The sequence below is a fragment of the Petromyzon marinus genome, unplaced genomic scaffold (genome assembly GCF_048934315.1).
Source record: "Petromyzon marinus isolate PM22_M1 ecotype Great Lakes invasive population unplaced genomic scaffold, UKy_Petmar_22M1.pri1.0 PM_Scaffold_14, whole genome shotgun sequence".
Taxonomy (NCBI): domain Eukaryota; kingdom Metazoa; phylum Chordata; class Hyperoartia; order Petromyzontiformes; family Petromyzontidae; genus Petromyzon; species Petromyzon marinus.
The window spans coordinates 181,628-253,716 of NW_027423102.1; the positions used below are offsets into that span (position 1 = coordinate 181,628).

General features: G+C 45.1%; 1 long non-coding RNA gene across 1 annotated transcript; it reads right to left on the minus strand.

Annotated features, from left to right (window-relative positions):
* Positions 1-408: 408 nt before the first annotated feature.
* On the minus strand, positions 409-19,209 carry LOC142922698 (uncharacterized). The gene is made up of 4 exons (XR_012940243.1): positions 19,023-19,209; positions 6,526-6,616; positions 3,284-3,406; positions 409-1,555 (listed from the first exon to the last, which is right to left on the minus strand). It is a non-coding gene; the product is annotated as an uncharacterized LOC142922698 (long non-coding RNA).
* Between the last annotated feature and the right edge of the window lie 52,880 nt (positions 19,210-72,089).

Genomic DNA, 72,089 nt, shown 5'->3' on the forward strand with positions numbered 1-72,089 from the left:
GTGCGCGTTCCCTAAATGAAGGCAACCGCGTTATAGCGTGAACACGCGGGACAGACCCAGTTGTCGTGTGCGGGTCAACTCCCTGAGATAAACTTGCTGCCGACTTCATGCGTTGTATACGCCCAGTGCTCAGCCAATTGTTGTGAGCGTCGCTCCTCTGTCCTCTGTTGTTAATGGAGGGAGACTGCACCCAACTGCCAAGTATCATCCTTCGCGAGCCTCTTCAAAACGCTCACCTTGACACCGCTGGAAGCAGCCATCGGACTTGACCTCACCCCACAACAGTGCAAGTTTAACCGCTCAACATTAAAACACAACGATGGGTCGCTTGCACCAATCGCACAACATCACAGCGTTGACTCTCAACTGTTACTTGTGTAGAGGGGGTCAGATTGTCCAGACATTCGGTTGATACTAATAGGGTTTATTTTTCCAGTATTGTAGATTATTTGAATTACATTTGTTTGGGCGTCAGGGTGGTGCAGTGGTCACGCCCGTGCATGGCATCTTCTGAAGGAGTGCCTGGCATCGCTTTCCTAATTCTGGTCCCTTTCTCTGCATGGGTTTACTCCCATAGCAAAACAACAACAAAAACATACACTGTAACTGGTACTAGCCAAACATCTGGGATTGTTTTTGTTATGCTGCCTTGCCCAAAATGGCATTTGGTGATAAAAAAATTTGGCAGGAATTGATGCACTAATGCAATTTGAACTCTTATATATTTTCATTTCATGACTTGCTTAGCGTTCATATTCTTGGTAAAGTCACGTAAATAGAAAACAAGAAATAAAATTCAAATTAAATAAAAAAATAAATTAAAAAATAACAAATAAAAAATAAATTGAAAATAATAAAAGCAAAAAACCCAGGACGTTTCAATCGCAACACAAGTGGTCTTTATTTTATTGTTTTTTGTTTTCCATTTACGTGACTTTACCGAAAGAACCAAGAATATGATTTCCTGCAGTCACGAAAGTTTTAAGTCAAAATTTGCTTCGCGTTCCTTTACTTTGCCCTCCTATCTGTTTGTATTGCTGTTTGTTGTTGTAACTTTCTGACTCGCCCCGACTGGACATCTGTGAAAAAAAGAGCTTCATAGCTCATCAGATTCGTCCAGCCTAATTAAAGATTCTGATTCTAACATTAACTGACCCAGTTTTCGCGCGGATATCATGGCCAGGATGCGGAACAAAGGGACCCCCGGTCACACTCACGTGGAATGCCTAGGGCATTGCACAGCAATTAAATGGACTAGTTTTGTGAGATTTATTTGGTGGCTTAGGGAAGGCCTTTATTCAACAATGTATATCATGGCCGATAAGAATTTTTATAGTTATACACCATAGCCCACGATTTCCTGCACCGTTCATTCACTTGAGGAGACTGCGCATGGTGGAGATGGATTACCCTCGGTATCCTGTCCCAAAGTAATTCCAGTGGTTCAGGTAGTGGAAGAGTTGCTAGAGCTTCTGGTTCTTGCCGAAGCCTTGTGACTTTGGGATGAGAGCGTGGTAGGATGAGTGAAGCGTAGAGCTAAAGCTCCTGGAACATCCTGTACCCAAACAACACCAAACATTCAAAATCTTACAATGCTGCTGTTCCAGCACGAACAACATAACAATGAACAAATTTTAACAAATTCAACGTAATGCAGGTAATTGAGTGGCTCGAGGTTAATTTCAATGTCAGAGCACCGAGCCAATGCCATTGAGGTCCTCCATTCAAAATTCAGTGAGCCATCTATCAACAAACGTTCCTGCGAATTAAGTGCAGGAATGCTGTGGTCTCAACTTGGTCACCAATGGCTGCACAGTAAACATCATGTCAAATGTGTTTTTGTTCACTGAAGCATATCCCAGCTCTGAGGGTTTGAATTCCATTTGACGTGTAATGAATTATCTTCAGCTTGGATTTCTGGTAAAGCACATCAGTGGCAACTTGTCTCTGAAACAGGGGTTCCTTGTTCGACAAACTGTGTTTCTGGAACATTCAAGCATCCTCAAGTGCCGTGGATAAGTAAGAGTTTTATCGTTCCACTATTGTTTTGTTGACTGTATCAGCTTTAACAGGATTTGCCCAAAACGCCTTAGCAAGGAAGGATGAGTCTTTGTAAGTTAGCAAATAGAGAGGGTGGAGACCTCAGCATGTAGACATCTCAACCACAACTCTACCTGGTCTCTGTTATTTATTAAATGAGCCAGCCCTTGCCACACTGAGGTTATACGAATGAACCTTGCATGCCACAGACAGGGCAGTGAACGGCAGTTGCTGCTATTGTTTTGGTTGTTTGTAGCTTTTTTTTGTACCCAGCGATGGCAAGCTCGTACTCCGAGTGCCCATAGAAGGAGGCTGGGTCAAAGATGACGGGCCCTTCATTAATCTCTGCAGCATTCCCAGTCCATATATCACTGTGGAGCAGTGCCAGAACCACCTCTACGTCCCGGAAAAAATCCCCCAACCGAAGCTGCACACCACGCAAAAAACAACACCGCTTTATTCATGATAACGTTTTTTTCGAGTTAGATCGCATAAATTTACATGCGTCGTACACCCACCTCCAATTGCAATGAGGCAATTGCCAGAAGTCAGAACGCTTCTGGCAATTGCTTGATGATGCTGGTTGTAATCACCAGCGAAAGGTCGTACTCATTTTAAAATGTTCCGCGTTTCCTCTCTAACACACCAGAGTGCCGAAGCAATAACATAAATGGCACGTTCTGTTCATGTCAGAAACATTACTAATGGGCGATCTAAGCCAAAAAAAACTTTATCATGAATAATATTGGTCGCGAAAGCCTGCGTGTGAAACACCACTTTACCTTTAAAGTCACCTCGAAAACCCACTGCGATCAAATGGGTTTCCCATATGGCTGTGCACATGATGAGCTACACTGCTGCATGTATTAACTCTTTCCTGCTCAGAGATGACCGCAAGTTGCGGGGTGCATCCCGTTCACCGCTGAATCTCGTGTACGTCATCGGAACGTAATAGGAAGTAAATATTAATTAACTTTATTAGTACCGAGGATCCCACAAGGCCGTGCGGGAACGTGTGTAGCACAGTTTGGTACCAGCTATAATAGAGTGCTGTCCTGTTGCTACGGTGCTCTGCAGCGAGTACAATGTCTTTAAAAACAACGGCGCTATGCCTCTCTAAATAAAATTACCGCTGAACCGCTTGCGGGTTCCGAGATTCGGTGGTGAACGAGACCCATCCTGAAATGAGCAGTCGTCTCGGAACAGGAAAGGGTTAAGGGCAAGAGTGAAACAGCTTACGAACCTGAAGCCGAGACCAGAGCTCGCGGGTTTCCCGTTCACCGTAGTCCTTCTCTATCATGTCCAGCTGAAGCTGCAGTTTCTGCCGTGAGAAGAACGTCACCCAGTCCTCCTGCCACTCATTCAGCTGGTGGCATAAATATAGTTTTATTACGGACATTTAGAAACATAAGCAAATAATACCTACTTTATTTGGCCAATCCTTGACCTAAAACAGTGATATTCACTCATTTTCGGAGGGGGGCCACTTTCGCGAATAAGACATTATCAGTGAAAGAGCCATCTCACATTTGAAACCATTGGGGGGTTTGACAGCATGATGGGGTGTTTTCACTTGTGTGTATTGTCGGGGACTGCACGTCAGGGGTCGCAGTAAAAAGGACACCAGGGACTGCCACCGGCCCACGGGCCTTGCAATGAAGAACACGGACTTAAGATGTCACCCAGAAACGTTGAATTTTACGTACAAATGGCTGGGTAATTCTTAAGACATAATTCGACACTCATGTTATGTACCGATTATCATGCTGTAGTCTTTGAACATCTCATTTTAGCCACCAATTGATATCCTCATAAAAAAATTACAACAGCATTGATCCTAACGATAGGTTCTGCGCTTAATTCCCACACCTCCGTTTAGCACGGTTGGCTATGTACGGTGGAAAGGAAGTTCAACATACATTCATACAAGTCTCTCAAACCCGGCTGAGTGTAATTGGTAATTAGCGAAAACATAACTGATTACGTGAACACTGGTTATGCAAGATCGATCTCTGAGGGAACTTCAGTGATATCTGGTGATGTCAGTTGTAACTGTGTGCCCTGTTATCAATGGTACAACTGTGTGCAATGGAAGAAAATATATGCATTTTTTTTATCAAATATATTGTTTTATAAATTTGTGTACTTGCACAAGATAAAATGTACGCCAATCTAGTTCTTCTTAAAATGTAACCTTAAACCAATGTTACCATCATCAGTGGTTAATAGAATATTACACAAAGGACTCTCATATTTCTACGATGTAATACTAATTAGACTGACATCTGAACAACAGCTGATTTCACCGCTCCATGATAAAACTAATTTAATCAAGTAAACATTATTGCCGTTCCTATAAAACTTTGGTCACCCAGGCTGTCCTTCAACAAAAGGGTATATTAAATCTATAACATAGTTTTTTCTGGGTTAGATCGCATAAAAATGAATGAGCCGTTAAACCTACCACCACCTAACAGCCAATTAGTAAGGTTGTCACGTAAACGGAACATGCCAATCCGCTACTTGAACAGCAAACCGAAGTGTTGGAGAGAAAATCCACAACATTTACAATCTGAGTATGACGTTTCGCTGGTATTTACAACTATCATCATTAGGTGGACAGCCAAAATCATAGAGAAATCCTCCTGTTTCATTCCTTGGAGGGATAGATGTGATGACGTCACTTGTGAGCCCTTCACGAATTGGAATGTTCTGTTTATGTGACAAACCTTACGAATTGGCTGTCGGTGGCGGGTTTAACGACAAATTTATATTTCAACGATCTAACCCAAAAAAAAACGATATTATGGATGATATTGGCCGCGAAAGCCTACGTGTTAAACGGGTATATTCAAATTTAAATGGGCTACAACCAGTTTCATGACTTTAAAGCGGAGATCACATGTGGGATGTAACCACAGCATATAGCCGTATGAAACCCACATACTCTACATCCTCCTGCCCAGGGTCTATACCTGTTGGGAGAAATTCAAGACTGAAATTTTTATCAAAATCTGTAAAACACATGAGAACCTTAATTTAGCAGTCTCAAACTGATTGGGACCCCTGTCGTGACGGAGCAGCTGAACATTGCACAAAATCATCAACGCATATACAGATATATACCAAGGGTGACCAACTTTCCTGACCCTACCAGCAGCATACCATAATCTTCAGATGGCCGCGGGAGCCACAAGAGATAAAGATTAGCCATACAGAAGTTGACTCGTGTCGACTGGCTGTGGAATTTTGACTTTAGAAATCTCAGTGCCCTGGGAGTACTCATGGCCTGCCTCCGATACCAGATTGTTCTCACTTCATATAAAGTTAAATTGAAGAGTTACAAATTAGCAGCGCCTCTGCAGAGCCACACTTGAACTGCCCAGGAGCCACATGCAGATGCCGAGCAATGGTCTGGCCAACCATGGTATTTTCTGTACATTATAGACTTGTAAATCTAGCGTATATAAATAATTAGCTGAAAACATTTATTTTAGCATTTACTCTATTGCCCTTTAATGAATGAATAGCAAAACTACATGAACTCTCTCCTAAAGCCTTCTTTTGGCTAGCAGACCTTGACATTTATCTCCTGAACATATTGCGATTATATTCTTGGTTCTTTCGGCAAAGTCACGTAGAAGGGAAATAATACAAATAAAACATAATATAATAAAATTCTCACGACATTTCGGCCACAACGCAAACAGCCGTCCTCAGGTGAAGAAACAGAGCTGTCGGAAAGACAGCGTCTTAATGAACACTACCCAGCGTTCATTAAGACGCTGTCTTTCCGACAGCTCTGTTTCTTCATCTGAGGACGTCTGCTTGCGTTGTGGTCGAAACTTCGTGAAAATTTTATTATATAATGTTTTATTTGTATTATTTTATTATTTCCCTTCCACGTGACTTTACCGAAAGAAACAAAAATATGAATCCCTGCAGTCACGAAAGCTTTAAATCGAAAAATATTGCGATTAGCAAAAATATAAAGGGACGCAATGTTGAATGCTCTAAGTCTCCTTTGCAGAAGAGTTTGCCCTGATGGACTTAAATACAGATACTTTTAATAGCCATAATTCATATATTACCCAACATAATTCATATTCTGAAAAGTACATTGCACACACATGAACAATACAGTTCCCTTCATCACAAAGATGGCTAAAACAAAGAGATGAATGTGATTAGGTGTGGAAAAGCATGACCGCTGGCTGGCTAGTTGTGTTCATGTATGAAATAATGACAGCATGTGTCTATCTCATTCACTAGCTCAATCGCTTGATTTTTACGATTAATAAACAGCTGTATGAAATGTGTGTTTGTTTACACACAAATCGCCTGTTTACACATATTCATTAGATCCGATTAGCATGCCTACTCTCAGTGCGAAGGAATGTCAACATAATACATAGTTGACATGATGCTAGGGTTGGATCGGTGGGCCTAGTTTTCCACATGTTTTAGATTTTCATGATTCAATACCGATAGTTTCTCTTCCTTGTGAAGCCTCTCTCCAATCTTCCTGTTGTGAAGGTGCATTTCAGCCAGATGCTGCCCCAACAAGCCTGAGCCCCTGTCAGAGTGTACAACACAATAGACCTGTCAAAGAAAACATTAACTTTATCATGTCAACAAACCCCAAGTAATAATTCATATGCAAACTAAACTACATCATATTTGTCCAGGTGGTCTGTGGCCAAGAACCTCGCTTGAAAATACGAATATATCAGTTCACATTCTGGTTTAGGTGACTCAAAACAATATTCTTCTGGGGTTTATACAATGAGTGTTACTTCCTGGGAAGTCAATCCTATGTAGACTATAAATGAAACCATTTTTTATATTACCAGAGCTATTTTTCAGAACCGACCTGGCCACAAATGATAGCCTAACAAAGTGGCTTATCACATGGAAATGTATAGCAGCCAAATGCTCAAAATACTCATGTTTCTAAATGTGCAGGGAAAAACTGGAGAAACCGGAGAAAAATCTGCACGACCACGGGGAGAACATGCAAACTTAAAATATACAGCAGGCGTCAAGGTCGGGATCGAACCTACGAAGTCCAATATACCAGGCGAGGCAGTTAACATCTCCTAGCCACCATGGCGCCCCATTCTCTGACTTATCCACCCACCCACCCACTCGTAAAGCCACCCACTCACTCACCCTGCCACGTACTGAATCTCTAAACCAACAACTCAACCACCCACTCACTCACCCTGCCACGTACTTAATCTCTAAACCAACAACTCAACCACCCACCCACTCATCCAACCTCTCACTTACTAAACCAGCCACTCACCAACCCACCGACCCACTCATCCACCTATTCACTTAAAATAGTTCAACTACAATTGAATTATTTTAAATTCACCAGGCAAGGCCCACTGAGCTATATAGATCCTTGTCGGAAACGACGTGGCAAACAAATGATAGCTCAAAGAAGTGGCTTATCACGTGGACATTTATAGCAGCCAAAGCCTCTAAATGTATATTTCTAAATATGCATGAAAAACTCGGAGGTCCCAGAGAAAAATCCATGCAACCACAGGGAGAACATGCAAACTCCAAATATACAGGCGTCACGATCGAGATCGAACCCACGATGTCTTATACAAATGGCGAGGGAGTTAACATTCCGCTACCCTGGCGCTCCACTCTGACTCAGCCTCCCACCCACCCACTCAAACACCCAGCCAAGCACTCATGAACCCAATCACCGTGGCACCCACTCAATCGCGAAACCCACTCACTCATCAACACACCCAGCCACTCACTTAACCACTTACCTACGAACCCACCTGCATACCCCCCACTCACTAACTCAACGACCCACTCACTCAACACTCCACTAACCCACCCAATCACCTATTCATGCCCCAAATCACACACTGACCCATTCACCCACTTAATCTATAACTCATGCACTCATCCACCCACCTGCTCACCAGCCACTTATCTACTCACCCACCCACTCATCCTGCCACCTACTCAACCTCTAACCCACCCACGCACCGAACTACCCACCTACCCAATCACCCATCCAATAAACTACAACTAAACTATTTTGTATTTTACCAGGTAAGCCCCACAGAGCTATATAAAACATTTTAGAAGTGATCTGGTTACAACTGATACGTGAACGAAGTGGCTTATCAAGCTGACATTTCTTCTAAACAAATCTTGACTCTAAATGGGGAGGGATGAATCTGGAGGACCCGGAGAAAGATCTACGAAGACACAGGCAAAACATTAAAACTCATAATATACAGGCAGCAGGGTCAGAATCGAATACACGATTTCCTGTATACTTAGTGAGGTAGTTAATATCTCACCATAGTGGCACCCCGCTCTCTGACCCACTCACCCAATTACACACTAACTCACCCACTCAACCTCCCACATTAACTTACCCACCCACCAGTCACTCCCCCATTCACCCAACCACCCCCTCACTCACCCAACCACGCACCAACTCACCTACCCACTAACTCACCCACCCATCTTCTCCCGCACTCAGCCAGCCACCCGCTCAATCACGTGCCGACTAACTTACTCACACACTCACCGACCAATACACCCATTCACCCATTCACTTACCCACCCACAATCTCACTAGCCAAGCCAACCACCCAGCCCCTCACTCACCCACTTATTCAATCACTCACTACCCCACACACTCACCCAACCACTTGCTCACTTACCCATACGCTAACCCAACCACTCACTCACCGACTCACCCACCCACTAACTCATCAAAATTAATTCTCAACCACTCACCCAACCACCCACGCAATCTCATACCCACTAACTCACTCACCTACCCATTTATGCACTCACGCACCCACTTACTCACTCACGCACCCACCAACCAACCCACCTACCCATCTCTTCACTCACTCACCCACCCACACAGTCAATCACTCACCTACATACCTACCCACTAATACTCACCCACTCATCCAACAACGAACTCACCAACCCACCCGCCGACTCACTCAGGTACTAACCCACTCAACTTATAACCCACACACTAACCACCTAACCACCTACCCACACACTCACTCACTCACTCACCCACACACTCACTCACTCATCCACCCACCCAAACATCCACTCACCCACCCACTAATTCACCCACCCACTCACTCCCTCATCCATCCACTCACCTACTCGCCCATCCACTCACTTACTCAATGAGCCACTCACCTTCTCACCCAGTACTTACACATCAACTGACTCTGCCACCCACTCAATTCCTAACCCACCCACTCACCCAACCAGCTGCCCACTCCCTCAGCCACTCACCTACTTACCCACCCCACTTACACATCCACTTACCCTGCAATCCACTCAATTTCTAATCCCCCACTCACCCAACCACCCGCCCACTCATCTACTCACCCATTACCACGGAATTATTCACCCACCCATCAGTCAACCACCCAATAATTCAACCACTCACAAACTAAATCGCCTATTAATTAAACCACCCACTACCTCAACCACCCACTAACTTAACCACCGAGCCACTCACCCACTCAGCAAGCCACCCACCTATATCTCTAACCCAATATTTCACTCACCCACCGCCCACTCACCTACACACTAAATTATGTTTATTTTACCAGGTTAGGCCCAATGAGCTACGTAGCTCGTTTTCAAAACAACCTTCACCACAAATAAACCGACCATTAAAATTATAGACTGATCATTTCTTTGTCAGTGGGCAAACGTACAAAATCAGCAGAGGATCAAATACTTTTTTCCCTCACTGTACATTGCGGGGGTCACAAAAATATCTCCAAAATCCTGAATAAACACAAAATCCAGGTCCAATTCAACACAGTACAAAAAAATCCGTGATCTGGTTCCATCTGTAAAGGATGTGGTTCCAGACATACAGTACCTGGGCGTTTACAAACTAAAGTGCGTCTGTGGTAGCAGCTACATTGGAGAAACCACACGACATATATCAGACCCCATCCGCGAACATAAAGCAGACTTGAAACACGGTAGGACGAACTCCTCTGCCGTGGCAGATCACTGTTATAATTCAGTGGGCTCAGATGACATTGACTTCTCCAAGACAGAGGTTCTTTGCAAGCCAACCGGCTACCATGAGAGATTCGTTCATGAGGCCATCCACATATACAAGCACAGATACAATTTCAACCGAGAAGATGGATTCTGGCTTAGTAACCATTGGAAAGATGTTTTAAACCATTTCGGTTCTTAATTGATTGTATTTTATGGTGATTTTCAGACCGCAGCCCTTTCGCTGGCACTGCCTCTTAATACTTCTCACACCACGGTCAATGGTATGGTTTACAACATGTAGTATAATAATTAATAGTATAACATTGTAATGTTTAACATAACTCATAAGGCAATATATAGCATCGTAATTGCATAATGAATATACATCAGTGTGGTATATAGTTGGGTTCATAGAATAAGACATAGTGTAATATCACAAGTCTAATAGTTTATAATCTAAAGTATAGGGTAGTGTAAAGTAACGCATTGTATAATTCAAAAGTGGAATTTGTCTATGATATGATGTTATACAATGTAGTTTAGATTGGAAGGTATAATATTGTATTATATAGTAGTCCAGTTTACAGCATAGTCATAAGGCAACTCAGGACACAACAGCGCACCTTGGCTGTTGCACTTGCCCCTTTTCTTGTTTCCTCTCTGCCTGTGTTCCCAGCCCCCTCCCTCCTCCTCTCCGGAGGTGATGCAGGTAACATGCAAATTCATATTTTAACTCCGCCCACACAGCTTAATAGACGCGGTCCTTGCATGTCAGCGTTCATTCAAGCTCTGTCTTCCGGACAGACCTGTCTCTTCACTTGAAGAAGGCCACTTGTGTTGTGGCCAAAACGTCGTGAGAATTTTATTGTCTTATTTAATTTTATTATTTTATTCCCATTCTACGTGACTTTACCGAAAGAACCAAGAAGATGAATCCTTGCAGTCATGAAAGCTTTAAACTGAAATTTACTTTTTATTTCACCAGGCAAGGCCCATTAAGCTATATAGATCCTTTTCAGAATAGACCTGGCTACAAATGATAGATATACGAGTGCCTTATCACAGATACATTTATTGCAGCCAAATCCTCTAAACACATGTTGCTTCTAAATGCAGAGGGAAAACCCTGAGTATCTAGAACAAAATCCAGGCGACCACGGGTGAGAACTTGCAAACTCCAAATATACAGGCGACAGGGTCGGGATCGAATCTACCACCTCCTGTATACTAGGCAAAATAGTGAACATCTCACCACCTTGGCGCCTCACTCTCTGACTCAGCCATCCACTCACTTACACGCTAACTTACCCACTCAACTTCCCATGTTAAATTACCCACCCAGCCGTCACTCACCCATTCACTCACTCACCCAACCCGTCACTCACCCCTCCACTAACCTACCCACTCACTCATTAACTTGCCCACCTATCTTCTCAACCACTCACCCAGCATCCCACTCAATCTCATACCAAACTAATCTACACACACCCACACACCCACTCACTGACCCACTCACTTATGCACTCGCCCAACCACCCACTTACTCCCTCATGCACTCACCAACCCACCCACCCATCTCCTCACTCACACACCCACCCCATCAATCACCCACCCACTAACTAACACCCACACACTCACCTACTCACCCACTCACCGACCCAGCACTCACTCACCGAGCCACTCAATTGCTAACCCACCCACTCACCCACCCACCTGCCCACTCACTCACCCACCCACCTGCCCACTCACTCACCCAGTCACTAACGCACTCACTCAATGTATAACCCACCCACTACCCACCTAACCTCCTTCCCACACACTCATTCACCCAACCACATACCCACCCACACTCACCCATACACTCACCTACTCGCCCAGCTGCTCAATAATTTACCGAGCCACTCACCTAATTACCCAGCCACTCACCTACTCACTCACCCACTTACACATCCACTCACCCTGCCACCCACTCCATTTCTAACCCAGACACTCACCCAACCACCTCCCACTCCCTCAGCCACTCACCGACTCACCAAATCACCCACTACCCAAATAACTAATCATCCACCCATCACTCAACCAAACAATAATAAAGCCACCCAATAATTAAACCACCCATTAACTCAACCACCCACTAACTCAACCAGGTTTATTTTACCAGGTCAGGCCCACTGAGCTATAAATATCGTTTTCAGAAGCACCATCGCCAAAAATTATAGCTCAAAAAAGTGGCTTATCATGTATACATTTATAGCAACCAACTCCTCTAAATACATGTTTCTAAATGTGGAGGGAAATCTACAGGCATTAGGGTCAGGATCGAACCCACAACCTTCTGTATACGAGGCGAGGTAGTTAACATATCGCCACTGTGGCCCCCCACTATATGACTCTCCCACCCACTAACCCACACAGTCACCCACTCACTTAAATACCCACCGTCACATGCATCCAGGCACTGACTCACCCAGCCACTCAGTACCCATAAACCCACCCAGGCACTCACCCATGCACTTGCCCACTCACCCACCCACCCAATTATCCACAAACTAAACTAAATGTTAAATATTTTTTTTTATTTTACCAGGTCAGGCCCACAGCAAAATAGATATTTTTCAGAAGCCACGTGACCACAAATAGCAGTTCAATGAAGTGGCTTTTCACGTAGAAGCTAAATTCTATAAATGCATGTGTCTAAATGCAGCAGGACAACCCGGAGAACTCTGATTAAATGTCACGCGACCACAGGAACAACATGCACACTCCAAATTTCCAGGCGTCAGGGTCGGGATTGAACTCACAACCTCCTGCATAAAATACGAGGAAGTTAACATCTCGCCACAATGGCACTCCACTATCTGACGTAGCCACCCACTCACCCACCCACTCACAACAAACCCACTCAACCCTGACAACTACTCAATCTCTAACCCACCAACCCAAGCACACAACAACCCACCTACCCATTCACCAACCCAGCCAATAAACTAAACTAATTTTATTTTACCAGGTAAGGGTCACAGAGCTATATACTGTACATCACTTTCAGTAGTGACCTGGTTACAAATGATAGGCCAACGAAGTGGCTTATCACGTAGACATTTATTGCAGCCAAATCCTATAAATGCATGTTGATTTTATATGCAGAGGGAAAACCCGGAGGACATGGAGAAAAATCCATGCGACCAAGGGGAGAACGTGCAAACTCCAAATATACAGGCAGAAGGGTCGAGATCGAAACCACAACCTCCTGTTTTCCAGGTGAAGTGGCTCGCATCTCACCACAATGGCGCTCCATTCTCCGACTCTCCCATCCATGAACCCACACACCCACCCACTCAAATACCCACCCATTAACTCAACAACCCATGAACTCAACCACCCACTAACTCAACCAGCCACTTACTCAACCAGCTACTTACTCAACCACGCACAAACTCAACCACCGAGCCACTCACACACTCACCAAGCCACTCTCTCAATCTATAACTCACACTCATGCATCCAGCTACTCACCCATCCACTCATCCACCCACCCACACACCAACCCACTCACCCACGCACCCAGCCAATCATAAAAAAACACTGAACTAAAACGATTTTTTTTTTCCAGGTAAGGCCCACAGCTATATAAATCTTTATCAGAAGCAATCTGCCCACAAATAACAGCTCAATGAAGTGGCTTTTCACGTAGAACGTTATAGCAGCCACATTCTATAAATGCATGTTTCTAAATACGGAGGGACAACCCGGAGAACCCGGAGAAAATTCCACCCGACCATGGGGAGAAGATGCAAACTCCAAATGTATACAGGCTTTAGGGTTGGGGGGAACCTACGAACTCCAATATACCAGGCGAGGGAGTTAACATCTCGCCACTGTGGCGCCTCATTATCTGACTCACCCACCAACTCAACTACTAAAGCCACCCACACACTCACTCACCCACTCACAAACCCACTCATTCACTAACCCACTGACTCATCAACACACCAAGCCACTCACTCAAGAACTTACCTATGCACCCACCTACACACCCACTCACTCTAAATATACAGACGTCAGGGTCGGGATCGAACCCATGACCTCGTTTATAAAAGACGAGGCAGTTAACATCTCGCCACCATGGCACTCCACACTCCGACTCAGCCACCTACTCACCCACCCACTCACAAACCCACCCACTGGATCTCAAACACACTCACTCACTCACCAATTTACCCACCCACTCACCCTGACACCCACTCAATCTCCAACTGACCCACCCACGCACTCAAAATCCCACCTACCCACTCAACCATCCAATAAACTGAAACTAAACAATTTTTTTTATTTTACCAGGTAAGGCCCACAGAGGTATATCAAGTGACCTGGTTACAAATAATAGGTCGACGAAGTGGCTTATCACGTAAACATTTATTGCATTCAAATCCTTTAAACGCATGTTGATTTGAAATGCGGAGGGAAAACCCGGCTATTTTAATGCACACAATGGACCAGAAGGACAAGCGCAAAGGGTTCACATAATGCGCATGCATAATGTACGTTGACTCATTAATCTCTCCCCCCCTCCCCACTTTGCATCAAGAGCGCCAAAGTGTGGTCACCACATCTATGCCTCTTTATAAGGAACGAAACAGACTAACTTCTCCACAAATCTGGCTGTCGCCTGATGAAGCTAGTTGTAATTACTGGCGAAAAGTTGTACTCAGATTGTAAATGTTGTGGCTTGACTCTCCAACACACCGGTGTGCTGTACTAGTGATAAATTGGCATGTTCTGATTACGTGACAACCCTTACTAGTTGGCTGTGTCGGGTGGTGGTGGGTTTTAACGACACATTTATATATTTATGCGATCTAACCCAAAAAACCCTCTATTATGGATAATATTGGTCGCGAAAGCCTACGTGTAAAACAAATCCCAAGGAATAAAAAAAATCGATGCGACCACGGAAGAAGATGAAAACTCCAAATATACAGGCTTCAGGGTCGGGATCGAATTGATTACATCCTGTATTCTGGGCGAGGGAGTTAACATCTCGCCACTGCGGTGCCTCATTATCTGACTCACCCACCCGCTCAACTACTAAAGCCACCCACACCCTCACTCACCCACTCAAAAACCCACTCACCCTGCCACCCACCCGCTCATACAAATCGGGCATCAATACCGTTGCTTTGTATGATCTGTGAAACGCAGAATATTGCAGATAAAATCGGACATTTCGAGCTTGCTGCAGGATCGATTGAGTGGAATCAATACAATTAGTCTTGATTCACGATCAACAAAGACCATATATAGGAAAATCTCTGATCGGTGATTTGGATTGCATCATATTGCAGCGCCCCTTTGATGATGTTATAAAGCACTTGCCCCAACAGTCTGTTAAAGGCTACACGGGGGATCTTTGTGTGCGAGTAGCTCACAGATGCTTGAGAGATCTGGGCACTGTCCGATCATCAGTGAGCTCCTCCGGCAGGCGAGGCTGAGTTGGCTGTTGTCTGTGCATTAAGAGGTGTTAAATATCCCACGCAGAGGAGTCTGCTTATAGGACAGATAAAAGGTTCATCTTCTTTGGTTCTTTCGGTAAAGTCACGTAGAATTAGAATAAAATAATAAATTGATAAAATAAAATAACACAATAATATTTTCCCGACGTTTCGGCCACAACACAAGCGGCCTTCATCAGGTGAAGGGACGAGACTGTCTGGTAGGACAACACTCCAGCGCTGTCCTACCAGACAGTCTCGTCCCTTCACCCGATGAAGGCCGCTTGTGTTGTGGCCGAAACGTCGTGAGAATATTATTGTGTTATTTTATTTTATCAATTTATTATTTTATTCTAATTCTACGTGACTTTACCGAAAGAACCAAAGAAGATGAATCATTGCAGTCACAAAAGCTTTAAATCGAAAGATAAAAGGTTCTTCACGTACCGTGTCCCGTGTCACCTAAACGTTAAATGGGGCCCCGGTAAATTCAGTGTCCACCGCTGAATCATCTTTCACCATCACCACTCGTCCATGAAGGCCAATGCGACGAGGCCATAGATAGACGGCGCGTTATAACGGAGAAGGGGGGGGCCAGGAGAAACGTCGTACTACGTGACATCACAACACCCTGCACACAACCGTAGTGGCAGATTAGGGTGCGCATCATTCACGAATATGTGGTTTAAGTGGTTGAGAGTAGATTTTGGTGTAAACTGATCACGATGCTTTGCGTGGCCTGCATTTAAAATGTAATGTGTGGGTGCGCGAGCAGATATGAGTGGGTGAGTGCGTCAGTAAGCCGGTAGGTGAGTATGTGGGTGGATGGAGGGGGATGGGCGGGAACGCCATGGGCTGGAGTGGAGGCGGACTGATGCGTTACGGGAGGATATGGAGCTGAGTGGGCTTTGCCGACGACTGGTACCAGCGGTGTCGGGATCGGCCTCTGCGGGGGAGGCTCGTGAAGGACGCTTCTACTGGGCAGTTGGAGACAGTCGCCCTCCACCAACAACGGAGGAGTGACGCTCACAACAACGAGCGGAACACCGGATGATAAATATGCAGCAATTTGGCACAGTACGGGGTACAGGTGGTGCATCTGCCAGTCATCTCAGTCAGCCAACCCATGGCACCTGGGTCTGTTCCAGGACCTCCGGTCAGCGAGCCTTCGACACTTCACGTGGCTTCAAAGTGCACCTGGCCTGGCACAGGCGCCGTGGTGACGTCACTGTCACATATTGGCGAATGGCGACGGTCGATAACGCGGCGGTGGTTGTGAGAAATGCCATTTTGGGGGGGGGGGGGGCGCCAAACCTGACCAGCTGTAAACCTCACGTCGCCTCGCAGCCACACAGTGGCAACAGGGAGTTCTGGATGGGTGCAAGGGGCTGGTAATCCCCCTCCACCTTCAACTAAATAACCACACACGCGAGCCCTTGGGGCTCTCTGTGAGTCGATGGATCTGTGTGTGGTGAGTCTATGGGTCTCTGTGAGAGTCCGTGGGTCTCTGTGTGGTGAGTTTATGTGTGTCTGTTTTATGAGTCTATAGGGCTCTGTGCGAGTCTGTTTGATTCGGTGGTTCTCTGTGTGATGAGTCTATGCGTTTTTGTATGACTCTATGGGTCTCTATGTGGTGATTCTATGGGTCTGTTTGGTGAGTCTATGGGTCTCTCTCTGAGTCTATGGGTCTCTGTGGGGTGAGTCTATGCGTCTTTGTGGGGTGAGTCTATGCGTCTCTGTCTGATGTGTCTATGGGTCTCTGTGGTGAGTCTATGGGTCTCTGTGGTGAGTCTATGGGTCTCTGTGGTGAGTCTATGGGTCTCTGTGGTGAGTCTATGGGTCTCTGTGTGAGTATGGGTACGATTGAGTCTATGGGTATCTGTCTGGTGAGTCTATGTCTCTGTTTGGTGAGTCTATGTCTCTGTTTGGTGAGTCTATAGGGCTCTGTGCGAGTCTGTGGATCTGTTTGAGTCTGTGGTTCTCTGTCTGATGAGTCTATGGGTCTCTGTGGTGAGTCTATGGTTCTCTGTGCAAGTCTGAGGGTATGTGCGTGGTGAGTGTATAGGTCTATGTGTGATGACTCTATGGGTCTCTATGTGATGGATATCTGTGGTGCACATATCCTGGCACAAGCGCCGTGGCGTCATCACCACCACTAAGTGGAGAATGCTCCTACCCCTGCTCCTGCTTGTTTTTGTGCTCGGGAAGGAGAGAGAAAACTAGACTAAGGTCCACTGAGCTAAACATCTCTTCTTCAGAAGCGATTTGGCACCAATGATAGCTCAACGAAGTGGCTCATCATCACAGTCACGAAAGTTTTAAGTAAAAACTTTAAACGAATGTTTCTAAATGTGGAGGGAAAAACCGGAGGACCCGGAGAAAAAGTCCACACGACCACGGGGAGAGACAGAGACACGCAAACTCCAAATATACAGCAGGCATCAGGGTCGGGGTCGAACCCACAACCTCCTGTACACCAGGCGAGGTAGTTAGGGGGGAAAGCAGAGACAGCGAGAGAGAGGAGAATTAGTCAAACTCACACTCAGTATTACTAACTAACCATGATACACTCGCCATGATACTCACCATCATACTCACGCATTCACCATCATACTCACACACAAGCCCACACACATCAACTGTCGCCATTCACCACTACGTGGCGGTGATGTCCCCACAATAACTCAGGTGCCAAGGTTTGACGGCTGTGCCAGGCTAAGTGCAGGAGGAGGCCACGGGCCAGACTCAGGTGCCATGGGTTGACTGCTCTGCCTGGCTAGGTACAAGAGGAGGGCTAGACCCTGGTGCTATGGGTTAACTCGTGTGCCACCACCTGCACAACCACCACAATAACAACCACACAACAATAACCACGACCAACAACTGTAACCACAGTTTAACACGTAGGCTTTCGCGACCAATATTATTCATAATAACGGTTTTTGGGTTAGATCGCGTTTATTTATAAATGTGTCGTAACCCTCCACCACCCGACACGGCCAATCAGCAAAAAAAGTGTCACGTTGACAAAAGACAAATAATTCACTACTTTAGCCCACCGGTGTGCTGAAGAGTGAATCCACATTTACAGTTTGAGTACTGGGCTAAAGTAGTGAATTATTTGTCTTTTGTCAACGTGACACTTTTTTTGCTGATTGGCCGTGTCGGGTGGTGGAGGGTTACGACACATTTATAAATAAACGCGATCTAACCCAAAAACCGTTATTATGAACTGTAACCACAACTATAATTTAACCACAACTATAATTCCCATCAGCCACACGGCCCTCTGGGAGTGCCTCTCAACAGCAGCAGCAGCAGGGCCGAGCTCTGCTTGAAGCAAACTCAGCAGAACGTGACGGCTGTGGGCCAGGCGCCTCCTCTGTCTCCCCCCACCGCCGCCGCCGCCACTGCTGATGTGGACACACCGCGCGAGGTTCTCACCTTCAGGCTGAGTCGACGTAGAGGAGGCCCAGCGAGCCGCCGCTTCAGAAGCTTTCGCGAGCCACTGACGGTGGCCGTGAGCTGGAATCCAAATCAGCCGCTCGCCACCCACAATCCACAGCGCGCGCCGCCTCCACTCGGCCCCGGCCTAAGCGGAAGTAGCAGCGGGGGAGGGGGGCGGGGCATGGGGGGTGAGGGGGCGGGTGACGAGGGGAGGGGGTTGGGGCATGGGGGGTGAGGGGGCGGGTCGCGAGGGGGGGCATGGGGGGTTGTGAGGGGGCATGGGGGGTTGCGAATGTGGAGGGGCGGGGGGGGAAGGGGGGTCACGAGGAGGGGCGGGGGGGGCAGGGGGGGTAGCGAGGGGGAGGGAAATGTCGGGCCATGGGGCGTGGTCGCGCATGGGGAGCAGGGGGGAGGAGCTCAGGTGTGAGGGGGAGGAGCTCATGGCTCTGACGTCACGGGGGCGTGGTTACTTTGTACCGCCCCCGCGTCTCGTGCCACGTGCTTCCCATTGGCAGTTTGGCCGTTAGAGAGGCCCGGACAGACCCCAGAGCAGGAGTGGAACCGAGCTGTGGGTGAGTGGTGGCGGTGGTGGTGTGAGTCTCTCTGTGCGAGGCTGTGTGAGTCTCTCTGTGTGAGTCTGTGTGTGAGTCTCTCTGTGCGAGTCTGTGTGTGTGTGAGTCTGTGTGTGTGTGAGTCTGTGTGCGTGAGTCTCTCTGTGTGAGTCTCTGTGTGCGTGTGAGACTCTGTGTGAGTCTCCCTGTGTGAGTCTCTGTGTGTGTGTGAGTCTGTGTGTGTGAGTCTGTGTGTGTGTATCTCTGCGTGAGTCTCTGTGTGTGTGTGAGTCTCTGTGTGAGTCTGTGTGTGTGAGACGCTCTGTGTGAGTCTCTCTGTGTGTGTGAGTCTGTGTGAGTCTGTGTGTGTGTGGAACGGTCGTGGAGCTGACAGCGCGCTGCGCTATGAACCCGGCGTCCCCGAGTTGGATTCCCTCTAAAGGCCAACAGCAGTAACGATTATCTGAACCGGTGCTGGGCCTCCCCTAGATCGACTTAACCTCGAATGAGTACCTGGTGTGGTGTGTAAAGATCGCCACTGGGGAGACAAAGGCGGCCGGGCGTGGTCCTGGCAATCCAACACCCTCGTGTGTCGTGCCGGCCTTCATACGTACTGCTGGCTAACAGCACTTGCCCCTACAGCCTGTTAAGTCTCTACGGGGATCTTTGTCTTTGGTGTCCCATACTGGCAGGGGGAGGAGTGGTGGTGTTAATGTTGGTGGTGTTAGTGGTGGTGGTGCTCGTGATGGTGGTGGTGTTAGTTGTGTTAGTGATGGTGGTGTTAGTGATTGTGGTTGTTAGTAGTGGTGATAGTGGTGGTGTTACTGGTGTTAGTGATGGTGGTGTTGGTGTTGGTGGTATTAGTGATGGTGGTGTAAGTGAGGTGATCGGATGCCATGGTGATCCCCATCTTTAAGAAGGGAGAACGCACAGACTGTAACAACTACAGGGGCATCTCACTCAGTGTGCCGGGAAAGGTCCTGGCAAGGATTATTCAACACTGCCTTACCAGGCATGCTGAGGAGAGGCTTGCGGAGCCCCAATGTGGTTTCAGGAAAGGGCGGTCCTGCACAGATGCCATTTTTTCTGTCCGTTTGCTAAAGCAGAGGTGTAGGGAATTCCAACAAGACCTTCATCTCTGCTTTATTGACCTGGTAAAGGCCTATGACACCATCAGTAGGCCTGGGCTCTGGGTTCTTCGTGCTTTCGGAGTCCCTGACCCGCTGCTCACGATCTTTAAGGACCTTCATTATGGTTAGCGGACCCGGGTAAAACTACATGGCCGGGAGTCGGAGCCATTCTCTGTTCACCTTGGGGTGCGACAGGGATGTCCTCTGGCTGCAACATTATTTAACATCTATTTCAACCACGTAGTTCGTGAAGCCTTCAGTAGCAGTACCGGAGGAATTTCCATCTGGTACAGATACAGTGGGAGGCTGATCAATGCCCGGATGCCGTCAAGGGATGGCTCCCTATTGGTCAACCACGTTATGTATGCCAATGACCTGATAATTGCGGCTCACTCAGAGGAGGAGTTGGAGGCGCTTCTGCTAAAACTGGAGTGTGCCACTAAGAGGTGGGGCCTTACCATCAGCCCCACCAAAACGAAGCACCTGTCTGGGTATTTTGTACCATCGAGCACTCCACCCCCACAACTCCCAATCGGTGATGGGGCAGTTGTGGAGAGAGTGGAAAGTTTCCCATACCTGGGCAGTGTGCTCATGACCGTCTCCGGTTTAACAGCAGAGGTTTCACTCCGAATCAGTCGAGCGGCATTATCTTTTCAGCAGTTGCGTAACGCTGTGTGGAAGCTACCTGGTCTGTCGCTCCACACGAAGCTTCGGGTCTTCTCAGCCGCAGTCATTCCCTCCCTTCTCTACGCTTGTGAAACGTGGACCCCCCTAATGGAACATCTTTGCCAGTTAGAAACGTTGAGGCTGGCCTGCCTCCGATCAATCCTGGGTTTACCCATGCTGGATTGTGTGAGGAGCTCACAAATCCTCGAAAGATCTGGACAAAGCCCCATCAGTGAGCTCCTCCAGTAGGCAAGGCTGCGTTGGCTGGGCCATGTAGCCCGCATGCCCAATCACCGCATGCGCAAGCAGCTTTTATTCGGCCGGATCGAGGGGGCTGAACGGACGCGGCACGGGCTAGAGAAGAGATGGAGTGATGTGGTACAGCAGGATGTGGAGCTGAGTGGACTTGCCGATAACTGGTACCAGCTGTGTCAAGATCGGCCTCTGTGGAAGAGGCTCGTGAAGGACGCTACTGGGCAGTTGGAGGGAGTCGCCCTCCAACAACAACGGAGAGTGCAGGAACGACGCTCACAACAACGAGCAGAGCGCCGGATGGCTAAAGCACAGCAACTTGGCACAGTAAGGGGCACAGGTGGTGCATCAGTCAGTCATCTCAGTCAGTCGACCTGTGGCACCTGGGTCTGCCCTGTGACCTCCTGCCAGCGGGCGGGCGTTCGACACTTCACGTGGCCTCAAGGTGCACATGGTCTGACACAAGCGTCGTGGTGACATCACCGCCACTTAGCGGCGAATGGCGGTTGTTGTTGTTGTTGGTGTTAGTGATGGTGTAATTTTTGTTGCTGGTCTTAGTCGTGGTGGTGTTAGTGATGGTGGTATTATTGGTGCTGGTAGTGGTGTTCGTGGTGGTCTTAGTGGTGGTGTTAGTGGTGGTGGTATTATTGGTGGTGGTGTTAGTAGTGGTGTTAGTGATGGTGTTAGTGGGGTAGTGTAGCGGTTAGCGCGCTGCGCTAAGAACCTGGCGACCTGGGTTTGATTCCCGCTCACGGCCAACATTGGTGACGATTATCTGAACTGGTCCTGGGCCTCACCCTAGATCGACTCAGCCTTAAATGAGTACCTGGTGCGAGGTGCAAACATTGCCACTGGGGAGACAAAGGCGGCCGGGCGTGGTGTTGGCCACCCACCCCCTCGTGTGCCGTGCCGGCCTTCATAGGTGCTCGCGGACAGCACTTGCCCCAACAGTCTGTTAAGGCTATACGGGGGATCTTTGTCTTTGTTCTTGGTGTTAATTGTGGTGTTAGTAGTGGTGTTCGTAGTAGTGGTGTTCGTAGTGGTGGTGTTCGTAGTGGTGGTGTTCGTAGTGGTGGTGTTGATGGTGTTAGGAGTAGTGTTAGTAGTGGTGTCCGAACAGAGGAGCAACGCTCACGACAACAACCTTTGAGCCGGGCATCTAAAATGCAGCAAGTTGGCACAGTCATCTCAGTCAGACAACTCATGGCACCTGGGTCTGACCTGTGACCGCCTGTCAGTGAGCCTTCGGCACTTCACGTGGTCTCAAAGTGCACCTGGCCTGGCACAGGCGCCGTGGTCACATCACCGCTACTTAGTGGCGAATGTCAGTTGTTGTTTTTTGTGTTTTTCGTATTGTGGGTGACTGGTGAGGATGTGAGTCCGTGTTGATGATGAGAGTCCGCATTGTGACGTGACGTGCGTTTAGACGTGGGTGTGTCACGCCCCTTCAACTCTGCGTGTCCCTCACCTCTGTCTCCCGCTCTCCACGCAGAGACCCGGACCGCGCGAGAGACACCGTGAGCTCTGAGCACCCTCGTCTGCAAGTTGCTACTATGGAGGTACATGTGGCTCCTTGACTCGTGTGGTGAAGTATGGGTGGACGTGTGTTCTCCCCTCTGCGTATGCCTACCTGTCACCTGTATACCTGGGTGTGCTTCTCCTTGCCCGCCTAAGTGTGTGCGCGTCTATCAGAGTGTCTCTCTGAGATCCTGTTGGTGTACGTGCCCGTCTACGCGTGAGCATCTACAGCGCTGTTATCTATCCACTGATGGATGAACGCCTCCCTCCCTGAGACCCTACTACCCCTCACATCCTGTGATGGAATAATCTGCCAAGCGCCGATTTCGTCGCACCATCTCTCTGGCGGCTCTCCTCTCTGATGTGTTCTGTTCCTTGGTTGTCGCTCCGTTATTATTCTTGACCGTGAGCCATTGTTGTCCCTACTAGCCATGGCTCGTCCGGCCCGAGTCCCACTCACTCCTCTTAACAGTTTGAACGATCCCATTGACCTGCCTGTGACCTCGAAATCCACACGTCTTTCATTGTAAATCCAAGCATGGCAACTGATATTGGCCAAATATCCCAACGCTGAGAACTGGCAACATCTCGGCAGGACTCTCCTGAATGTGGAGCCCAGGATGTCAGAGATGCTGGCTCAGTGCTCGCCCACTGCACTTGCTCCAACATCTTAATCAAGCCCATGTGGTGGACCTTCCTCTTTGTGTGTGTAGATCAGCCGAGCTGGAGAGGCTCGGAGTAACGGCGAGTCTTGCACCACGTGGAGTGCGTTGTCCTCAGCGCGCACCGGCTCCATCCGCAGCAAATCGCCACAAGGTAAGAACAGAAATGAGTGACGTAAAGATGGCCACGCTGAATGGTGGGACATCACGATGGTCATGTTTCAAGGGGGACGTCACAGTGACCATGATGCATGGGGGGACTTCATGGTGGCCATGTTGCATGGGTGATGTACCGTTCGACTTTTGCCGTTCTCTGGTCTAACACCGACGAGACAAGGTCATAAAGAAGGCTGTCTCTGGTGCAGGCCAGTCAGTTTCAAAGACAATGCCCATATATTATCAGAGCATGTTTGTTTGCATATTTTTCCACAAGTACGTGTGGTAAATGCAGACTTGATGCCTTGCAAAAGGTAGCTATTTGGTGTTTGAACATATTAACACCTGTTTTTGTGCCAGAAAGGGTAAAAGCTATTCTTATTTCATAAAATCCTTCATGGCATATCTGTGTTATATTTATCTAATTCATTAACCCTGTTGTCAAACCCAAGCAACCTAAGATGTCCTCAGAGCTACATATAGCTGGACATCAAACAAAGATGGTCACTGCATGGCACGCTTTCAGATGTGCTTCTGCATTCATCTGGAATGCTCTTCCGACATTAGGCAGCCACTAGAGCGATGCACTTTTAAATCAATATTTTTTGCGAACTTGTTAGTTTGTTGCCTTTCCCCCTCACTTCTGATTAGCAGGGCTGCCGAAGCACGGTTTAACATACGGACATAACTGGTATTGGCCAAAACATCCAAATCCCCTGCAAATTCCTCAAATTGGGATCACACAGCAGACGTAATGGCAGCAGAGTCACCCCCATTCTCTGTAAATCATCTGCAGGAACCTCCTGAAAAGGAATCTTGAGACTTTTTGAGGCTGTGCTGCGTAAACGAAAGATCACCGACAGCTGTCATTCTCTTGCCTGCAGCAATCCTGGCTCTCTTTGGCCCTCAAATGACCCACCGGGAGAAGCTGGAGCTTGTCGCCATACAGAAAGTATGGTACTTTGCGCTCAGCAACAGATTCCGGGGACACAACAACGATGGATACGACAACCACGAACATCATTACATTCCGGTGAGACTCGCCACAAAGCCCCCGCCGTGGGGGCGGTCACAGGGCGTAGCGGTCGCGGGGTTTGTGGCTTCTTGTCATTGCAACTTAAGCACCAACCAACCAGAGAAAGCACACGTGCACTCTTCCACACACTCCACAATCAGAAGTTTATTTCCCAAGTTAAGCCCATTGAGCTAAAGAGCTTTTTTTAGGGTGACTCGGCCAGCAGACATCAGAGCATTCCACAATTACAGATTTAAGAAAACCAAACACTTAAAAAAAGCAATTATTTCGTAAAATAATGCTCACATGTTGTGATTTTCAAAATACAGTCAGTCTAAATTTGTGTAATATTTGTGCAGGTCCACCATGAGCACCTTCACTACCGCTATGAGGTGCTGAAGAGGATTGGGCGCGGAGGTCAAGGCCAGGTGATCCGGTGCCTTGACCACAAGATGAACACCCTGGTGGCCGTGAAGATCTTGGTATCACCATTGAGGTAAGAATTCAGAGCGGTGTCGTCACAAGGATGATGTTGTTACGTCCAGTGCTGTGGGCGGCCGTGTGATGAGGTGGTGACAACTCGTGCCTCACGTACAGAGTCCCCGGTTCGACTCCTGACTCGGGTGCCCTCCTGTGTGGAGTTTTTATGTTCTCCCCCTGTTCTGGATCAGTTCACGCTTACATTACATTAAGTCTTCATTTAACCTAGTAGAGGCATTCCTGAAAAGTGCCACGTTAAGGGAAAGCACATTAAGCAAACATAATATCACCATATATAATGTAACGATAAAGTTTTGCAAGATATAATACACGCACACAGTGATGTGAAGAGACCAATAACCGAGGGCATGCTGTCACGTCACGTGATCATTCTGCATTCTGCCTACTGTGTCATACCGCTCAGCCGTGCAATTTTATAGCGGGCACATTCCACGTTATAATGGGCGCTTTCCTGCATTAGAACAGAAGCATTCCGGATTATAATGGGTGCAGTCCGCGTCATAATGGGAGCCTTCCACGTTATTATGGGCACGTTCCACGCTATAAAAGGCATGTTCCACGCTGTAATGGAGTTGTCCCATGTCATAACGGGTGTGTTCCGTGTTATAACGTGTGCGTTCTGCGTTATAGCAGCTACATCATGGGATCTCCTTTGCCAGTACCAAAATATACTCCCAAAGGATTTCCCATGATGTAGCCATTCACCCCGAGCTCTCATTACTCTGATAACGCTTGTCTTTGTGCTGTACGCCTTTTGGCGTCCCCTGGTCTAACACCGTTTTTGAGACGATGCTCAAAAGAAAGCTGTTTCTGGTGTGGACCAATCAGTTTCAAAGACAATGCATATATTATCAGAGTATGTTTTTTGTTTGCATTCTGACCACAAGTATTGTGGTTAATGCAGACAGAATTCCTTGTAAAAGGTTTCAGTTTGGTATTTTAACATCTTAACACCTGTTTTCTTGCTAGAAAAAAGGAGAAAATATATTGTGATATTTTGGTACTGGCAAAGGAGGTCCCATGATATTCCACGTTATAATGCCTTGCTCTGTGAGAGCCACATTCAGTCATGACTCAGCTGTGGCTCAGTCTCTAAAACTCAGGCTCAGCTCTAGCTCAGCCGTGGTTTGGCCCAGGCTTGAGCCGCTCAGCTACTCTTAAAGATACATGAGTGGCTCAGCCGTGGCTTGGCTCAGCTCCTGGGAATCCTGAGTGTGGCTGGGGCCATGCTCGGAGTCGGCTCAATTCACACATTAGGGAATCACTACGTTCAGGCAGCACCCCAAGCCCCCTTCTATCCCTTGCTTATTTGATCCTCTTCCCGATCCTTTCTGGAACCTTCCATGAGCGCACTACCGGAACTCACAATGCCATTACACCCGGGGAACGAATATTTATTTATTTAATTCTGAATAGAATTTGTTTCTGGTCATTCCTTAAGCAAGTCTAAGTCATGATTCATTTGTGGATTTTCTCTGCACAGCTCCAAGCATGATAAATTTCAGAGAATGGAGCTCCAGATGGCTCTGGAACTTCAGGGCGAGGGCAGTGATGAGGACTACAACGTTGTCAAAGTCCTGAATCATTTTGACTTCAGAGGACACCACTGCATTGTCCTGGAGCTGTTGAAGTACGTACCATGTGTTCCCACCACCCATAGCGTGGTTAACTTCATTAGCTAAACTAAAACTTTTATTTAACAGGTAAAGCCCACTGCCCTATCAGTTATTTTTCACAAGCGGCCTGGCTACAAATGATAGCTAAAAAAAGTGGCTGATGTGGAAATGTATAGCAGCCAAATACTCTAAACATATGTTTCTAAATGTGGAGGGAAAAACCAGAGAACCCGGAGAAAAAGCCACGTGACCAGGGGTAGAACATGCAAACTCAAAATATACATGCGTCACGGTCGGGATCAAAGCCCCGATCTCTTCCACACCAGGGGAGGGTGATAACGTCACACCACCGGGGCTAGATGTTACTTTTGGGATTCCTGTGCCACCCACGCATTGTGATACTGTGGAGCTGTCATGTGTCCCGGGTGCACGAGGCCACGCCTCTTTTCTCAATCAGCCCCGCCCACTTTTATATAGCCACGCCTCCACTCGATCAGCGCAGTGGTGATGCTTGAGCCCCTCGGTGAAAATCCCTGAGTTCGATTCTCAACTCGGACGCCTTTCTCTGTGGAGTTTGTATCTCCTAATGGATAATTCCACCACCCGGAAACAGAGCCAATGAAAGCAAGTGGACAATGGTGCTAACTGATTTGGTTTATCAGCAAACCGATGACCTAAACCCACACTGAGCTATGAATCATATTAGTCGTGAATGTGCAAATAGAATATTAATATTGTCGTTATCAGAATCCACGCAGTATTGCAGGGTATGACACTGACGCTGCTTCGTTGTTGTCATTGTTGCTGCTGCTGCCTCTTTCACAGGGAGAGCCTCTATGATGTGATTATGGAAGCGGGGCTCCGGAAATTGCACATGGGGATGGTGAAAACTTACACCAGGGGCATCCTCAAGTTCCTTTGCCACACCAAGGCCAGGAGCATCATCCATGCAGACATCAAGCCAGTGAGTGGACACAGCAATCAGCGTGACTTTGTTCCGGAGTTGTGTCATTATTGGGGACTCGGTCCATAGAGAAAACTAACCACGTTGGTCACAGGGTCGATGTGTTAGCTCTGTCCGTCTATCTGGAAGGAAGCAGGGTCACGTTACCTCTGGTGATGATCTGGTATGAATTAAACTGTCGTGTAGAGTCGTGTCGCTATTGGGGTACTCACCACAGAGAAAACTAGCAATGTAGATCACAGCGTTGCCCCAAACTTTGGGAAACACAAACCGGAGCCGAAAAGAATGATTTTCAAAACGTGCCAAACACGCGTTTGAACTGACAGCTGCCCGTTGTCAGCTTCCATGCTGTGAATGGAAAACTTCCCAAGACAAACGCGCGGTGGAAAGCGTCACGAAATCCGTGCGCCCTTGAGTGTGGTTTTTGGTCCATAACTCGTTATCGGGCAGCTGTGAGCATCTATGATAAGTTGTCGATAGAGCCGCACCCTTTTACTTATATGGTGCTTCAGAGAGCTTAAATGTGATGAGCCTCGACTAACATCGCTCATCTTGACGCATTTGAAAGGGGCACCCCCAGTGGCAGCTGTCAGAAAACAGCGATTGTTGCACTTGACTCAAGGTTGATGACGGCGCTACGCCTCACCTAGTTCCCCTGTTTAGTTTGTACCGTGGTACGTGATTGATCCACTGCTGGCTGAATGCTATCGGCGTAACCTCCGAGTGTGAATTCCTTCTGCCTTTCTTCCTTTAGGAAAATGTTCTACTCAAGGATACCGTGACCGGCACCGTCAGGGTCACGGACTTTGGCAACAGCTTTTTTGTGAAAAGGCAACGTGAGTAAATTCACCTGGGTGTGAGTTTCTGCGTGTGGGTGTGAGTTTCTGCATGTGGGTGTGTCTGTGTTCAAGTGTGTGTGTGTAAGTCTCTTAGTGTCTGTACATGTGACAGTGTGTGATAACGATGCTGTTCATGACACAGTGAGTATACACACACACGTACATATATATTTGTTGTTGTTGTGCAGCTCTGCATGTGGGTGGGACCCTGCCATACCTCTCTCCGGAGGTATTGCTGGGCTACAGATTAACGTGTGCAGTGGACATGTGGGCACTGGGCTGCACAGTGGCAGAGTTGGCGACCGGCAGGGAATTATTCCATTCGGACAGCCACGACGACCACCTCCCGTGCTGCATGGAGGTATTTCCAACTGGACGTTCACCCGCTCGTGATTCCCCCCTCCTTTCTTGAAGTTGTAGGCTATGGGGGGGTGGGGAGCCAGGAGAGGGGGGGCGATTGGCTACTTGGTGATCTGGCGAATGGCAGCCATCGTATGTTGTATGTGTGTACACGTGTGTGTCTTGTACGTGTTGTGGGAGCAGTGGTGTAGCGGTTAGCGTGCTCAGCTACAAACCCGGTAATGCGAGTTTGATTCCAATTCACGGCCAACATCAGTGAGGATTATCTGAACCGGTACTGGGCATCCCCTAGTATAAATCAGCCTCAAATGAGTACCTGGTGCCGTGTGTACCTGCTTCAATATGGCCAACCATCCCCTCTCTGTGTGTGCCACAGTCCTGGCCCTCAACAGGTGCCGCTACTGTTGCTGCTGATGTTTCTACTCACTACTATAAGCACTTGCCCCTACAGTCTGCTGCGGCTACACGGGTGACTTTTGCCTTTATCTCAACCATGTGCAGATCCTCGGGTTGCCTCCAAGATGCATGATGGATGCAGCTCCTGACGGAATGCACTACTTTGGTGAGTTGAAGGGTGGGGCGAGCAACCGGCCGGATTCAGTGTTAGGGTGTGGCCTGGAGCTGTTGTAGTTCTTTTTGGGGGGGTGGCCATGGGGGGGGGGGGCCTCTTTGTATTTTCAATTCCTTGGGTGAGTGGGTGGGTAAATGGGCGCGTGGGCAAGTGGGTAGGTGGGCAAAGTGGTGGTTGGTGACTGTGTGTCTCTTCTGCTGTGCATGTCTCCTGCAGATCGTTTGGGCATGATGTTCTCCCCAGTCAAGAGAAGGGTGCCAGGGAGCTTGTCACTTCACGGGGCACTCAAAAGCCACGACCCGGAGTTTGTTGACTTTGTCAGCTCCTGCCTGCAGTAAGAATCATCCCCCACCCCCTCCCCCCTCCCCATGAGGATTTCTCCCACCAAGGTGATCAACGATCGCCCTCCACCGATCACCAGGAAGATGTGGAGCTGAGTTAACCTGCCGATAACCAGTACCACCCTTGTTAAGATCGCCCTCTTTGGAGGTCCGTTAAAGATGATCCTCGGCAGTGCAAGGCTCAGGACATTTTTAGAGTACCGCGTATTGAAGGATTGCCGCTGCTACCAAGACTACCGCTGATGCCGTGCGATCCTGGACCTCGTGGGAGAAAGGGAAGGAACGTCAATCCTCTCACCACGCCTCTCTCACCACGTGCGCTGCGTGTGACCCCCGTGCGTCTCTCAACAGATGGGATCCGGATTGTCGCATGACGCCAGCGCAGGCGCTGGGTCACAGCTGGCTCCGGACGGTGGCCACCAGCACCACCAGCAACGCCACCGCCACCACCATTGCTGCTCCTGGCAGTGTACAGTGTTTTGGAGCTGCTGAGCGACGGTAAGCCATGAGCTGCTTGTCCAATGTTCAAGGCAGTCCATAGGGAGGTGTGGGGCCCGGGGCAAGTCACAATTAAATCGGAAGTATTACCAACAATACAGGGTTTTTTTTCAGTTAGATCGCATAGATATACATGTGTTGTTAAACTCACCACCACCCAACACAGCCAATTAGTAAGGTGTATCATGTAAACAAAATGTGCCAATTAGTTACTAGATCAGCACACCAGTGTGTTGGAAAGTAAACCCACCACATTTACTATTCGAGTACGACATTTTGCCGGGGATTGCAACCAGCCTCATAAGGTGACGGCCAGAATTGTGGAGAAATATTCCTGTTTCGGTCTTAAATAGTGATAAATGTGAATGTGATGTCATCATTTGTGAGCCAATCTGGTGCGAAAGCCTACGTGTTAAAAAGACATTTTACGTCTGACACCGTGACATCGAAGCACAGGGCCGCCAAAAGCACGGTGCCCGGGGCGGTTTCCCCAGTACACCGTACCCGGGGAACGGCTCTGCTCCTGTTAATGTATTTATATTTATTACTACTACCCTTATTTAGCCAGCATGAGCCTCACTCAGTCTCAAGACTCTTTTTCAGTAGAGTCCTGCCAAGTTGTTTGCAGTACAGAACACATTTGCTTTTGCTACTGCTGCTATGCGATCCCGATTGAATGATTTGGAGGTTCAATTTCTAACACTGACGAGGATGTCCATCCAAAACTGGTTGCGTGGCATGTGTCAGGGTTCAGTTACGTGGAGGAAAATGCCAAACCCAAAGGAATGAAAGTTACATTTTAATGTACAATTTTATTGAGGGACTGTGTGTTGTCTTGGTGGGGTCTGGGGCTGTTTATGTTGATGTTTTGCTGCCTTGCTCAAATTTACAGTTAGTGTTGAAAACTGGCAGGATTTTATGTACTTTGTGCTTATGTGCTCAATTTTTTGTGACTTGCTTACATTTTTACACGTTGCACTCCTTTTGTTTGTTGTTGTAACTTGCTTACCCTGTGCCTCGACTGCATATCTGTGAAGGAAGAGCTTCATAGCTCATCGGATTCCTCTTCATCCAGTCTAAATAATGTATTCTGATTTGGAAACCAATGCAGGACAAAACGGGGGGGGGGGGGGGAGGGGTAGAACACACTCCACATTCCACACGGAGAAGTGGCCCAAGTATGGGAATCAAACCCAGGTCCTTCTTTGACTGAGTTCCAGCCCTGCCACCCGCAAACGAACACATGTACAGTTCAAACCCCACGTGTACATTCGGTTATATACGGATGTATTTTTATAATTGGTTCCTGGGTGAGGACAAATAATGAGGCAGCCATATCTTTGCCATGTAGCCCTTCATCCAGTGTGATATCGCAAGACTAATGCCCATTTTGTAACCAGACCCACGATGGGCATGGTATGCTGCATTATTGCAGCATCGTTATTAGCCTAGTTAATCTATCTCTGCACACAGTCCGTACGCGGACGATGGGGGGGGGGGGGGGACGGACTGTGATCTCTGCTGTAGCAGGAAGTTGGAACGGTGTCGTGCACATCTCTTCACAGAGCGGAGCCAGCGCTGCCCCCATCCTCCGCGCTTGCCCTGGCCTCTAAAGGGAAGCTGACGGTTGTGGTGGAAGAGGAGACCCTGGTGGAGGAGCTGGTGGTGCAGGATGAGGAGACCCTGCTGGAGGAGCTGGTGGTGCAGGAGGAGACCCTGGTGGAGGAGCTGGTGGTGCAGGAGGAGACCCGGGTGGAGGAGCTGGTGGTGCAGGAGGAGGAGACCCGGGTGGAGGAGCTGGTGGTGCAGGAGGAGGAGACCCGGGTGGAGGAGCTGGTGGTGCAGGACGAAGAGGAGATGGGGGGGGAGACAGAGGAGTTGGAGACGAAGAAGGAGCAGGAGGAGGAGATGGTGGTGCAGGAGATGGTGGTGGAGGAGAAGGAGATGACAAGGAAAGAGGATCAGGCGATGGTGATGCAGGAGGAGAAGAGGAAGCGAGGGGGCCTGGCCCGCATAGGGAGAACCATCCGTTCACTCCTCCGACGCACGCTGCTGTGTGGTGGCCGGTCCACCACACAGTAGAGGTGGTGGTTATGGACAGTTGTGCACCACGACCACTATCACCACACCCACCACATGCACACTCCACACATACACCCCCCTGTGATACCCACCACCCACCACACACATCCTGCACCCACCCACCCCGTGACACCCACCACACACTACACAAAGAGCTAGGCGTTTAGAGGGTTAGGGGTTTATAAAGTTATGGGTTTAGAGGTTTTGGGGTATTTTGGGGATAAGGGGTTTATATGTTTAGGTATTTCGAGGGTTATAGGGTTTAGGGGTTGAGAGTGTTAGCGGTTTAGGGGATTCTAGAGTTAGGGGTTTAGAGGGTTAGGGTTTTAAGGGTAAAGGGGTTTAAAGGGTTAGGTGTTTAGAGGATTAGGCTATTAGGCGTATAGGGGTTTAAAGAGTTAGGGGTTTAGGGGTTCAGAGGGTTATGGTTTTAAGGGTAGAGGGGTTAAGAGGGTTAGGGATTTAGAGGGTTTTGAATTTAACGATTTTGTGTTTAAGGGTTTAGGTTAGGGGTTCAGTGGGTTAGAGGTTTGGGGGTTTATGGGTTAGGATTTTAGAGGGTGATGGGTTTAGACCGTTATGGTTTTAAGGGTAAAGGGGTTTTGAGGGTTGAGTTTTAGAGGGTTACAGTTTAGAAGGTTGTGGTTTTAGAGGGTTCTCGGTTTAGAGAATTAGGTGTTTAGAGGGTTTATGGGGTTTAATTGTTAAAGGGTTAGTGGTTTAGAGGGTTAGGAGTTTATAAGGTTATGGACTTAGGGGTTTAGAGGTTTTGGGGCTTTTAGGGGGTAAGCAGTTTAGAGGTTTGGGGGGTTTTAAGGGTTATGATGTTTAGGGGTTGAGCGTATTAGGGGTTTTGAGGGTTAGGGTTTTAGTGGGTTAAGGGTGTAGAGGGTTAGGGGATTAGAGGGTGAGGGGTTTAGAGGGTTGGGGTTTTCGTGGTATTTGGGTCAGGATTTCAAAGGGTGAGGAGTTTAGACAGATAGGGTTTTAAGGGTGAAGAGGCTGAGGTTTTTATTTGGTAGAGTTTAGAAGGTTATGGGTTTAGAGGGTTAAGGGTTTAGAGTTACTGTCGGTGTTTAGAGGTTTAGGGGGTTTATGGGTTTTGATTGCTCGGTGTTTTGGTTTACAAGGTTACGAGTTTTAGAAGGTTTTGGGTTTAGAGGTTTCGGTGTTTCGGGGATTAGAGGTTTATAAGGTGAGGGGTTTAAAGGGTTATGGTTTTACAGGTTTAGGGGTTTAGACAGTTTGGGGTTTAAGGGTTTAGAACAGGGGTGGGCAAATTTTTTGACTCACGGGCCACAATGGGTTCTAAAATTTGACAGAGGGGCCGGGCCAGGAACAGATGGATGGAGTGTTTGTGTGAACTAATATAAATGTCGTGTAAAAATAATAACATGAAAGGATTTGGCCTTTAACAGGTAGCAAAGCATTTATTTGCAAGGCAATTTAACAAATTGCACGAACATGAACAATACAAAAACATGTCGTAACTCCCGGTCAAAGTGCGCCATCTAAATGGGGAAATGGGGGCATTACAGGAGAAAGGTAAAATTTAATTTAATAATAATAATATTTGTATAAGTTCGGCGGGCCGGATTAAAAAGCCCAACGGGCCGTATACGGCCCGGGGGCCGTACTTTGCCCATGTCTGGTTTAGAAGGTTAAGGGTTTAGACAGTTAAGAGTTTTTGGGGTTTATGGGTTAGGGTTCTAAAGGGTGAGGTGTTTAGACGGTTGGAGTCTTCAGGGTAAAGTCCTTTAGAGGATTTGGTGTTTAGAGGGTTAGAGTTTAGAACGTTTTGAGTTTAGAGGGTTTAGAGAGTTACGTGTTTAGAGGTTTATGGGTTTCGATTGTTAGAGGTTGAATGGTTTAGATGGTTAGGAGTTGAGGAGGTTATAAGGGTATGTGTTTAGGGGTTTAGAGGTATAGGGGTTTCAAGGGTTAGGGATTTAGAGTGTTAGGGGTTTAGTGGTTTGAGAGTTGAGGGTTTAACACCTAGACTTTCACAACTAATATTGGGTTAGTCTCCAACACTAAATGGTACTTTTTGTTGATGTGACAAATTTTCCTAATTGGCTGTGTCGGGTGGTGGCTGGTTTAACGACACATTTATAGTTACACAATCTAACCCCAAAAAAACATTTATGGGTTTAGAGGGTTTAGTGGGTTATGTGTTTAGAGGGTTAGCATTTTAGGGGTATAGGTGTTTTAAGGGTTAGGCATCTAGAGGGTTAGTTCTTTAGAGGGTTGGGGTTTAAATGTGTTGGGATTAGATTAGGGATTTAGATTTTTAGAACGTTAGGGTTTTGAGGGTTTGGGTTTTAGAAGTTGAGGATTTAGAAGGTTGTGAATTCAGAGGGTTAGGGGTCTAGAGGGTTAGTTCATTAGAGGGTTGTGGTTTAGATTGGTTGGTATTTAGAATATTAGGGATTTAGGGTTTTAGAAGGATCGAGTTTCAAGGTTTAGAGGGTTAGGGATTCAGAGGGTTGAGGGTTTGGTTTTTAATGGCTTCGAAGGTTAGGGTTAAAAGACTAAGGGGTTTGGAGAGTGAGGGGTTTTTGGTGGGTTAGGGTTTTAAGGGTAAAGTTTTTGAGAGGGTTAGCAGTTTAGATGGTTATGGGTTTAAATGGTTAGGGATTTAGATAGTTACGGGGTTTAGAGGTTTAGAGGGTTTTATTTGTTCGAGGTTTAGTGGTTAAGGTCTCTGTGCGAGTCCAACAGGTTTATTTTAGTCTATGGTAAGATAAAAACAGTTCAGTTTAATTTGTATATATTCAAACAATTTGTTTACCTTTCCTGTCGTGTTTTTGTATTGTATTTTTGTTATGTTCTGACCCGCCCGATTGGACGTCTGTGAAAACAGATCGTCATAGCTCATCAGATTCATCCAGTATAAATAAATATTCAGATTAAAATTCTATTGACCTCTGTGCGAATCTATGGATTTCTGTGTGAGTTTTTGGGTCTCTTGAGTGTATGGATCTCTGTGTGAGGCTATTGGTCTATGTGCATGTCAAAAGGACTCTGTGTGAGTCTATGGGGTTGCTGTGTGAGTCTGATTGTCTGTAGGAATGCATGGGTCTCTCTTGGAGTCTATGGGTTTCTGGGTATGGTTGTTTGTGCGAGTTTTACATGCACAAATGGAACTTAAAAAGGCCATTGAGGGTTGCAGAATCCAAATTGAATATTAAGTTCCCCGCAATGCAAGCCAGCTCCCTAGTCGTGTCATCAAACAGCCCCTGTAATTCTTTATAATAAAAGAATTACTCCAAGAAATCCACACTGAGTCACAGTAGGGTCCTGAATTGGGGTTTTATTTTATAATCTTTGGTTTTATTCGGTTAAGTCACGTAGGTAAAAAAGTAAACTAAAATTAAATAAAAGAAAAAAATAAAACACGACGTTTCGAAGGCAACACAAGCTTCCGTCTTCAGGTGGAAACAGTCACAGCAAAAAATCGCTGCACCAAGTGGCGAGGCTCTGGAAACCTCTGGCTTAAATACAGGTTAAGGGAGGGGGCGGGAGGAGCCATGTAGGGGGACCTTGGTGGGGTGAGGGGCTGAGTTAATCCGTCTTTTGTTGTGTAGAGGGTGTGGGGGGTGGGTCACTGTGTGTGTGCAATAGAAACGGAAAAAAAATAGAAAAATTAAAGATCGGCAAGAATGTGCTGTCAGGGGGAAGTAGAAAAAAGGGAAATAGAAAGTTCGGAAGGAATATGCTTGGTATACCACTACTTGAAATTGCTGTTAGAAATTAGTTGACGTTTGGTATGATTTAAAACGTCCTTCCAGTGGTTGCTTAATTTGAAACTATCCTCTCGGTTGAAGGTATGCCTGTATTTGTATATCTGAATGGCTTGGTGAACACATCTCTGGTGATAACCTATAGGTTTACAGAGAACCTTGGTATCGGAGAAGACAATCTCATGATCACCCATAGCGTTGTGACAATGATCAGCCACAGCAGAAGAATTCGTTCTGCCGTGTTTCAAATCTCATTTGTGCTCGCGAATTCGGTCAGAGACATGTCGCTTTGTCTCCCCGATATAGCAATCACCACAGGTACAACTCAATTTGTAAACCCCGGGGTACTGTAAGTCAGGAATGACATCCTTCACGGATGGGATCAGATCACGAATTTTGTGTACTGTATTGAACCGGACCTGGATCTTGTGTTTGTTTAGAATTTTGGAAATCTTTTTAGTAACGCCTGCTATATATGGTAGTGTGATGGTTTTGACCAGAGTATCAAGTGGTTGTTTCTGTATGGAGGGAGAAACAGCTTGGCGGATGGTACGGTCAGAGTATCCATTCCTTTTGAGGGCCAGGTGCACATGTTTTAATTCACTGGTCAGGTGGTGTTGGTCCGAAATGCAATTAACCCAATGGTATAAAGTTTTGATGAGATAATTCTTTTGGTCTGGGTGGTGGTGGGAATCAGGTTTCAAGTAGGAATCTGTGTGGGTGGGTTTCCTGTAGACAGAATGCCCCAATGAGCCATCAGATCTCCTCTGAAACAGAACATCTAAGAATGGTAGCTTGCCATCTTTTTCCACGTCCATGGTGAATTTGATGGCGGGATGTCTGGAATTGATGTGGTGTAGGAAAAGGTTCAAAGCTGGGAGGCTATGTGGCCAAATGACGAAAGTGTCATCCACATATCTCTTCCCCTGGGAAGGTCTGAGGGTGGAAGTCTGGATGGCATCTGATTCAAATTTCTCCATGAAAATATTGGCTATCACTGGTGACAAGGGGGAACCCATGGGGGTACCCTCATTTTGTTTGTAGAAGGAGCCATTCCAAGTAAAGTAGGTATTGTTGAGGCAGTGCCTAACCAGTACAGGTGTATCGGCATCTAGTCCATGTTGGACCAAATTTTCAATTATTTCAATGGAATCAGGTACTGGGACCTTGGTGAACAAAGAGACCACATCGAAGCTGACAAGGATATCGTCAGGGGACAGTACAACGTCTTTGACCATAGAGACCAATTGGGCTGAGTTAAGTACTGCTGAGGCGGTCTTGCCAGTGAAAGGCAGCAAGGAATATGACAGAAAACGGGCTAGTCTATAGGTAGGGGAGTTGATCATGGATATGATGGGTCGTAGTGGGGTGCCTTCTTTATGGATCTTGGGAAGACCATATAATCTAGGGAGTCTTGCAGCAGAAGGTTTTAGGGAGGGACGTTTAGTTGGGTCGATTAGGGAGGTCGAACTTGTGATGATCTTGTTGGTTTTTATCGCTAGGCTATTGATAGGGTCATTTTTAATTTTTGAGTAACTTCCATCATTGAGCAGATTCTGGATTTTGTTGTTGTATGAGTCTTTATCCATGATTACAGTAGCGTTGCTTTTATCGGCTGAGAGGATGACTATATCACTTCTGTTTTTTTAAATTCGCGAGTTCAGAGCGTTCATTTTTGCTGATGTTACTAATGGGTTTCTTAGCATTCTTAAGAATCGGGGCTATTTCAGCTCTCGCAACGTCTGCTTGGATGTGTCCCACGCCTTTGAGGGTTACATCGACCTGAGAGATGATATCATCTACTGGTATGTGTTTTGGGGTGACAGCAAAATTCAGTCCCCTAGCCAGTACTGTTTTCAGATTGTCCGAAATCGGCGTGCTACTCTGATTAATGACGATTTTGTTGACGTCGAGTTTTGTTATATGTGGAACTGGGTTTTTCTTTAATAGCTGGTTGAATTTAGAAATCAGGTTAGCTTTACATTTGACTGACAGTGAATCAGCAGAAGAAGCAGTCATGTTGTCTATGTGATTCCAATCCGCACCAACCGGTATGTGCACCCGCATGTACACCACCTCTACACCGTTCATCATGCTAAGTCGGCCAATCAAATGCTATTTTTTATGCTAATTCCTTTGTCAAGGCACCTTGTTTCCTCGCACACAGCTTAACGGTCGCGGTCTGAGCGTGGCTGTGTTTCACTCCAGCGCTGTCCTCGAGACAGCCTGGTTCCTTCACCTGATGAAGGCCGCTTGTGTTGTGGCCGAAACGTCGTGATTTTTGTTGTTTTATTATTTACCTACGTGACTTTACCGAATAGAACCAAAGAGTATGGATCCTTGCAGTCACGAAAGCTTTAAATCTAGAATTGATAACCTCTACGGGGAGGGCCTTCACCTATCTGTTAGAGCTTTAAACAGACAACGGGACAAGAAGTCACAGCTCATCGAGACTCTGACCTTCCTCAAAAGATGCCGCGATCACAAGGTAATACCCATCGCTTTCACACTCATTTCTTCTGCTGTATCTTCTCCAAATTCTAAACAGATTCTGTTTAAGGCCAGCCTATCTTAAATCTCAGAGAGGATAAGGCTACTCCGATTTGAACTCGATACTTTAGACAGGATTCTCCTACAAGCTCATTTAATGTTAACACAAAAAATGTCACCTTCTGATTGGAATCACATAGACAACATGACTGCTTCTTCTGCTGATTCACTGTCAGACAAATGTAAAGCTAACCTAATTTCTTTCTGATTGAGAGGGGGTCAAATATATAACATTTTTGACATGCGTTTTTTCTGGATTTTGTTGTTGTTATTCTGTCTCTCACTGTTCAAATAAACCTACCATTAAAATTATAGACTGATAATTTCTTTACCAGTGGGCAAACGTACAAAATCAGCAGGGGATCAAATACTTTTTTCCCTCACTGTATATATAAATAAATAGTGCATATTTAGTGTATTATTGAGTGCATGTTTACGTGCTCTAACCCAAAAATCTCGATTATGGACTCAAACAACCGCTGGGAGACTTCTCACTCAGACCCGTAGCAAGACGATATCGCCCCAATATTCAAATTGTTCAAATATCCCCCGACTGAGTCCAGGATCAATTTAAAGATCATACTCAAACAAAATATGCAGCAATTATCAAGAAAGTGAAAATAGTAAGACGACCCAGATTCCGAAAGATCAGACATGAGACCGATATCATAAGGGCCTGCATAAAGACCACAGATGCATCCACCGAGACCAGAGGACGCCGGCCTCATCCTTGGAGTGGGCCCGTGGTTGTGATCGACAATGGACTCAGAGATTCCTCTGTCCAAACCACTGGGGACTTCACCAAGAAGACAGACACATCCAAGGTCAGCATTGAGACCAGAGATGCATCCACCGACACGAGACGACGCCGGCCTTATCCTTGGAGAGGGCCCGTGGTTGTGATCGACAATGGACTCAGAGATTCCTCGATCCAGACCAGCGGGGACTTCACCAAGAAGACGGACACATCCAAGGTCAGCATTGAGACTAGAGATGCATCCACCGAGACCAGAGGACGCCGGCCTTATCCTTGGAGTGGGCCGGTGGTTGTGATCGACAATGGACTCAGAGATTCCTCTGTCCAGACCACTGGGGACTTCACCAAGAAGACAGACACATCCAAGGTCAGCATTGAGACTAGAGATGCATCCACCGAGACCAGAGGACGCCGGCCTTATCCTTGGAGTGGGCCCGTGGTTGTGAATTCACCAAGAAGACAGACACATCCAAGGTCAGCATTGAGACCAGAGATGCATCCACCAAGACCAGAGGACGCCGGCCTTATCCTTGGAGTGGGCTCGTGGTTGTGATCGACAATGGACTCAGAGATTCCTCTGTCCAGACCACCGGGGACTTCACCAAGAAGACGGCGGACACATCCAAGGTCAGCATTGAGACTAGAGATGCATCCACCGAGACCAGAGGACGCCGGCCTTATCCTTGGAGTGGGCCCGTGGTTGTGATCGACAATGGACTCAGAGATTCCTCTGTCCAGACCACCGGGGAATTCACCAAGAAGACAGACACATCCAAGGTCAGCATTGAGACTAGAGATAAATCCACCGAGACCAGAGGACGCCGGCCTTATCCTTGGAGTGGGCCCGTGGTTGTGATCGACAATGGACTCAGAGATTCCTCTGTCCAGACCTCCGGGGAATTCACCAAGAAGACAGACACATCGAAGGTCAGCATTGAGACCACAGATGCATCCACCGAGACCAGAGGACGCCGGCCTCATCCTTGGAGTGGGCCCGTGGTTGTGATCGACAATGGACTCAGAGATTCCTCTGTCCAAACCTCCGGGGAATTCACCAAGAAGACAGACACATCGAAGGTCAGCATTGAGACCACAGATGCATCCACCGAGACCAGAGGACGCCGGCCTCATCCTTGGAGTGGGCCCGTGGTTGTAATCGACAATGGACTCAGAGATTCCTCTGTCCAGACCACCGGGGAATTCACCAAGAAGACAGACACATCCAAGGTCAGCATTGAGACCAGAGATGCATCCACCGAGACCAGAGGATGCCGGCTTTATCCTTGGAGTGGGCCCGTGGTTGTGATCGACAATGGACTCAGAGATTCCTCTGTCCAGACCAGCGGGGACTTCACCAAGAAGACGGACACATCCAAGGTCAGCATTGAGACTAGAGATGCATCCACCGAGACCAGAGGACGCCGGCCTTATCCTTGGAGTGGGCCCGTGGTTGTGATCGACAATGGACTCAGAGATTCCTCTGTCCAGACCACCGGGGAATTCACCAAGAAGACAGACACATCAAAGGTCAGCATTGAGACTAGAGGTGCATCCACCGAGACCAGAGGACGCCGGCCTTATCCTTGGAGTGGGCCCGTGGTTGTGATCGACAATAGACTCAGAGATTCCTCTGTCCAGACCACCGGGGAATTCACCAAGAAGACAGACACATCAAAGGTCAGCATTGAGACCAGAGATGCATCCACCGAGACCAGAGGACGCCGGCCTTATCCTTGGAGTGGGCCAGTGGTTGTGGCAGAAGGTCACGGGACAGACCCAGGTGCCATGGGTTGACTGACTGATATGTAAGTCTCACACATGCACACAGGCATGCATATGCAAACTCGCATACACGGAGGTTTACACTTTAAATACTATGTATGCCACCCACCAGGATTTCTCCTTACATGTTATGTTGTTTTCAATTACCATTGTACCGAAATTCAAACATAAAAACATATTTCCCGAATTCTTCCTGTCTTTTTGGTAATTGGTCAGAGTTTCGTTTCTTGATTTAATACTTGTTTCGTCTTTCAATCGAGACAAAGAATCTGTGCGAACATCTCACAATGCAGTGCACCCCATTGTATCAGAAAGAGGCTACAGTGAGCAAGAAAAAAAAAACATTGTCTCTATGGAATCCATCTTTCCTCAGCAAAATCCAAATCAACCAACACAACATGGTCAGCAGTTAATTATTGTGCTGCATGTACGTGAATCATGCATACAAACTGACAGATTCATTGACACACACACACCCACAGGGGAAATACACCGCGTGAAATATTTTCTCCAAAGTTATTTGACTGAACTTCAGGATCCACATCAATTTAAAGCTTCCGTAACTGCAAGTATTCGTCTTCTTTGGTTCTTTCGGTAAAGTTACGTAGAATGAGAAAAAAATAATTCATGAGGCCATTCACATATACAAGCACAGAGACCATTTCAACCGAGAAGATGGATTCTGGCTTAGTAACCATTGGAAAGATGTTTTAAACCATTTCCATTCTTAATTAATTGTATTTTACGATGACCTTCAGACCGCAGCTCTTTCGCTGGCATTGACTCTTAATACCTCTCACACCACGGTTAATGGTATGGTTTACAACATGGAGTATTACAGCGCCTTGCAGCTCTCTCTCTCCCCCTCCTCTGTTCCTACCATGGATGAACTCGTCCGTCTGAACGGAACCCGTAGCTATCCGTGTTGCTAAAGTTGAGGGTAAGAATCCACCCATTTTTCGCCATATAGCATTGTGATATATAACGACTTATTATTGGTAGCTTAGCTGATTGGAGAATATAGAGTTTATTGATAACATTGAGGTAATTTATATTTTAGTATTTTTTATTGGTTCTATATATAGTATTCATTATATATTGTATTGTATACCCAGTTACTGTGAATAGCTCAGATGTGTAGGCCTTAACTTCAACAATGCTAAATTCGCCTAGTTATTTCAATGCTAAATTCTCCTGTTTGATTTGTACTAGGTGCCTCGGTGAATGTATATGCTCTGACTTTAACATAGCTATTTCTGTGACCAGTTACAAGCTAATCACTCAGCTATTTCAATGCTAAATTCTATACTAATTCCTTTGTCAAGGAGTGCCTCTGCGGATGTGTATACTTTAACTTAGCTATTTCAATGCTAAATTCTATGCTAATTCCTTTGTCAAGAGGTGCCTTTGCGGATGTGTATGCTTTAACTTTAACATAGCCTTTTCTGTGACCAGTCACAAGCTAATCACTCAGCCATTTCAATGCTAAATTATATGCTAATTCCTTTGTCAAGGCGCTTTGTTTCTTCTCACACAGCTTAAAGGTCGTGATCTCAGCGTGGCTTTCTCACTCCAGCGCTGTCCTCCTGACAGTCTCGTCCCCTTCACCTGATGAAGGCCGCTTGTGTTGTGGCCGAAATGTCGTGAGAATATTATTGTGTTATTTTATTTTATCAATTTATTATTTTATTCTCATTCTACGTGACTTTACCGAAAGAACCAAAGAAGATGGATCCACATCAAGTTTAAATTATGCCTAAAGTCAACGTATTATAGATTGTCAAGCGATTTGCCAAGGCTTTTTTATTGCAACCTCACTGAAACAACGTGGTTGTCTCTGATGGTGGCATGCTGATCATGTGGAAACATTTTTTTATAAGCGAATTCACAATTTCAACCTGTAAATTTTTTTGAGATATTATAAAAATGTCATGACAGTTTTAACAAGAGTAAGTCAATTTAAACAGTTACGGACAAGTTTGCCGAAATTCCCACAAGCAATACTCAACATTTTACGTGATAATAATCAACATAAAATGTACACCTGTTATTTTACTATATTATAACATCAAATGATCAGTTTTAATGGTATACAGTCAATTGTAATTGCATTGAAATAATGTTAGAGCGCACCAGCAATGTGACATCACATCACGTGACGTGACAATGACATAACAGTTATGTCACAGACGTTACTGTGCCATCATTGTGACGTCACAATGACGTCACACCGGCCCTCAGGCTATATAAGCTGAAGCACTCTCAAACTGTCAGCAGTGTCGACTCGTCACAGGAAACAAAGCATCTTGCACCAGACCGATTTAATATTGGAGCTTGTGTAAAGAATTTGAAAAAATGGCAACGTTTGGTTTGATTTTTTACATATTTCTCATACTTTTCAACAGTCAGTACCTGGATTGGCTGCAAACCTTTGGCCATATGGCCAGTTCTGCGATAATTGCTATGAGCGAGGCCTCCATCAAAGATGCAACTGTAGTGTTTGAGTTGTTAAAAAAGATATGGAATGGTGTTGGGCATGCAATGGCATATAACGGGATTATGAAAACTGCAAATTTATTGTGGACCATTGTCCATAAAATATCCATAGACATGTCTGCTATTCATGTTATTCTCATCATCTGCCACATGTGGATCATAAAACATCAACAGAGGGCAGTGATGAAAACAAAATATGCAGCAATTATCAAGAAAGTGAAAATAGTAAGACGACCCAGATTCCGAAAGATCAGACATGAGACCGATATCATAAGGGCCGGCATGGAGACCACAGATGCATCCACCGAAACCAGAGGACGCCGGCCTCATCCTTGGAGTGGGCCCGTGGTTGTGATCGACAATGGACTCAGAGATTCCTCTGTCCAAACCACTGGGGACTTCACCAAGAAGACAGACACATCCAAGGTCAGCATTGAGACCAGAGATGCATCCACCGAGACCAGAGGACGCCGGCCTTATCCTTGGAGTGGGCCCGTGGTTGTGATCGACAATGGACTCAGAGATTCCTCTGTCCAAACCACTGGGGACTTCACCAAAAAGACAGACACATCCAAGGTCAGCATTGAGACCAGAGATGCATCCACCGAGACCAGAGGACGCCGGCCTTATCCTTGGAGTGGGCCCGTGGTTGTGATCGACAATGGACTCAGAGATTCCTCTGTCCAGACCAGCGGGGACTTCACCAAGAAGACGGACACATCCAAGGTCAGCATTGAGACTAGAGATGCATCCACCGAGACCAGAGGACGCCGGCCTTATCCTTGGAGTGGGCCCGTGGTTGTGATCGACAATGGACTCAGAGATTGCTCTGTCGAGACCACTGTGGGCATTCACCAAGAAGACAGACACATCCAAGGTCAGAATTGAGACTAGAGATGCATCCACCGAGACCAGAGGACGCCGGCCTTATCCTTGGAGTGGGCCCGTGGTTGTGATCGACAATGGGCTCAGAGATTCCTCTGCCCAGACCACAGGGGAATTCACCAAGAAGACAGACACATCCAAGGTCAGCATTGAGACCAGAGATGCATCCACCGAGACCAGAGGACGCCGGCCTTATCCTTGGAGTGGGCCCGTGGTTGTGATCGACAATGGACTCAGAGATTCCTCTGTCCAGACCACTGGGGACTTCACCATAAAGACAGACACATCCAAGGTCAGCATTGAGACTAGAGATGCATCCACCGAGACCAGAGGACGCCGGCCTTATCCTTGGAGTGGGCCCGTGGTTGTGATCGACAATGGACTCAGAGATTGCTCTGTCCAGACCACTGGGGACTTCACCAAGAAGACAGACACATCCAAGGTCAGAATTGAGACTAGAGATGCATCCACCGAGACCAGAGGACGCCGGCCTTATCCTTGGAGTGGGCCCGTGGTTGTGATCGACAATGGGCTCAGAGATTCCTCTGCCCAGACCACAGGGGAATTCACCAAGAAGACAGACACATCCAAGGTCAGCATTGAGACCAGAGATGCATCCACCGAGACCAGAGGACGCCGGCCTTATCCTTGGAGTGGGCCCGTGGTTGTGATCGACAATGGACTCAGAGATTCCTCTGTCCAGACCACTGGGGACTTCACCATAAAGACAGACACATCCAAGGTCAGCATTGAGACTAGAGATGCATCCACCGAGACCAGAGGACGCCGGCCTTATCCTTGGAGTGGGCCCGTGGTTGTGATCGACAATGGACTCAGAGATTCCTCTGTCCAGACCACCGGGGAATTCACCAAGAAGACAGACACATCCAAGGTCAGCATTGAGACCAGAGATGCATCCACCGAGACCAGAGGACGCCGGCCTTATCCTTGGAGTGGGCCCGTGTTTGTGATCGACAATGGACTCAGAGATTCCACTGTCCAGACCACTGGGGACTTCACCATAAAGACAGACACATCCAAGGTCAGCATTGAGACTAGAGATGCATCCACCGAGACCAGAGGACGCCGGCCTTATCCTTGGAGTGGGCCCGTGGTTGTGATCGACAATGGACTCAGAGATTCCTCTGTCCAGACCACCGGGGAATTCACCAAGAAGACAGACACATCCAAGGTCAGCATTGAGACCAGAGATGCATCCACCGAGACCAGAGGACGCCGGCCTTATCCTTGGAGTGGGCCCGTGTTTGTGATCGACAATGGACTCAGAGATTCCACTGTCCAGACCACTGGGGACTTCACCAAGAAGACAGACACATCCAAGGTCAGCATTGAGACTAGAGATGCATCCACCGAGACCAGAGGACGCCGGCCTTATCCTTGGAGTGGGCCAGTGGTTGTGGCAGAAGGTCACGGGACAGACCCAGGTGCCATGGGTTGACTGACTGATATGTAAGTCTCACACATGCACACAGGCATGCATATGCAAACTCGCATACACGGAGGTTTACACTTTAAATACTATGTATGCCACCCGCCAGGATTTCTCCTTACATGTTATGTTGTTTTCAATTACCATTGTACCGAAATTCAAACATTAAAACATATTTCCCGAATTCTTCCTGTCTTTTTGGTAATTGCTCAGAGTTTCGTTTCTTGATTTAATACTTGTTTCGTCTTTCAATCGAGACAAAGAATCCGTGCGAACATCTCACAATGCAGTGCACCCCATTGTATCAGAAAGAGGCTACAGTGAGCAAGAAAAAAAAAACATTGTCTCCATGGAATCCATCTTTCCTCAGCAACATCGAAATCAACCAACACAACATGGTCAGCAGTTAATTATTGTGCTGCTTGTACGTGAATCATGCATACAAACTGACAGATTCATTGACACATACCCACAGGGGAAATACACCGCGTGAAATATTTCCTCCAAAGTTATTTGACTGAACTTCAGGATCCACATCAATTTAAAGCTTTCGTGACTGCAAGGATTCGTCTTCTTTGTTTCTTTCGGTAAAGTCACGTAGAATGAGAATAAAATAATTAATGAGGCCATTCACATATACAAGCACAGAGACCATTTCAACCGAGAAGATGGATTCTGGCTTAGTAACCATTGGAAAGATGTTTTAAACCATTTCCATTCTTAATTAATTGTATTTTACGATGACCTTCAGACCGCAGCTCTTTCGCTGGCATTGACTCTTAATACCTCTCACACCACGGTTAATGGTATAGTTTACAACATGGAGTATAACAGCGCCTCGCAGCTCTCTCTCTCCCCCTCCTCTGTTCCGACCATGGATGAACTCGTCCGTTTGAACGGGACCCGTAGCTATCCGTGTTGCTAAAGTTGAGGGTAAGAATCCACCCATTTTTCGCCATATAGCATTGTGATATATAACTACTTATTGTTGGTAGCTTAGCTGATTGGAGAATATAGAGTGTATTGATAACATTGAGGTAATTTATATTTTAGAATTTTTTATTGGTTCACTATATAGTATTCATTATATATTGTATTGTATACCCAGTTACTGTGAATAGCTCAGATGTGTAGGCCTTAGCTTCAACAATGCTAAATTCGCCTAGTTATTTCAATGCTAAATTCTCCTGTTTGATTTGTACTAGGTGCCTCGGTGAATGTATATGCTCTGACTTTAACATAGCTATTTCTGTGACCAGTTACAAGCTAATCACTCAGCTATTTCAATGCTAAATTCTATGCTAATTCCTTTGTCAAGGAGTGCCTCTGCGGATGTGTATACTTTAACTTAGCTATTTCAATGCTAAATTCTATGCTAATTCCTTTGTCAAGGGGTGCCTTTGCGGATGTGTATGCTTTAACTTTAACATAGCCTTTTCTGTGACCAGTCACAAGCTAATCACTCAGCCATTTCAATGCTAAATTATATGCTAATTCCTTTGTCAAGGCGCTTTGTTTCTTCTCACACAGCTTAAAGGTCGTGATCTCAGCGTGGCTTTCTCACTCCAGCGCTGTCCTCCAGACAGTCTCGTCCCCTTCACCTGATGAAGGCCGCTTGTGTTGTGGCCGAAATGTCGTGAGAATATTATTGTGTTATTTTATTTTATCAATTTATTATTTTATTCTCATTCTACGTGACTTTACCGAAAGAACCAAAGAAGATGGATCCACATCAAGTTTAAATTATGCCTAAAGTCAACGTATTATAGATTGTCAAGCGATTTGCCAAGTCTTTTTTTATTGTAACCTCACTGAAACAACGTGGTTGTCTCTGATGGTGGCATGCTGATCATGTGGAAACATTTTTTTATAAGCGAATTCACAATTTCAAACTGTAATTTTTTTGAGATATTATAAAAAGGATCATGATAGTTTTAACAAGAGTAAGCCAATTTAAACGGTTACGGACAGGTTTGCCGAAATTCCCACAAGTAATACTCAACATTTTACGTGATAATAATCAACATAAAATGTACACCTGTTATTGTACTATATTATAACATCAAATTATCAGTTTTAATGGTATACAGTCAATTGTAATTGCATTGAAATAATGTTAGAGCGCACCAGCAATGTGACATCACATCACGTGACGTGACAATGACATAACAGTTATGTCACAGACGTTACTGTGCCATCATTGTGACGTCACAATGACGTCACACCGGCCCTCAGGCTATATAAGCTGAAGCACTCTCAAACTGTCAGCAGTGTCGACTCGTCACAGGAAACAAAGCATCTTGCACCAGACCGATTTAATATTGGAGCTTGTGTAAAGAATTTGAAAAAATGGCAACGTTTGGTTTGATTTTTTACATATTTCTCATACTTTTCAACAGTCAGTACCTGGATTGGCTGCAAACCTTTGGCCATATGGCCAGTTCTGCGATAATTGCTATGAGCGAGGCCTCCATCAAAGATGCAACTGCAGTGTTTGAGTTGTTAAAAAAGATATGGAATGGTGTTGGGCATGCAATGGCATATAACGGGATTATGAAAACTGCAAATTTATTGTGGACCATTGTCCATAAAATATCCATAGACATGTCTGCTATTCATGTTATTCTCATCATCTGCCACATGTGGATCATAAAACATCAACAGAGGGCAGTGATGAAAACAAAATATGTAGCAATTATCAAGAAAGTGAAAATAGTAAGACGACCCAGATTCCGAAAGATCAGACATGAGACCGATATCATAAGGGCCTGCATGGAGACCACAGATGCATCCACCGAGACCAGAGGACGCCGGCCTCATCCTTGGAGTGGGCCCGTGGTTGTGATCGACAATGGACTCAGAGATTCCTCTGTCCAAACCACTGGGGACTTCACCAAGAAGACAGACACATCCAAGGTCAGCATTGAGACCAGAGATGCATCCACCGAGACCAGAGGACGCCGGCCTTATCCTTGGAGTGGGCCCGTGGTTGTGATCGACAATGGACTCAGAGATTCCTCTGGCCAGACCAGCGGGGACTTCACCAAGACGACGGACACATCCAAGGTCAGCATTGAGACCAGAGATGCATCCACAGAGACCAGAGGACGCCGGCCTTATCCTTGGAGTGGGCCCGTGGTTGTGATCGACAATGGACTCAGAGATTCCTCTGTCCAGACCAGCGGGGACTTCACCAAGAAGACGGACACATCCAAGGTCAGCATTGAGACTAGAGATGCATCCACCGAGACCAGAGGACGCCGACCTTATCCTTGAAATGGGCCCGTGGTTGTGATCGACAATGGACTCAGAGATTCCTCTGTCCAAACCACTGGGGACTTCACCAAGAAGACAGACACATCCAAGGTCAGCATTGAGACTAGAGATGCATCCACCGAGACCAGAGGACGCCGGCCTTATTCTTGGAGTGGGCCCGTGGTTGTGATCGACAATGGGCTCAGAGATTCATCTGTCCAGACCAGCGGGGACTTCACCAAGAAGACGGCGGAGACATCCAAGGTCAGCATTGAGACTAGAGATGCATCCACCGAGACCAGAGGACGCCGGCCTTATCCTTGGAGTGGGCCCGTGGTTGTGATCGACGATGGACTCAGAGATTCCTCTGTCCAGACCACTGGGGACTTCACCAAGAAGACAGACACATCCAAGGTCAGCATTGAGACTAGAGATGCATCCACCGAGACCAGAGGACGCCGGCCTTATCCTTGGAGTGGGCCCGTGGTTGTGATCGACAATGGACTCAGAGATTCCTCTGTCCAGACCACCGGGGAATTCACCAAGAAGACAGACACATCCAAGGTCAGCATTGAGACCAGAGATGCATCCACCGAGACCAGAGGACGCCGGCCTTATCCTTGGAGTGGGCCCGTGTTTGTGATCGACAATGGACTCAGAGATTCCTCTGTCCAGACCACCGGGGAATTCACCAAGAAGAAAGACACATCCGAGGTCAGCACTGAGACTAAAGATGCATCCACCGAGACCAGAGGATGCCGGCCTTATCCTTGGAGTGGGCCAGTGGTTGTGGCAGAAGGTCACGGGACAGACCCAGGTGCCATGGGTTGACTGACTGATATGTAAGTCTCACACATGCACACAGGCATGCATATGCAAACTCGCATACACGGAGGTTTACACTTTAAATACTATGTATGCCACCCGCCAGGATTTCTCCTTACATGTTATGTTGTTTTCAATTACCATTGTACCGAAATTCAAACATTAAAACATATTTCCCGAATTCTTCCTGTCTTTTTGGTAATTGCTCAGAGTTTCGTTTCTTGATTTAATACTTGTTTCGTCTTTCAATCGAGACAAAGAATCCGTGCGAACATCTCACAATGCAGTGCACCCCATTGTATCAGAAAGAGGTTACAGTGAGCAAGAAAAAAAAAACATTGTCTCCATGGAATCCATCTTTCCTCAGCAACATCGAAATCAACCAACACAACATGGTCAGCAGTTAATTATTGTGCTGCTTGTACGTGAATCATGCATACAAACTGACAGATTCATTGACACATACCCACAGGGGAAATACACCGCGTGAAATATTTCCTCCAAAGTTATTTGACTGAACTTCAGGATCCACATCAATTTAAAGCTTTCGTGACTGCAAGGATTCGTCTTCTTTGGTTCTTTCGGTAAAGTCACGTAGAATGAGAATAAAATAATTAATGAGGCCATTCACATATACAAGCACAGAGACCATTTCAACCGAGAAGATGGATTCTGGCTTAGTAACCATTGGAAAGATGTTTTAAACCATTTCCATTCTTAATTAATTGTATTTTACGATGACCTTCAGACCGCAGCTCTTTCGCTGGCATTGACTCTTAATACCTCTCACACCACGGTTAATGGTATAGTTTACAACATGGAGTATAACAGCGCCTCGCAGCTCTCTCTCTCCCCCTCCTCTGTTCCGACCATGGATGAACTCGTCCGTTTGAACGGGACCCGTAGCTATCCGTGTTGCTAAAGTTGAGGGTAAGAATCCACCCATTTTTCGCCATATAGCATTGTGATATATAACGACTTATTGTTGGTAGCTTAGCTGATTGGAGAATATAGAGTGTATTGATAACATTGAGGTAATTTATATTTTAGTATTTTTTATTGGTTCACTATATAGTATTCATTATATATTGTATTGTATACCCAGTTACTGTGAATAGCTCAGATGTGTAGGCCTTAGCTTCAACAATGCTAAATTCGCCTAGTTATTTCAATGCTAAATTCTCCTGTTTGATTTGTACTAGGTGCCTCGGTGAATGTATATGCTCTGACTTTAACATAGCTATTTCTGTGACCAGTTACAAGCTAATCACTCAGCTATTTCAATGCTAAATTCTATGCTAATTCCTTTGTCAAGGAGTGCCTCTGCGGATGTGTATACTTTAACTTAGCTATTTCAATGCTAAATTCTATGCTAATTCCTTTGTCAAGGGGTGCCTTTGCGGATGTGTATGCTTTAACTTTAACATAGCCTTTTCTGTGACCAGTCACAAGCTAATCACTCAGCCATTTTAATGCTAAATTATATGCTAATTCCTTTGTCAAGGCGCTTTGTTTCTTCTCACACAGGTTAAAGGTCGTGATCTCAGCGTGGCTTTCTCACTCCAGCGCTGTCCTCCAGACAGTCTCGTCCCCTTCACCTGATGAAGGCCGCTTGTGTTGTGGCCGAAATGTCGTGAGAATATTATTGTGTTATTTTATTTTATCAATTTATTATTTTATTCTCATTCTACGTGACTTTACCGAAAGAACCAAAGAAGATGGATCCACATCAAGTTTAAATTATGCCTAAAGTCAATGTATTATAGATTGTCAAGCGATTTGCCAAGTCTTTTTTTATTGTAACCTCACTGAAACAACGTGGTTGTCTCTGATGGTGGCATGCTGATCATGTGGAAACATTTTTTTATAAGCGAATTCACAATTTCAAACTGTAATTTTTTTGAGATATTATAAAAAGGATCATGATAGTTTTAACAAGAGTAAGTCAATTTAAACGGTTACGGACAGGTTTGCCGAAATTCCCACAAGTAATACTGAACATTTTATGTGATAATAATCAACATAAAATGTACACCTGTTATTGTACTATATTATAACATCAAATTATCAGTTTTAATGGTATACAGTCAATTGTAATTGCATTGAAATAATGTTAGAGCGCACCAGCAATGTGACATCACATCACGTGACGTGACAATGACATAACAGTTATGTCACAGACGTTACTGTGCCATCATTGTGACGTCACAATGACGTCACACCGGCCCTCAGGCTATATAAGCTGAAGCACTCTCAAACTGTCAGCAGTGTCGACTCGTCACAGGAAACAAAGCATCTTGCACCAGACCGATTTAATATTGGAGCTTGTGTAAAGAATTTGAAAAAATGGCAACGTTTGGTTTGATTTTTTACATATTTCTCATACTTTTCAACAGTCAGTACCTGGATTGGCTGCAAACCTTTGGCCATATGGCCAGTTCTGCGATAATTGCTATGAGCGAGGCCTCCATCAAAGATGCAACTGCAGTGTTTGAGTTGTTAAAAAAGATATGGAATGGTGTTGGGCATGCAATGGCATATAACGGGATTATGAAAACTGCAAATTTATTGTGGACCATTGTCCATAAAATATCCATAGACATGTCTGCTATTCATGTTATTCTCATCATCTGCCACATGTGGATCATAAAACATCAACAGAGGGCAGTGATGAAAACAAAATATGTAGCAATTATCAAGAAAGTGAAAATAGTAAGACGACCCAGATTCCGAAAGATCAGACATGAGACCGATATCATAAGGGCCTGCATGGAGACCACAGATGCATCCACCGAGACCAGAGGACGCCGGCCTCATCCTTGGAGTGGGCCCGTGGTTGTGATCGACAATGGACTCAGAGATTCCTCTATCCAAACCACTGGGGACTTCACCAAGAAGACAGACACATCCAAGGTCAGCATTGAGACCAGAGATGCATCCACCGAGACCAGAGGACGCCGGCCTTATCCTTGGAGTGGGCCCGTGGTTGTGATCGACAATGGACTCAGAGATTCCTCTGGCCAGACCAGCGGGGACTTCACCAAGACGACGGACACATCCAAGGTCAGCATTGAGACCAGAGATGCATCCACAGAGACCAGAGGACGCCGGCCTTATCCTTGGAGTGGGCCCGTGGTTGTGATCGACAATGGACTCAGAGATTCCTCTGTCCAGACCAGCGGGGACTTCACCAAGAAGACGGACACATCCAAGGTCAGCATTGAGACTAGAGATGCATCCACCGAGACCAGAGGACGCCGACCTTATCCTTGGAATGGGCCCGTGGTTGTGATCGACGATGGACTCAGAGATTCCTCTGTCCAGACCACTGGGGACTTCACCAAGAAGACAGACACATCCAAGGTCAGCATTGAGACTAGAGATGCATCCACCGAGACCAGAGGACGCCGGCCTTATCCTTGGAGTGGGCCCGTGGTTGTGATCGACAATGGACTCAGAGATTCCTCTGTCCAGACCACCGGGGAATTCACCAAGAAGACAGACACATCCAAGGTCAGCATTGAGACCATAGATGCATCCACCGAGACCAGAGGATGCCGGCCTTATCCTTGGAGTGGGCCCGTGGTTGTGATCGACAATGGACTCAGAGATTCCTCTGTCCAGACCAGCGGGGACTTCACCAAGAAGACAGACACATCCAAGGTCAGCATTGAGACTAGAGATGCATCCACCGAGACCAGAGGACGCCGGCTTTATTCTTGGAGTGGGCCCGTGGTTGTGATCGACAATGGACTCAGAGATTCCTCTGTCCAGACCACCGGGGACTTCACCAAGAAGACAGCGGACACATCCAAGGTCAGCATTGAGACTAGAGATGCATCCACCGAGACCAGAGGACGCCGGCCTTATCCTTGGAGTGGGCCCGTGGTTGTGATCGACGATGGACTCAGAGATTCCTCTGTCCAGACCACTGGGGACTTCACCAAGAAGACAGACACATCCAAGGTCAGCATTGAGACTAGAGATGCATCCACCGAGACCAGAGGACGCCGGCCTTATCCTTGGAGTGGGCCCGTGGTTGTGATCGACAATGGACTCAGAGTGACTTCACCAAGAAGACGGACACATCCAAGGTCAGCATTGAGACTAGAGATGCATCCACCGAGACCAGAGGACGCCGGCCTTATCCTTGGAGTGGGCCCGTGGTTGTGATCGACAATGGACTCAGAGATTCCTCTGTCCGGACCACCGGGGAATTCACCAAGAAGACAAACACATCCAAGGTCAGCATTGAGACCATAGATGCATCTACCGAGACCAGAGGACGCCGGCCTTATCCTTGGAGTGGGCCAGTGGTTGTGGCAGAAGGTCACGGGACAGACCCAGGTGCCATGGGTTGAATGACTGATATGCAAGTCTCACACATGCACACAGGCATGCATATGCAAACTCGCATACACGGAGGTTTACACTTTAAATACTATGTATGCCACCCGACAGGATTTCTCCTTACATGTTATGTTGTTTTCAATTACCATTGTACCGAAATTCAAACATAAAAACATATTTCCCGAATTCTTCCTGTCTTTTTGGTAATTGCTCAGAGTTTCGTTTCTTGATTTAATACTTGTTTCGTCTTTCAATCGAGACAAAGAATCCGTGCGAACATCTCACAATGCAGTGCACCCCAATGTATCAGAAAGAGGCTACAGTGAGCAAGAAAAAAAACATTGTCTCCATGGAATCCATCTTTCCTCAGCAACATCCAAATCAACCAACACAACATGGTCAGCAGTTAATTATTGTGCTGCATGTACGTGAATCATGCATACAAACTGACAAATTCATTAACACACACCCACAGGGGAAATACACCGCGTGAAATATTTCCTCCAAAGTTATTTGACTGAAATTCAGGATCCACATCAATTTAAAGCTTTCGTGACTGCAAGGATTCGTCTTCTTTGGTTCTTTCGGTAAAGTCACGTAGAATGAGAATAAAATAATTCATGAGGCCATTCACATATACAAGCACAGAGACCATTTCAACCGAGAAGATGGATTCTGGCTTAGTAACCATTGGAAAGATGTTTTAAACCATTTCCATTCTTAATTAATTGTATTTTACGATGACCTTCAGACCGCAGCTCTTTCGCTGGCATTGACTCTTAATACCTCTCACACCACGGTTAATGGTATGGTTTACAACATGGAGTATAACAGCACCTCGCAGCTCTCTCTCTCCCCCTCCTCTGTTCCGACCATGGATGAACTCGTCCGTCTGAACGGGACTCGTAGCTATCCGTGTTGCTAAAGTTGAGGGTAAGAATCCACCCATTTTTCGCCATATAGCATTGTGATATATAACGACTAATTGTTGGTAGCTTAGCTGATTGGAGAATATAGAGTTTATTGATAACATTGAGGTAATTTATATTTTAGTATTTTTTATTGGTTCACTATATAGTATTCATTATATATTGTATTGTATACCCAGTTACTGTGAATAGCTCAGATGTGTAGGCCTTAACTTCAACAATGCTAAATTCGCCTAGTTATTTCAATGCTAAATGCTCCTGTTTGATTTGTACTAGGTGCCTCGGTGAATGTATATGCTCTGACTTTAACATAGCTATTTCTGTGACCAGTTACAAGCTAATCACTCAGCTATTTCAATGCTAAATTCTATGCTAATTCCTTTGTCTTGGAGTGCCTCTGCGGATGTGTATACTTTAACTTAGCTATTTCAATGCTAAATTCTATGCTAATTCCTTTGTCAAGGGGTGCCTTTGCGGATGTGTATGCTTTAACTTTAACATAGCCTTTTCTGTGACCAGTCACAAGCTAATCACTCAGCCATTTCAATGCTAAATTATATGCTAATTCCTTTGTCAAGGCGCTTTGTTTCTTCTCACACAGCTTAAAGGTCGTGATCTCAGCGTGGCTTTCTCACTCCAGCGCTGTCCTCCAGACAGTCTCGTCCCCTTCACCTGATGAAGGCCGCTTGTGTTGTGGCCGAAATGTCGTGAGAATATTATTGTGTTATTTTATTTTATCAATTTATTATTTTATTCTCATTCTACGTGACTTTACCGAAAGAACCAAAGAAGATGGATCCACATCAAGTTTAAATTATGCCTAAAGTCAACGTATTATAGATTGTCAAGCGATTTGCCAGTTTTTTTTTTATTGTAACATCACTGAAACGTCGTGGTTGTCTCTGATGGTGGCATGCTGATCATGTGGAAACATTTTTTTTATAAGCGAATTCACAATTTCAACCTGTAAATTTTTTTGAGATATTATAAAAAGGATCATGACAGTTTTAACAAGAGTAAGTCAATTTAAACAGTTATGGACAAGTTTGCCGAAATTCCCACAAGTAATACTGAACATTTTATGTGATAATAATCAACATTAAATGTACACCTGTCATTGTACTATATTATAACATCAAATTATCAGTTTTAATGGTATACAGTCAATTGTAATTGCATTGAAATAATGTTAGAGCGCACCAGCAATGTGACATCACATCACGTGACGTGACAATGACATAACATATTCTTAGTTTTTTTGGTAAAGTCACGTTGAAGAGAAACAACAAAATAATAAAATATATATAGAACAATAAAAAAATTCTCACGACGTTTCGACCATAACTCAAACGGTCATCTTCAGGTGTGTTGGTTTGCATAAATTTATTTTTAAACGGCGCATTTATTTATCTATAAAAAACGTTAGCGCCACGCGCAGCGATTTGGCAGTTTACCCAGGACTAGTCCATCTATATTCTGAAAAGAGGAGGGGGGAGACGAAATTTTTTATAATGTATGCTGTCTGAAAGCCACTGTAAGCGTGAACAATCAATTAAGAACTGAAATGGTTTATCAAATCTTTCCAATGATTGCTAAGATAGAATCCATCTTCTCGGTTGAAATTGTCTCTGTGCTTGTATATGTGGATAGCCTCATGAACGAATCTCTCATGGAAGCCAGATGGCTTACAATTCTTAATTGATTGTTCACGCTTACAGTGGCTTTCAGACAGCAAAAACCACAAACATCCCAGAATCCTCTCGGTTTGGGGTCAAAATGTTGTCGCTCATTAAATCCCATGAGAAACGTCGCATCTAATGAATGTGATTGAATTCTCCCCGTCTGGACGAGCGGAATTGAATGGTGCAACTGATTTTGCTGTGCTGTGAAAATTCAGATATTTGCATGACTGCTTTTGTTTTATTTTGTGAATAGCAAAAAGCATTCAACCCCATAATACATGTTGTTTTATTGGTCGCTCGTCCATTTCATATCCCATAGATTAACCATTGTTATATTTGGATTCCTCTCGACGAAGCGAGCAGTACGAGTACCACCTTGATGGGTCTGCGACGTTTCCTTCCAGAGTTATTACCAAAAAATCACAAACATCCCAGAATCCTCTCGATTTGGGGTCAAAATGTTGTCGCTCATTAAATCCCATAAGAAACGTCGCATCGAATGAATGTGATTGAATTCTCCCCGTCTGGACGAGCGGAATTGAATGGTGCAACTGATTTTGCTGTGCTGTGAAAATTCAGATATTTGCATGACTGCATTTGTTTTATTTTGTGAATAGCAAAAAGCATTCAACCCCATAATACATGTTGTTTTATTGGTCGCTCGTCCATTTCATATCCCATAGCTGAACCACTCATATATTTGGATTCCTCTCGACGAAGCGAGCAGTACGAGAACCACCTTGATGGGTCTGCGACGTTTCCTTCCAGAGTTATTACCAAAAAATCACAAACATCTCAGAATCCTCTCGATTTGGGGTCAAAATGTTGTCGCTCATTAAATCCCATAAGAAACGTCGCATCGAATGAATGTGATTGAATTCTCCCCGTCTGGACGAGCGGAATTGAATGGTGCAACTGATTTTGCTGTGCTGTGAAAATTCAGATATTTGCATGACTGCTTTTGTTTTATTTTGTGAATAGCAAAAAGCATTCAACCCCATAATACATGTTGTTTTATTGGTCGCTCGTCCATTTCATATCCCATAGCTGAACCACTCATATATTTGGATTCCGCTCGACGAGGCGAGCAGTACGAGTACCAACATGATGGGTCTGCGACGTTTCCTTCCAGAGTTATTACCAAAAAACCACAAACATCCCAGAATCCTCTCGGTTTGGGGTCAAAATGTTGTCGCTTATTAAATCCCATAAGAAACGTCGCATCGAATGAATGTGATTGAATTCTCCCCGTATGGACGAGCGGAATTGAATGGTGCAACTGATTTTGCTGTGCTGTGAAAATTCAGATATTTGCATGACTGCTTTTGTTTTATTTTGTGAATAGCAAAAAGCATTCAACCCCATAATACATGTTGTTTTATTGGTCGCTCGTCCATTTCATATCCCATAGCTGAACCACTCATATATTTGGATTCCGCTCGACGAGGCGAGCAGTACGAGTACCAACATGATGGGTCTGCGACGTTTCCTTCCAGAGTTATTACCAAAAAACCACAAACATCCCAGAATACTCTCGGTTTGGGGTCAAAATGTTGTCGCTTATTAAATCCCATAAGAAACGTCGCATCGAATGAATGTGATTGAATTCTCCCCGTCTGGACGAGCGGAATTGAATGGTGCAACTGATTTTGCTGTGCTGTGAAAATTCAGATATTTGCATGACTGCTTTTGTTTTATTTTGTGAATAGCAAAAAGCATTCAACCCCATAATACATGCTTTTTTATTGGTCACTCGTCCATTTCATATCCCATAGCTTAACCATTCATATATTTGGATTCCTCTTGACGAGGCGAGCAGTAGGAGAACCACCTTGATGGGTCTGCGACATTTCCTTCCAGAGTTATTACCAAAAAACCACAAACATCCCAGAATCCTCTCGGTTTGAGGTAAAAATGTTGTCGCTTATTAAATCCCATAAGAAAGGTGGCATCGAATGAATGTGATTGAATTCTCCCCGTCTGGACGAGCGGAATTGAATGGTGCAACTGATTTTGCTGTGCTGTGAAAATTCAGATATTTGCATGACTGCTTTTGTTTTATTTTGTGAATAGCAAAAAGCATTCAACCCCATAATACATGTTGTTTTATTGGTCGCTCGTCCATTTCATATCCAATAGCTGAACCACTCATATATTTAGATTCCGCTCGACGAGGCGAGCAGTACGAGTACCAACATGATGGGTCTGCGACGTTTCCTTCCAGAGTTATTACCAAAAAACCACAAACATCCCAGAATCCTCTCGGTTTGGGGTCAAAATGTTGTCGCTTATTAAATCCCATAAGAAACGTCGCATCGAATGAATGTGATTGAATTCTCCCCGTCTGGACGAGCGGAATTGAATGGTGCAACTGATTTTGCTGTGCTGTGAAAATTCAGATATTTGCATGACTGCTTTTGTTTTATTTTGTGAATAGCAAAAAGCATTCAACCCCATAATACATGCTGTTTTATTGGTCGCTCGTCCATTTCATATCCCATAGCTTAACAACTCATATATTTGGATTCCTCTCGATGAGGCGAGCAGTACGAGTACCACCTTGATGGGTCTGTGACGTTTACTTCCAGAGTTATTACCAAAAAACCACAAACATCCCAGAATACTCTCGGTTTGGGGTCAAAATGTTGTCGCTTATTAAATCCCATAAGAAACGTCGCATCGAATAAATGTGATTGAATTCTCCCCGTCTGGACGAGCGGAATTGAATGGTGCAACTGATTTTGCTGTGCTGTGAAAATTCAGATATTTACATGACTGCTTTTGTTTTATTTTGTGAATAGCAAAAAGCATTCAACCCCATAATACATGTTGTTTTATTGGTCACTCGTCCATTTCATATCCCATAGCTGAAACACTCATATATTTGGATTCCGCTCGACGAGGCGAGCAGTACGAGTACCACCTTGATGGGTCTGCGACGTTTCCTTCCAGAGTTATTACCAAAAAACCACAAACATCCCAGAATCCTCTCGGTTTGGGGTCAAAATGTTGTCGCTTATTAAATACCATAAGAAAGGTGGCATCGAATGAATGTGATTGAATTCTCCCCGTCTGGACGAGCGGAATTGAATGGCGCAACTGATTTTGCTGTGCTGTGAAAATTCAGATATTTGCATGACTGCATTTGTTTTATTTTGTGAATAACAAAAAGCATTCAACCCCATAATACATGCTGTTTTATTGGTCGCTCGTCCATTTCATATCCAATAGCTGAACCACTCATATATTTGGATTCCGCTCGACGAGGCGAGCAGTACGAGTACCAACATGATGGGTCTGCGACGTTTCCTTCCAGAGTTATTACCAAAAAACCACAAACATCCCAGAATCCTCTCGGTTTGGGGTCAAAATGTTGTCGCTTATTAAATCCCATAAGAAACGTCGCATCGAATGAATGTGATTGAATTCTCCCCGTCTGGACGAGCGGAATTGAATGGTGCAACTGATTTTGCTGTGCTGTGAAAATTCAGATATTTGCATGACTGCTTTTGTTTTATTTTGTGAATAGCAAAAAGCATTCAACCCCATAATACATGCTGTTTTATTGGTCGCTCGTCCATTTCATATCCCATAGCTTAACAACTCATATATTTGGATTCCTCTCGATGGGGCGAGCAGTACGAGTACCACCTTGATGGGTCTGCGACGTTTACTTCCAGAGTTATTACCAAAAAACCACAAACATCCCAGAATCCTCTCGGTTTGGGGTCAAAATGTTGTCGCTTATTAAATCCCATAAGAAACGTCGCATCGAATAAATGTGATTGAATTCTCCCCGTCTGGACGAGCGGAATTGAATGTTGCAACTGATTTTGCTGTGCTGTGAAAATTCAGATATTTACATGACTGCTTTTGTTTTATTTTGTGAATAGCAAAAAGCATTCAACCCCATAATACATGTTGTTTTATTGGTCGCTCGTCCATTTCATATCCCATAGCTGAAACACTCATATATTTGGATTCCGCTCGACGAGGCGAGCAGTACGAGTACCACCTTGATGGGTCTGCGACGTTTCCTTCCAGAGTTATTACCAAAAAACCACAAACATCCCAGAATCCTCTCGGTTTGGGGTCAAAATGTTGTCGCTTATTAAATCCCATAAGAAACGTCGCATCGAATAAATGTGATTGAATTCTCCCCGTCTGGACGAGCGGAATTTAATGGTGCAACTGATTTTGCTGTGCTGTGAAAATTCAAATATTTGCATGACTGCATTTGTTTTATTTTGTGAATAACAAAAAGCATTCAACCCCATAATACATGCTGTTTTATTGGTCGCTCGTCCATTTCATATCCCATAGCTGAAACACTCATATATTTGGATTCCTCTCGATGAGGCGAGCAGTACGAGTACCACCTTGATGGGTCTGCGACGTTTCCTTCCAGAGTTATTACCAAAAAACCACAAACATCCCAGAATCCTCTCGGTTTGGGGTGAAAATGGTGTCGCTTATTAAATCCCATAAGAAACGTCGCATCGAATAAATGTGATTGAATTCTACCCGTCTGGACGAGCGGAATTGAATGGTGCAACTGATTTTGCTGTGCTGTGAAAATTCAGATATTTGCATGACTGCTTTTGTTTTATTTTGTGAATAGCAAAAAGCATTCAACCCCATAATACATGCTGTTTTATTGGTCGCTCGTCCATTTCATATCCCATAGCTTAACAACTCATATATTTGGATTCCTCTCGATGAGGCGAGCAGTACGAGTACCACCTTGATGGGTCTGCGACGTTTACTTCCAGAGTTATTACCAAAAAACCACAAACATCCCAGAATCCTCTCGGTTTGGGGTCAAAATGTTGTCGCTTATTAAATCCCATAAGAAACGTCGCATCGAATAAATGTGATTGAATTCTCCCCGTCTGGACGAGCGGAATTGAATGGTGCAACTGATTTTGCTGTGCTGTGAAAATTCAGATATTTACATGACTGCTTTTGTTTTATTTTGTGAATAGCAAAAAGCATTCAACCCCATAATACATGTTGTTTTATTGGTCGCTCGTCCATTTCATATCCCATAGCTGAAACACTCATATATTTGGATTCCGCTCGACGAGGCGAGCAGTACGAGTACCACCTTGATGGGTCTGCGACGTTTCCTTCCAGAGTTATTACCAAAAAACCACAAACATCCCAGAATCCTCTCGGTTTGGGGTCAAAATGTTGTCGCTTATTAAATCCCATAAGAAACGTCCCATCGAATGAATGTGATTGAATTCTCCCCGTCTGGACGAGCGGAATTGAATGGTGCAACTGATTTTGCTGTGCTGTGAAAATTCAGATATTTGCATGACTGCTTTTGTTTTGTTTTGTGAATAGCAAAAAGCATTCAACCCCATAATACATGCTGTTTTATTGGTCGCTCGTCCATTTCATATCACATAGCTTGACCATTCATATATTTGGATTCCTCTCGACGAGGCGAGCAGTAAGAGTACCACCTTGATGGTTCTGCGACGTTTCCTTCCAGAGTTATTACCAAAAAAACACAAACATCCCAGAATCCTCTCGGTTTGGGGTCAAAATGTTGTCGCTTATTAAATCCCATAAGAAACGTCGCATCGAAGAAATGTGATTGAATTCTCCCCGTCTGGACGAGCGGAATTGAATGGTTCAACTGATTTTGCTGTGCTGTGAAAATTCAAATATTTGCATGACTGCATTTGTTTTATTTTGTGAGTAACAAAAAGCATTCAACCCCATAATACATGCTGTTTTATTGGTCGCTAGTCCATTTCAAATCCCATAGCTTAACCATTCATATATTTGGATTCCTCTCGACGAGGCGAGCAGTACGAGTACCACCTTGATGGGTCTGCGACGTTTCCTTCCAGAGTTTTTACCAAAAAAACACAAACATCCCAGAATCCTCTCGGTTTGGGGTCAAAATGTTGTCGCTCATTAAATCCCATAAGAAACGTCCCATCGAATGAATGTGATTGAATTCTCCCCGTCTGGACGAGCGGAATTGAATGGTGCAACTGATTTTGCTGTGCTGTGAAAATTCAGATATTTGCATGACTGCTTTTGTTTTGTTTTGTGAATAGCAAAAAGCATTCAACCCCATAATACATGCTGTTTTATTGGTCGCTCGTCCATTTCATATCAAATAGCTTGATCATTCATATATTTGGATTCCTCTCGACGAGGCGAGCAGTAAGAGTACCACCTTGATGGTTCTGCGACGTTTCCTTCCAGAGTTATTACCAAAAAAACACAAACATCCCAGAATCCTCTCGGTTTGGGGTCAAAATGTTGTCGCTTATTAAATCCCATAAGAAACGTCGCATCGAATAAATGTGATTGAATTCTCCCCGTCTGGACGAGCGGAATTGAATGGTGCAACTGATTTTGCTGTGCTGTGAAAATTCAAATATTTGCATGACTGCATTTGTTTTATTTTGTGAGTAACAAAAAGCATTCAACCCCATAATACATGCTGTTTTATTGGTCGCTAGTCCATTTCAAATCCCATAGCTTAACCATTTATATATTTGGATTCCTCTCGACGAGGCGAGCAGTACGAGTACCACCTTGATGGGTCTGCGACGTTTCCTTCCAGAGTTATTACCAAAAAACCACAAACATCCCAGAATCCTCTCGGTTTGGGGTCAAAATGTTGTCGCTTATTAAATCCCATAAGAAACGTCGCATCGAATAAATGTGATTGAATTCTCCCCGTCTGGACGAGCGGAATTGAATGGTGCAACTGATTTTGCTGTGCTGTGAAAATTCAGATATTTACATGACTGCTTTTGTTTTATTTTGTGAATAGCAAAAAGCATTCAACCCCATAATACATGTTGTTTTATTGGTCGCTCGTCCATTTCATATCCCATAGCTGAAACACTCATATATTTGGATTCCGCTCGACGAGGCGAGCAGTACGAGTACCACCTTGATGGTTCTGCGACGTTTCCTTCCAGAGTTATTACCAAAAAAACACAAACATCCCAGAATCCTCTCGGTTTGGGGTCAAAATGTTGTCGCTCATTAAATCCCATAAGAAACGTCCCATCGAATGAATGTGATTGAATTCTCCCCGTCTGGACGAGCGGAATTGAATGGTGCAACTGATTTTGCTGTGCTGTGAAAATTCAGATATTTGCATGACTGCTTTTGTTTTGTTTTGTGAATAGCAAAAAGCATTCAACCCCATAATACATGCTGTTTTATTGGTCGCTCGTCCATTTCATATCAAATAGCTTGATCATTCATATATTTGGATTCCTCTCGACGAGGCGAGCAGTAAGAGTACCACCTTGATGGTTCTGCGACGTTTCCTTCCAGAGTTATTACCAAAAAAACACAAACATCCCAGAATCCTCTCGGTTTGGGGTCAAAATGTTGTCGCTTATTAAATCCCATAAGAAACGTCGCATCGAATAAATGTGATTGAATTCTCCCCGTCTGGACGAGCGGAATTGAATGGTGCAACTGATTTTGCTGTGCTGTGAAAATTCAAATATTTGCATGACTGCATTTGTTTTATTTTGTGAGTAACAAAAAGCATTCAACCCCATAATACATGCTGTTTTATTGGTCGCTAGTCCATTTCAAATCGCATAGCTTAACCATTCATATATTTGGATTCCTCTCGACGAGGCGAGCAGTACGAGTACCACCTTGATGGGTCTGCGACGTTTCCTTCCAGAGTTATTACCAAAAAAACACAAACATCCCAGAATCCTCTCGGTTTGGGGTCAAAATGTTGTCGCTCATTAAATCCCATAAGAAACGTCGCATCGAATGAATGTGATTGAATTCTCCCCGTCTGGACGAGCGGAATTGAATGGTGCAACTGATTTTGCTGTGCTGTGAAAATTCAGATATTTGCATGACTGCTTTTGTTTTGTTTTGTGAATAGCAAAAAGCATTCAACCCCATAATACATGCTGTTTTATTGGTCGCTCGTCCATTTCATATCCCATAGCTTAACAACTCATATATATGGATTCCTCTCGATGAGGCGAGCAGTACGAGTACCACCTTGATGGGTCTGCGACGTTTTCTTCCAGAGTTATTACCAAAAAACCACAAACATCCCAGAATCCTCTCGGTTTGGGGTCAAAATGTTGTCGCTTATTAAATCCCATAAGAAACGTCGCATCGAATAAATGTGATTGAATGCTCCCCGTCTGGACGAGCGGAATTGAATGGTGCAACTGATTTTGCTGTGCTGTGAAAATTCAGATATTTACATGACTGCTTTTGTTTTATTTTGTGAATAGCAAAAAGCATTCAACTCCATAATACATGTTGTTTTATTGGTCGCTCGTCCATTTCATATCCCATAGCTGAAACACTCATATATTTGGATTCCGCTCGACAAGGCGAGCAGTACGAGTACCACCTTGATGGGTCTGCGAAGTTTCCTTCCAGAGTTATTACCAAAAAACCACAAACATCCCAGAATCCTCTCGGTTTGGGGTCAAAATGGTGTCGCTTATTAAATCCCATAAGAAACGTCGCATCGAATAAATGTGATTGAATTCTACCCGTCTGGACGAGCGGAATTGAATGGTGCAACTGATTTTGCTGTGCTGTGAAAATTCAGATATTTGCATGACTGCTTTTGTTTTATTTTGTGAATAGCAAAAAGCATTCAACCCCATAATACATGCTGTTTTATTGGTCGCTCGTCCATTTCATATCCCATAGCTTAACAACTCATATATTTGGATTCCTATCGATGAGGCGAGCAGTACGAGTACCACCTTGATGGGTCTGCGACGTTTACTTCCAGAGTTATTACCAAAAAACCACAAACATCCCAGAATCCTCTCGGTTTGGGGTCAAAATGTTGTCGCTTATTAAATCCCATAAGAAACGTCGCATCGAATAAATGTGATTGAATTCTCCCCGTCTGGACGAGCGGAATTGAATGGTGCAACTGATTTTGCTGTGCTGTGAAAATTCAGATATTTACATGACTGCTTTTGTTTTATTTTGTGAATAGCAAAAAGCATTCAACCCCATAATACATGTTGTTTTATTGGTCGATCGTCCATTTCATATCCCATAGCTGAAACACTCATATATTTGGATTCCGCTCGACGAGGCGAGCAGTACGAGTACCACCTTGATGGGTCTGCGACGTTTCCTTCCAGAGTTATTACCAAAAAACCACAAACATCCCAGAATCCTCTCGGTTTGGGGTCAAAATGTTGTCGCTTATTAAATCCCATAAGAAACGTCCCATCGAATGAATGTGATTGAATTCTCCCCGTCTGGACGAGCGGAATTGAATGGTGCAACTGATTTTGCTGTGCTGTGAAAATTCAGATATTTGCATGACTGCTTTTGTTTTGTTTTGTGAATAGCAAAAAGCATTCAACCCCATAATACATGCTGTTTTATTGGTCGCTCGTCCATTTCATATCACATAGCTTGACCATTCATATATTTGGATTCCTCTCGACGAGGCGAGCAGTACGAGTACCACCTTGATGGTTCTGCGACGTTTCCTTCCAGAGTTATTACCAAAAAAAACACAAACATCCCAGAATCCTCTCGGTTTGGGGTCAAAATGTTGTCGCTTATTAAATCCCATAAGAAACGTCGCATCGAATAAATGTGATTGAATTCTCCCCGTCTGGACGAGCGGAATTGAATGGTGCAACTGATTTTGCTGTGCTGTGAAAATTCAGATATTTACATGACTGCTTTTGTTTTATTTTGTGAATAGCAAAAAGCATTCAACTCCATAATACATGTTGTTTTATTGGTCGCTCGTCCATTTCATATCCCATAGCTGAAACACTCATATATTTGGATTCCGCTCGACAAGGCGAGCAGTACGAGTACCACCTTGATGGGTCTGCGAAGTTTCCTTCCAGAGTTATTACCAAAAAACCACAAACATCCCAGAATCCTCTCGGTTTGGGGTCAAAATGGTGTCGCTTATTAAATCCCATAAGAAACGTCGCATCGAATAAATGTGATTGAATTCTACCCGTCTGGACGAGCGGAATTGAATGGTGCAACTGATTTTGCTGTGCTGTGAAAATTCAGATATTTGCATGACTGCTTTTGTTTTATTTTGTGAATAGCAAAAAGCATTCAACCCCATAATACATGCTGTTTTATTGGTCGCTCGTCCATTTCATATCCCATAGCTTAACAACTCATATATTTGGATTCCTATCGATGAGGCGAGCAGTACGAGTACCACCTTGATGGGTCTGCGACGTTTACTTCCAGAGTTATTACCAAAAAACCACAAACATCCCAGAATCCTCTCGGTTTGGGGTCAAAATGTTGTCGCTTATTAAATCCCATAAGAAACGTCGCATCGAATAAATGTGATTGAATTCTCCCCGTCTGGACGAGCGGAATTGAATGGTGCAACTGATTTTGCTGTGCTGTGAAAATTCAGATATTTACATGACTGCTTTTGTTTTATTTTGTGAATAGCAAAAAGCATTCAACCCCATAATACATGTTGTTTTATTGGTCGCTCGTCCATTTCATATCCCATAGCTGAAACACTCATATATTTGGATTCCGCTCGACGAGGCGAGCAGTACGAGTACCACCTTGATGGGTCTGCGACGTTTCCTTCCAGAGTTATTACCAAAAAACCACAAACATCCCAGAATCCTCTCGGTTTGGGGTCAAAATGTTGTCGCTTATTAAATCCCATAAGAAACGTCCCATCGAATGAATGTGATTGAATTCTCCCCGTCTGGACGAGCGGAATTGAATGGTGCAACTGATTTTGCTGTGCTGTGAAAATTCAGATATTTGCATGACTGCTTTTGTTTTGTTTTGTGAATAGCAAAAAGCATTCAACCCCATAATACATGCTGTTTTATTGGTCGCTCGTCCATTTCATATCACATAGCTTGACCATTCATATATTTGGATTCCTCTCGACGAGGCGAGCAGTACGAGTACCACCTTGATGGTTCTGCGACGTTTCCTTCCAGAGTTATTACCAAAAAAAACACAAACTTCCCAGAATCCTCTCGGTTTGGGGTCAAAATGTTGTCGCTTATTAAATCCCATAAGAAACGTCACATCGAATAAATGTGATTGAATTCTCCCCGTCTGGACGAGCGGAATTGAATGGTGCAACTGATTTTGCTGTGCTGTGAAAATTCAAATATTTGCATGACTGCATTTGTTTTATTTTGTGAATAACAAAAAGCATTCAACCCCATAATACATGCTGTTTTATTGGTCGCTAGTCCATTTCAAATCCCATAGCTTAACCATTCATATATTTGGATTCCTCTCGACGAGGCGAGCAGTACGAGTACCACCTTGATGGGTCTGCGACGTTTCCTTCCAGAGTTATTACCAAAAAAACACAAACATCCCAGAATCCTCTCGGTTTGGGGTCAAAATGTTGTCGCTCATTAAATCCCATAAGAAACGTCGCATCGAATGAATGTGATTGAATTCTCCCCGTCTGGACGAGCGGAATTGAATGGTGCAACTGATTTTGCTGTGCTGTGAAAATTCAGATATTTGCATGACTGCTTTTGTTTTATTTTGTGAATAGCAAAAAGCATTCAACCCCATAATACATGCTGTTTTATTGGTCGCTCGTCCATTTCATATCACATAGCTTAACCATTCATATATTTTGATTCCTCTCGACGAGGCGAGCAGTACGAGTACCACCTTGATGGTTCTGCGACGTTTCCTTCCAGAGTTATTACCAAAAAAACACAAACATCCCAGAATCCTCTCGGTTTGGGGTCAAAATGTTGTCGCTTATTAAATCCCATAAGAAACGTCGCATCGAATAAATGTGATTGAATTCTCCCCGTCTGGACGAGCGGAATTGAATGGTGCAACTGATTTTGCTGTGCTGTGAAAATTCAGATATTTACATGACTGCTTTTGTTTTATTTTGTGAATAGCAAAAAGCATTTAACCCCATAATACATGTTGTTTTATTGGTCGCTCGTCCATTTCATATCCCATAGCTGAAACACTCATATATTTGGATTCCGCTCGACGAGGCGAGCAGTACGAGTACCACCTTGATGGGTCTGCGACGTTTCCTTCCAGAGTTATTACCAAAAAACCACAAACATCCCAGAATCCTCTCGGTTTGGGGTCAAAATGTTGTCGCTTATTAAATCCCATAAGAAACGTCCCATCGAATGAATGTGATTGAATTCTCCCCGTCTGGACGAGCGGAATTGAATGGTGCAATTGATTTTGCTGTGCTGTGAAAATTCAGATATTTGCATGACTGCTTTTGTTTTGTTTTGTGAATAGCAAAAAGCATTCAACCCCATAATACATGCTGTTTTATTGGTCGCTCGTCCATTTCATATCACATAGCTTAACCATTCATATATTTAGATTCCTCTCGACGAGGCGAGCAGTACGAGTACCACCTTGATGGTTCTGCGACGTTTCCTTCCAGAGTTATTACCAAAAAAACACAAACATCCCAGAATCCTCTCGGTTTCGGGTCAAAATGTTGTCGCTTATTAAATCCCATAAGAAACGTCGCATCGAATAAATGTGATTGAATTCTCCCCGTCTGGACGAGCGGAATTGAATGGTGCAACTGATTTTGCTGTGCTGTGAAAATTCAAATATTTGCATGACTGCATTTGTTTTATTTTGTGAATAACAAAAAGCATTCAACCCCATAATACATGCTGTTTTATTGGTCGCTAGTCCATTTCAAATCCCATAGCTTAACCATTCATATATTTGGATTCCTCTCGACGAGGCGAGCAGTACGAGTTCCACCTTGATGGGTCTGCGACGTTTCCTTCCAGAGTTATTACCAAAAAAACACAAACATCCCAGAATCCTCTCGGTTTGGGGTCAAAATGTTGTCGCTCATTAAATCCCATAAGAAACGTGGCATCGAATGAATGTGATTGAATTCTCCCCGTCTGGACGAGCGGAATTGAATGGTGCAACTGATTTTGCTGTGCTGTGAAAATTCAGATATTTGCATGACTGCTTTTGTTTTATTTTGTGAATAGCAAAAAGCATTCAACCCCATAATACATGTTGTTTTATTGGTCGCTCGTCCATTTCATATCCCATAGCTTAACAACTCATATATATGGATTCCTCTCGATGAGGCGAGCAGTACGAGTACCACCTTGATGGGTCTGCGACGTTTCCATCCAGAGTTATTACCAAAAAAACACAAACATCCCAGAATCCTCTCGGTTTGGGGTCAAAATGTTGTCGCTCATTAAATCCCATAAGAAACGTCGCATCGAATGAAAGTGATTGAATTCTCCCCGACTGGACGAGCGGAATTGAATGGTGCAACTGATTTTGCTGTGCTGTGAAAATTCAGATATTTGCATGACTGCTTTTGTTTTATTTTGTGAATAGCAAAAAGCATTCAACCCCATAATACATGTTGTTTTATTGGTCGCTCGTCCATTTCATATCCCATAGCTTAACAACTCATATATATGGATTCCTCTCGATGAGGCGAGCAGTACGAGTACCACCTTGATGGGTCTGCGACGTTTACTTCCAGAGTTATTACCAAAAAACCACAAACATCCCAGAATCCTCTCGGTTTGGGGTCAAAATGTTGTCGCTTATTAAATCCCATAAGAAACGTCGCATCGAATAAATGTGATTGAATTCTCCCCGTCTGGACGAGCGGAATTGAATGGTGCAACTGATTTTGCTGTGTTGTGAAAATTCAGATATTTGCATGACTGCTTTTGTTTTATTTTGTGAATAGCAAAAAGCATTCAACCCCATAATACATGTTGTTTTATTGGTCGCTCGTCCATTTCATATCCCATAGCTGAAACACTCATATATTTGGATTCCGCTCGACGAGGCGAGCAGTACGAGTACCACCTTGATCGGTCTGCGACGTTTCCTTCCAGAGTTATTACCAAAAAAACACAAACATCCCAGAATCCTCTCGGTTTGGGGTCAAAATGTTGTCGCTTATTAAATCCCATAAGAAACGTCGCATCGAATAAATGTGATTGAATTCTCCCCGTCTGGACGAGCGGAATTGAATGGTGCAACTGATTTTGCTGTGCTGTGAAAATTCAAATATTTGCATGACTGCATTTGTTTTATTTTGTGAATAACAAAAAGCATTCAACCCCATAATACATGCTGTTTTATTGGTCGCTCGTCCATTTCATATCACATAGCTTGACCATTCATATATTTGGATTCCTCTCGACGAGGCGAGCAGTACGAGTACCACCTTGATGGTTCTGCGACGTTTCATTCCAGAGTTATTACCAAAAAAACACAAACATCCCAGAATCCTCTCGGTTTGGGGTCAAAATGTTGTCGCTCATTAAATCCCATAAGAAACGTCGCATCGAATGAATGTGATTGAATTCTCCCCGTCTGGACGAGCGGAATTGAATGGTGCAACTGATTTTGCTGTGCTGTGAAAATTCAGATATTTGCATGACTGCTTTTGTTTTATTTTGTGAATAGCAAAAAGCATTCAACCCCATAATACATGTTGTTTTATTGGTCGCTCGTCCATTTCATATCCCATAGCTTAACAACTCATATATATGGATTCCTCTCGATGAGGCGAGCAGTACGAGTACCACCTTGATGGATCTGCGACGTTTACTTCCAGAGTTATTACCAAAAAACCACAAACATCCCAGAATCC